The 72,089-nt window shown below is 33.1% G+C and overlaps 2 protein-coding genes across 5 annotated transcripts; both read right to left on the reverse strand.

Moving 5' to 3' along the window:
* Nucleotides 1-16,568: 16,568 nt before the first annotated feature.
* Nucleotides 16,569-19,890, reverse strand: LOC129319196 (L-ascorbate oxidase homolog). Its single transcript, XM_054964188.1, has 3 exons — nucleotides 19,347-19,890; nucleotides 18,113-19,000; nucleotides 16,569-17,118 (listed from the first exon to the last, which is right to left on the reverse strand). Exons 1-3 carry the CDS (start codon nucleotides 19,862-19,864, stop codon nucleotides 16,827-16,829), a joined length of 1,698 nt encoding a protein of 565 aa, XP_054820163.1. The 5' UTR covers nucleotides 19,865-19,890; the 3' UTR covers nucleotides 16,569-16,826.
* A 10,506-nt stretch (nucleotides 19,891-30,396) lies between these two features.
* LOC129321004 (transcription factor Pur-alpha 1) lies at nucleotides 30,397-44,120 on the reverse strand. 4 transcript variants are annotated; one of them, XM_054966726.1, is made up of 6 exons: nucleotides 43,598-44,120; nucleotides 43,462-43,509; nucleotides 31,682-31,822; nucleotides 31,341-31,592; nucleotides 30,792-30,947; nucleotides 30,397-30,589 (listed from the first exon to the last, which is right to left on the reverse strand). In XM_054966726.1, exons 1-5 carry the CDS (start codon nucleotides 43,883-43,885, stop codon nucleotides 30,795-30,797), a joined length of 882 nt encoding a protein of 293 aa, XP_054822701.1. In that variant the 5' UTR covers nucleotides 43,886-44,120; the 3' UTR covers nucleotides 30,397-30,589; nucleotides 30,792-30,794. The 4 variants fall into 4 exon arrangements, with proteins under 4 accessions (XP_054822701.1, XP_054822699.1, XP_054822698.1 ...); XM_054966724.1 differs by having other exon boundaries at nucleotides 30,397-30,586; nucleotides 43,598-44,119; XM_054966723.1 differs by having other exon boundaries at nucleotides 30,397-30,947; nucleotides 43,598-44,118.
* Nucleotides 44,121-72,089: the final 27,969 nt, after the last annotated feature.

Here is a 72,089-nt window from a genome sequence, read left to right on the forward strand (position 1 = left end):
TGTGGATGTTCAAGTATAGCTTGGGATGATAATTGAGACTTTACAAGCTTTATATTCATATTTAGAAGGGAGAATTTATTAAAATATCTAAGTCTTCAGCTGCACAAAATCATACAAAAATTCTTATATAAATGCAAACCTAAAACTAGGTCAAACACTCACACTTAAGAAAGTCAATAAAAAGTGTTGACTTTTATATAATTACTCTTAAACTAAAATAAATTTGTAAAATATAATATAACCTTTTTTTTTGCACTCAAAAATACATTTTGACTAATTTTCTTGTATGTTTTCACAAATTTTTACTTTTTGGACCAAAATACCCCTAATGCATAAAACTAAGACACTTAGATAAAATTTTTCAATTTTAATGTAATGTGTGTTCACTTCAAGCTAATAAAAGATTATAAATGGTCTTAATTAACATGGAAAAGTGTGTGATAAATGTGTTCTATCAATTCACTCTAACTAACCTGTGGCATGTCAAATACTCCCCTACTAATCAATCACAAAGTAATAGGGAGTAGCCCAACCATGCCTGTCAACTATGGCATGTTGAATACTCCCCTACCAATCAGTCATAGGTGTCACACATACTAGGATCATAGTCTACGCAACTCCACAAGGTGAACTCCTACTTCTAATCACATATGAATGCTCTTGCACTCCTGACTCCCATTAGTAGATCATAATCAACACTCTAGACCGAGACTGCTTAGACTTACATAAAGCAAGGCCACAAGCATCTACTTTAGACTAGGGTATCACTTGCTTATGTACAAGCATTTATTGTTTTTACATTATAACACATGCATCACATTAAGGCTACTTTACCAATTTAAAAATCATGATATAAACGGTTTAGATAAGTAACTTGGAAATAATTTTACAAGCTAATAGATAAAAAAGTTTATCTAATTACCTTACACTTTTTTACTAAGGGTTACAATTCATACTCAAACACTCTAATTTGTAAATTTTCATGAGTAACTTCCAATACCCAATCTACACAACAAGTGCCCTTAATCAGTTCCAACCTCAATTTAAAACACTAAATTTAGCTAAGACACATTACTTAGTACTTATACTCATCTCAACAATACTTTTTGGACTCACTATAGTCCATTCTCCCCATTCACACACCTTTAGGTCATCAAAAAAGCCAAAACACCTCCCCATACACTAATCATGCAATTCTACCCTTTATAATTCTATGGCTTAACCATTAAACCTTAGTCCAATTGCAAAACCTTAGTTGTACCCCAAAAGCCCTTTCTACATCTTTCACTCAAAATTCAACCCCTTAAAGATCCTCAATTCAATTTCTTTATTTCAAAACCCTAAATAAATTAAGGTAGAATAGGAGCATAGGATAGTACGAAACTTAGCCTGTAAGTGACAGGTTGGAACTAAAGCTTAGTACTTCAAAACTTGATGCCTTAGCACAACAACCTTTCTCTTCCTCCTCCTTGTTCTCTTTTTTCCTTTTTCCTCTCTGCCTCACAAATCAACCCACATATCATTTATCCAAATTTTGTGCCATGCATCATGGCATATGCAACACATGCTGTGGCATATGGCATAGTGAGTAGAATCTAACTACTACTCGCATGCTTTACTCTAGACCACTATTCCGCCACCTGATCTTAATCATTCAACAATCCATTCAACCATAATACTAGTCTATAATCCACAACCGCAATTAATTTACTAATTACTAATTCTCCCCAATTAGCCATTAGTTTCTTGGATTAAAAGTTTAGGATGTTACATTAACCCTACTGATAGAGCTAAGAGACTGTGAGAACCTACCTTAACTTCCTCTTCTATTTTCTGTCTCTACTTCTCTTCCCCTTCTCGAAGCAATTCCCAGCTTAGTGCACATCTCACTGTAAGACGTGATCTCAAACAGAGCTAGCTACTGTCAATATTCTAGCCTCATCTTCTCTAGTAGTCTCTTTGCCTTCAACTTGGAGTAATCATTCCCCACGAATATGTAAAGTACTTAGAAAATTGGTTAAACTTACAGATAAAAGCTTCTTCATCTAACTTTCCTTGCTTGAACTCATGAAACTCTACTTCCTTCTCAACTCCAAAGGCTACTAGAAACTAAAAGTTAAAGAATCTAATTTTGAACTCATCCTATGTCCAGTAGACTCCATCAATCAGCCTCACCAACTTCCACCAGTGTTTGGCTAACTTCACAAACAACACGAAGCTAAAGTTACTTTTTGTTCCTGTGAGAAAGGCAGTATTTTGAAGATAGTCTTGATTTGCTCAATCAACTCCTCTACTTTGCCTTCTTTTATACTCACATCAAAGGTAGGTGGATTGAGCCGCAAGAAGCTCTTCCAAGCTCAATCTATAGAGTTTTGAGAGTTGTTACCACCCAAAGCCCTAAATTGCTTGGGTGTGCTTTCTTATAGACTTCATCTTCTTCTAACATCTCCTCATCATTCTTAACAATTCTACTATTACCTCTCACTCTTTCATTCCTTAGTGTACCCTATCCCCTCACGGTGCTACAAATCTCCCTTATAAGTCTTTCATCTTTGACAATAGAGACTCATCACCCTGTGGCTCATTCCTAAGTTAACTCATTGATCTATGGTACCGTATCTATGTTTGATGGATTACCACTAATAATTGTTCTGACAAATCACTATCTTGCCACCTTCTCCCCTCTTAAAGATGGAAGTAACTACAAAGAGGGTAAGTATACAAACTAAACATCTATACAAAGGCAAGGTAACTATAATGAATATATATATATATATATATATATGCTAACTTCTACACATGAATGAAACAAACACCGTACAATCAAACATATAAATCATGACATAACGGTCTCAAAACATGTGAAACTGATACTAAATTTTCATGTTTGCCTTAACATTACAGGAACATGGAATATGACACTATTATGATAACCAAGATTAACATAATTCCTTCTACTAGGTTATCATAATAAGGGTTTAAGAAAAAAATTATAAGTTAGGTTCCCGAGAAACCTTTTTTGAAATGATGTTTAAACTTAAACAATAGTTTAAAACATATAAAAAGGAAAAACGGAAGCATGGAAAAAGATTATAGTCTATTCAAATATCACAAGACGGCAAAATGGACACTTCCCAAATTACATTATCTACCACAACACATATGTCATGTGTCATAGAGGATGGCATAGAGAGGAAGCCCCTTTATTGTGTAGTATGTCGTGGCACATTGTTATTGTCATGACAACACCTCCAACTAACTTTTAAAGTTTGTCATTTCACCATCCAACGTCTAATTTAAGTGATTTAAGTGTCTACACGTAACTTTCTAAGCCACCTAGCTATTGGCAATAATTTCACAACCAAAACACTTTATCATTTAAAAGTTAGACACTAGAGTTCAAAATTTCCCTTTTTTCCTTTCAAAATAAACTAAATTCTCATACAAGTGTACCCAAAACAAATTCTCATACAACTGTACCCAAAACAATGCATAATCCTAAGTTGACATAATTTATAAATAGTTTATTACACCATATACCAAAAATTATTTTAAAAGTTGGGTTCCCGAGAAACCTTTTTTAAAATGATGTTTGAACTTAAACAATAGTTAAAACATACAAAATGGAAGCATGGAAGCATGGAAAAAGATTACAATACATTCAAACATCACAAGAGGGAAAATGGACACTTCCCAAACTGCACTACCTGCCACGGTGCATGTGTCATATGCCATAGAAAATGGCACATAAAGGAAGCCCCCTCACTGTGCAGTGCACTATGGCATATTGTTGCTGTCATGATAACACATCCAACCAACTTCTAAAGTTTGTCATTTCACCATCCAGAGTTTGTCAAACACTTTACCATTCAAAAGTTGGACACCTGAGTGCAAAATTACCCTTTTTCCTTTCAAAATAAACCAAATTATCATACAAATGTATCGAAAACAATGTATAATCCTAAGTTGACGTAATGCATAAATATTAATTACACCATATATCGAAAGGGGAAGAGCTATACAAATCCAAGCTCCTTAGTTCCTATAACACTTGCCCCGAGTGTTATCCAAAAATCACACAATTCAAATAAATTAAGTGTAGTTAAGAAGTTGATCCTAAAACCAACTTAGGAAACAAATCATTTAAATCACTAAACAGATACACCATCATAAAATAAATATTTAAAATCTTTAGAAAAATTTATAGGTTCTACTTATAGCATACGGAAGCAAGCTAGGTGAAAATGGGGTAAAAAGATACTGTCATGACAGCATTAAATTGCTATCATAACAGCCCTCTCGGGCCAAATTCTGAGAGGCGCCGTTCTGTCGTCCGGTCTCCAATTGAAGTAATTTTATAGCTTACACATCATTCATAATGATTACTAGTACTACACAAAATTTCAAAAAGATCTAACAGTCAGATTAAAAATTAGATATGTTACAAGTTTGTCATTTTTGCTGTCATGACAGCACATTCATACCAACTTTTGGAGTGCACCATTTCATCATCTGACCTTCGATCAAAGCGATTCTAAAGCCCACACATCACATTCAAAGGTACTACAAATGTACCAAATTTTAAAAGGATTCAATGGTTGGATTAAAATTCGTACATGTTGCAAATTTAGCAACTTTGTTGTCATGACAGCATTAAATAGCTGTCATGACAACACCTCCGGACTAACTTTCGGAGTGCACTGTTTCTCCATACGATGTCCAATCGAGGTGATTCTAAAGCTCACATGAATATTATAAATTTTTTTACTAGTGACCCAAATCTCAGAAAAATCCAATGGTCAAATTGAAATTTGGACACCCGAATGCAAAAGTGTAGCTTTTTGGTAAAAATCATTTTTAAAATTGTCCAAATCTCATCCCAATGGTCACAAACCTGCTGGAACACTTTGGACACATCAAATAGGACTAAAAGTACCTAATAGAACATTCAAATGATGGAAAACCTCCATACATTAAAATTTGACGACTCGGGTGTCATTTTCCAAAATGGACCATAAACCTCCAAAATGCACAAATCATACAAAAATGTTCAAAAATCAATCTAAATAGCATGTATATATAAATGCATATGCTAAACATTTTCACATAGCTCAAAGCTCCTCGTGGAGTCTACGCACCCACTCTCTCTATCCAAGGTGTATGTTTACCCATAGCACACCATTTGCAATGCAACCATTTTGCATTTGCTTGTAGAATCACATATATATCAAAATAAATATCTGTTTGTAATAGAAACTTGACTTACTAAATAAATCCATCAAAGCCACACACCATAACCAAGTTTCCTAAATACAAGTCTATAAGCGACAAAAATTCATACACAAGCACACAATCTACACGCACATATATGTATAGTCATATCCTACTGGCACCCTAATCTAAATATATTACAATATACTTGTTCAAAAGAAAGGGGTTGCAAATCTTTACAATCCATAAGAAAACCCCTAGCTCAACTCTTTTTTCTATCTACTACTAGATCCTTTGCTTAGACCTGTAAATATTATAAAGAAAAGGGTGAGACAACCACAGTCTCAGTAACAGAGAAATCAATATTCCTTATTACAAGGAAAGCCATAGTCAAGTAAATAAATAATAGATTCAAAATAACATATAATTAACTAATTAAAATGCTTGAATGTATGAGATAGGCTGATATGACCTTTCCTGATCAACAAAATGCCCCTTGGCACTCTTTAGCTTGTAGGTAAACCTTACACCCACTGTACCTCTACAAACACAAAATATAAACTAAGGCATGATTTGATCCACCAAACTGCCTATGCCCCTTCAACATGAATTCTGAGCAGTCAAAGCTAACTACCTCCTAAAGCCAACCTGACTTACTCTCCATGTGAAGGCTACTTTGGCTTAGGCACTCAACCTCATACTTCGTATGTTGAATTCCCTCTCCCACTGAGAGGTGTCGAACATTCAATCCAGTAATCACTTTAGTGTACTGAGCCCACAAAATGAAAGGCAACATTGAGTACTGACAGTGAGCCATAGTATATTATAAGACCACATCCCCCCATTGGTGAACTCCCACCGAGATCATGCCTTCTGCCCTTTTTCTACCCTTCCCGAGTATTGACCACTTCAACACTCAAGGTAGTATAACACTCATAATTTATCCCTTAAGCGATTCCTTTGCCTATCTAAGGTACCAAACCTAGTTGCACTTCCCTAAGTGCAACTCCTCATTTTTTTTATGATCACAATGTATGCTAATAATCTTATTTCCATAAGTAACATCATTATTAAATAGATAATAAACATAGATGCATTATTATTATTCTAAAACACATTTTATTTACATTCAATTGTTTAAAACAGGTAATGCATGCTAGATAATATTATCTACTAAAAAATAGTTAAATAAAGCAATAAGAAATATAAATTCTCCTATTACCTCAACCCTTTGGTACTAAAAGGGTTTCCCTTAAACAAAATAAGACTTGGCTTATTCCTTAACTTCTCAATAAGTTCCACCAACAATTCCCTACAACATATAAGTGATCCACATCACTTTTTATGGCAAATAGCATAAAAGAAAACTATAAATCATACCATACAACTTGAGTTAATGAGTCATAATCCATTCCAATGGTCTATATATTAAACTAACTAGTCACATAGCATCACTTAACCACCAAAACCATTTATTAACCACCATTAGGCCAATTTCCAATTCATATAATTTTTAATAAATTAAAAACCTTTATTTAGTGTCACTAACTTTCACCATTAGCCCTTATAATGAAAACCAAACCTTAATTTAAATCTTGTTGGGCTCAAATAGAAAAATTATAACTAAATGAATAGGTTTAAACCATTAAGGAGAAAAACACAACCTCTTGGGGTTTGACTTTTGCCCTAGGACTTCATTTTTCATCCAAATGCCCACTCAAAACATTAGGGCATCATATAAAAACTCAAAACAACTCCCAAGGACTCAAGGAAACTAAAGCTTACAAGAATAAAGCCTTTTGGACTAAATTTCAAAAATTTCCTTTCTAAAAATTAAAGAAAACCAAGAGGGAAGGAAGATGATTAAAGTAGGGAGTTTGCCTATTATGTAGCCGGGCTCACAACAGTCACAAAGCCTCCAAAATCCAAGTCTAACTCCCTCTCTTCCTCATCTCTTCTTCCCCTCTTTCATCTCGTTCTCTTGTTCATTTCTTTCCTTTTTTTTCTTGTTTCATTTTCATTTCTGCGTACTCTTTTTCTCTTAAAACTGATCTTAAAACATGTTAGGGAAAATTACAAGAAATGGCCTAATATTTTTTATTATAGCATAAAAGCCCGGGTTAACTTTGGTAATTTTTTCATAGTTAAAAATAAAATAAAACTAAACTTTTGTTGAGTAAAATTCAAACTTTAGACTCTATCAAATTATTCTTAATTTTAATTTAATTATAGATATTTTATTTTTTTAAAATAAATTCAAGTCTTACAATTTTCAGGATGTTACAATTCGCGATAGTGTCTTCTTTCCCTTTATCCCTATTAGAGCCTTCACTTGTAAAATGTAACAATAAGGGTGAGTCAATGACTCAGTAACCAAATAATCTAATCTAACTTCTCAAGTGCATGAACAATGTATAAGTACGTGAAGTGTCAATAAAATAAATGGTTCAATTATCATTGATGCATAATTGCATGTACATATATACACATATACAATCATAAACAATGCATGATCGACACACCGCTTTATATCCTCCTTATTTTCTCTGATTGAATTTGTGGGCTAACTATTCAACAGAATTAAGTCCATGTGACTAAATCAACCCAAGCTTACCAATTATGGGAGGTAACCCTGACCAAGAATGCCTTCACCCATTCTCGGATCACAAATTCCCCCTCTTAAACATTAGGGATCTTGTATGCCCAATCTATCTTAAATAGTGCTCAAACTTTCAAATAAGATAAGATTGAACACCAAGGCCTCCTCAGTGCTAGTATACCATATGAATTTCACACAATATAACCCCTACATCTCTAGGGTGAACTTCCACACTCTCATAATAATCAAACTCCTATAATTCAATACAACATAGCCACATAAACATGTTGATTATTCCAAAACATCCAATATCATAACAAATCATACAATTTTACAAGTACACATGCTCATGATTTTGGCATAAATCCCTTTGAAAACCCATATATGTAAATATATATATATATATATATTCATTCCACTTCACATAATATTTTTAAATCTCAATTAAGTACATACTATTAATGTAAAATCTGCTTACTTAAATACCATTAATTATCAACTCCGAGGTAATCAAAGGTCTAAACCTAATAAGGATTACCAATTTTTCACAATTTACAAATGGAAGAAACAATTTTGAACTACTGCAATGGGATCCCAAGAAATTTAAATTTTAAATCTCTCCCATATACTTTCATTATACTCAAATCAGAGTTCTAAAACAATGTGGAAGCTTGTAAATGATACAAGATTCAAAACAGTGCATTACACTTCAAAATAGTGAATTATGTATAAAATGGCACATGCGCCATAACTCACTGCAAATGTGCTATGGCTTATGAGCCTCTATGCCATACACCGTGGCATGAGGTGCCATACACTGCAGCACATTACATGATTTTGATAGCACAATTTCTATTGTCAAATAACAATACTAGGATGAATTTTGATGCGACCTAAATCTCCATCCGACATCTAATTGAGGTGATTCCAGTATCTACAAAAAGCTTTCTTTTAGCTCAAGCTAAATGGCATAAGGCCTATGCTCAAATTCATTTTCTATAAAGAGTTAAACTCATTTCCTCTCCATTTGTACTAAAGCTAACGACAGGGGTGTCTAACTCACACACAAGTACCAAAAGCCTATACTAACTATTTAACCATACTCAATGGACCATTATAGACTCGTGTAGCACACCACAATCCTACAAATGCACATAAAACCTAAATCCACCACTTAACCCTAAATTTTATAAAACATAAAGGGGAGGAAATTCTTGCATAAATCATCCATATTCATCAATAACATCTTAAAATTTACTTTATACTACTTGTACAAGTATTTTGGCCCTATATAAGGTTTTTAACCAACACTCATTAACCCAGGGGCATAAAATACACAAGATTTCCATAGTGTAAATGCAAGTAGCTCAAAATAAAGATATATGTCGTAGTTGGCAAATTAACACATTAAATCCACATAATTAAACATGGAAGCATACAAATAGGATTTACTCCATAACCTAATCTTCAGCACATTTACCCTAATCTGGATTCGATAAGGTAGGCCCTGAAAATATTAAAAATTGAGAGGTAAGTACAACCACTTAGTAACCAAAGTTTACCTAACCTATTCAGTTGCATATTAAGTAAACACATGAAAATTGCAATAAACAATCATCATGTACATAGGATACAAATATAGCCTTAGTCACAATAATAACAACCATATGGTTGGGCATTAAACGCATTCATCAAATATATCAAATATGCACAACCTGGGGTCAAAAACTAACAATCATGTGCCCTTAACATTTGTCAGAACATAATAATAAAAACCATATGGTTAGAGCTAAATGCATGATTAATGCCAGTCTTATATCCTCTTATTACCTCAGACATGAAACTAGTGGCTATCAAGTGACTATTAAGTGACTACATCCACAACATGGACTAACTTAGCCTTTCGCTTGTAAGGAGCTACCAAGCCAAGGCTAACTTACTCAATTGTGTACCCCAATTTCCTCTAATACTAATAACCATAGGGTGTCATACCCCTAATTTAGTCTCCTCATGAAGCGGTGGACACTAGTTAGGTTCAAGTCCCTCATAAACAAGTGGGACAGTCCTATATCAACTATGGGATAAGGGCTACCTCTCGATTCCAATAGTAGGTGCCAAGGCAAGCTTCTGAATCCAACGATCAACTACCAATACCACGTGGGTTTACCAATCTACTTTTATCCTTATGCGATCTCCTGCCAATGATCATACTATGCACATTTTATACATGTTATGCAATTGTAACAAATTCACAATCCTATGGCATAATCACATCAATTATTCACTCCCTACTAACTCCACATCATATATATCACATATAGTACATTTTCACAATATCACGTCATCAATTATCATCATTAAACACATATATACAACATGCATAAAGTTTTCATTTGCCAAACCAATTTAACACATAGTATACTACATTGCCAAAATTGCATCAATAACTTTCTAAACATTAAACAAGTTTCAAATCATCAATCTCAACAATTATCTAATTAATATACAACTATCCAAATTAAATTTTCCCTAGTTACCTCAAACCTTTGAGAGGTCAAAGGTTTATCTCTCACAATACCAACTTCCAAAGCTTCTCTCCAAACAAAAATAGTGTCAATTGAAATTACTCTACAATCATGTCATAAGGATATTATTATTATCTCATCTTTAGTAATTTTCAATGCTATAACTCTATATTCTTCATTTTTACCAAAACCAAAAATTCACTCTCAATCATACCCAATGGGTTTACTAAGTTTTAATGACCTATATTATCATTAATGAGTCATTAAAACACCATTAATGATCCATAACACTCCCAACAACCTCAATAAATGTAAATTTTGAATATTAATGGCTTTCAACTACTAACCACTCACAAAACCATTAATGTAGGATTTAGATAATCCAAATGACTCCTATTATATCCATTTTAGTCAATAGGTTCAAACTCATAACTCATATGGATTGAAAATCACTCTTCCAGCTCAAATCCTAACTTAACTCTTCACAAAAATGGGAGAGAAGTAAAGAGAAAGGCATGAAACACTTACCTTGGGTGTTTTGAAGCTTATAAATATCTTCAATGGTCTTTAATGTCATGCCCTAGCAGAGCATTAAACATGCCTTTTGTTTTCTCCCACTCTTCTCTTCTTATTCTTCACATAGACTCAAACTGATTAATGCAAATTTTTTGTTGTGCACTATAGCACATGCAGCCTCCTGCCATAGTGCTATTAGGATAAGCTGGCACCTAAGAGGGGGGTGAATTTGGTAATACCAAAATATTTTGAAAACTTGAAAGGAGTAAAGAGCTAAAGAGTGAAGGAAGAAGATGACACACTCAAGATTTATACTAGTTCAGCTACAAACTTAGCCTACATCCAGTCCTTAAGATCACATTTGAGATTTTTAACTAAAATCACAAGCTTCAATGGGTGCTTACCACCACAGAACAACTCTCAAGACTAATCTTATTTTGATTCACTTAACACACTTTGTTATAATCCAACAAGTTGTTAAAACACTTGAAAAATTCCTTTTCAAGATTCTAAGATGATAACAAAAGCTTTTTGCAAAGAACTCTCTTAAAGAGTAGATGAGAATACAAATAAAAGCTTATAAACCTTTGAGAGCTTTTCACAATTCTTTTCAAGAATAATGAATGAATGCAATATGTAAAATCATAATTTGAAAGCTCTTTAAATGCTCAAATGATAATTTATTTGCTCAAAGATCATTAGTTTCTATTATGGTTCAAAATGAATCATTTATATAGTTTTTGGAAGTTAACAAACTGTTGGAACAATGATTCTATCCATTGGTACATTTTCTTATGAATGACTAGTATAATCACGTCTGATTTTGCACTAAGGAAGTTTTTCAAAAATGAATGTGACAGATCACATGTGAACACTATGTCCTCTCACGTATGGTTTTGCACTTTTAAGTAACCATTCAATTCTGTGTGCTTAATCATGCATAGTACCTCAATATTCTTTCATGTGGTTTAGCACTCATGAATATACATTCAATTCTGGATGTTAAAACTCGTGTAGTACCATATTACTCTCTCATGTGGTTTTACACTTATGAATATACTAACATATCAAGGTTTTAAAACTTGCAAGTGCACTACTTGTTCTCACGCATGGTTTTGCACATAAAGAACTATCATTAGTTCTATGTGACAAATCATGTGTGGAACCCCTACTCTCTCACACGTGAAATGGTTGGCAAAATGCCAAAGCCATTCAATGTGATCAAAACTTGTGTGGAACTAAAAATATATGATGCGTGATATTACAAGCACTAATGCATAAATTTGTCTGACACATATTCACACATAGAATAAAGCATAACTCAAGTAAGATTTTGCATAATCAAGAGATATGGATTTATGAATCAATGATGATACATGTGAACAATTTTAGCTTGACTTGAGAGGTTTTAAAACTAAAAAAAAAAGTGTGATTGTTCAACCAGTGCTAAATCATGCACAGCTACCATCAGTCTCACGCATGGTTTTACACTTTGTCATAAAACAATGAAGCACAAGTGCTTAAACTTACATGGACAATGAAGCCTTCCACATGTGGTTTTGCATACAAAGACAAAGTAAAAGGCAGCATACAACACAAGTGCTTAATCACGCATGAAGCACTTCTTCGCACTTGCGTGATTTAGCTATCAGTGTGCCAAATATGCAAAAACTCATGAGTGACTTATAGAATCACACACGATGCTACCTCTTCACTATACAAACTTTTTCCATAAAATACCATACATAAGAAGGCCATTGTTTGCAAGTTTCAATATAGATGAGTCTTAATGTATATAAAAGAGACATATGATGCATTCATTTAGTGATTAAGAATTGTGATTAAGCTCTCTAAGTTTTCACATTAAATCTAAGAGAATTTAAATTACTTATCCTGAACTTCTTCATCTTCTCTTGATTCTTCATGCTCTTGAGGTTTTGTCTTCATCTATAATTCTTTATATCTACACACATAACAAATACCTCTTCTCTTGGTTTTGTAATCATTAAAATAAATGATCTAATAGGTGCGTGGTATAAAGAGGCCCTGTTCATGTTAATTGCCTCTGTGGGCTCGACGGACATTTCTTGTGTCACAACACATGGCACAGGGAGCTTTCCTTAACTTTCTCTCTACTTTTGATACCTGGGTAGCCTGACACCACTTCAAACCCACATTTAGAGCTAAACTCAAAAGCTAATACACTTATTATACCCCTCTGACTGCACACCTCATCAATTCACTAATTACCCTCATTGAACCTAATCAATTGGGTTTAAAATTCTAGGATGTTACAAAATAATATACTAGTTCAAAAAAAATAATATAGGTGTTTTCTCACTTCTTACAACCATCCAAATACACAAATAAGAAGATAAGATCATTCAATTACGTCAACTCTTTTGTCACAAAAAGGGTTAATGTGGCAAATAGCTACTCCACAACAACCCACTAAATTAATGGAGCTCAATCAAAATTTAATCTACAAAATTAAATACTAATAATCAATTATAACTCTAATTGAACCCCTTTTTTGGTATAATGTTGGGTACTGACTATGCCCAAATTTCTTTTTTAGCAAAATTGACACTTACAACAAACTACATAAATTTCATTTAACACCTAAACACTTACTTAACATCAATTCTTCACCCACATTGCTTCCAATCTCCTAATTTTTACTTAGGGCTTGTCCAAACCCTGACCAAAAATCCCAAATCACTATAAAATCCTCAAACCTAGGTTTAGAAATATGATTTGACTCCCCAGACCCTAACTAAGCTAATAGGTTAAGTCAAAAGCCAAGAGAAACCAAAATTAACCATAAAAAAACCCAAACTCATATAAATTTTGCATAGAGAGGAAGGAGAGTGGATATCTCCAATTGCCTCCAAAATGCCTATAAAGTGAAGCCTAGTTGAGAAGAACCCTTCCTCCATCATCCCTTCACATTCTATACTTTTCCCTTTCTATTTTAGTTCATGCACACAATCTAATTAAATCATTTTTTCATGCATTCACTAAGGCGCATGGTGCATCCACCACAATGAATGGCACAATGATATTAGATTGAATTTTAGGCCTCACTTGATGCTTAATCTACACAAACTCCCATCTAGCCCTCTACTAAGGCTAGCTAATGATCTAATAACCTCATTAGTGGTCCAAAAATATTATTAACTTATTAATTACTCAATTTTACTAATTTACCCCTTATAAACGCTAAAAATTCAAAGTTTGAATTTTAAGATTTTACATTAGGTGTTAGTGGTAGCTTTTGGCACATGTACTAAGTTTATAGACACTCTTGTTATGTGAAAAGGTGTGAAATTTTGAAAAAATATATTTGGGTGTCTAACTTTCTTATGTGAAATTATTTAGGAGTAAAACCCATGCCACTAGCTAGGTTATGAAAAGAGCTTTTTATAGATACCTAGATCACCTCAATTAGACATCGAGTGGAAAAATAAGGCATGTTGGAAGTTCACCCTGAGATGTTATCATTTGATAGCATCAATGCTATCATAGTGTGCAATGTGCCATGGTGCATGGCATGAATAGAGATGTGTAGCGACATATAGGACAAGCCATGGCACACCCCCTATTCTTTATACTATTTTGCTATTTTTAACTATTATTAAAATGCTTTGTTAAAATTTTTATATATCATGCTTCCATAAACTTATTTCATTCTAATTTATAACTCATAAATGTGTATTTAAGTGTTTCAAGGACATGAAAACTTAGGTTCCCATTTACACAAATATTACAAACTTAGCAATCTAATTGGATTAGTCTAGTTATTACCATGATTTTAGGATGTTAATGGTGGATTAGTAATGATGACCTTACAATTTAAACCATTTTACATGCCTATATGCATTCATACTACATCCATTGTACATAATTGTCTAAGTCTAGAGGTGACATGCATTAAGGGTATTTTGGTCATAAAATGCACTTTTTCATGACTTACATGTTATGCATTAGAATTATGTATTTCGATAGCCTAAGATGATTGTTCAAATTAGTTTTTATTGATTCACCTTAGGCTAACAGTTAATAGGAAAAGACATACTTTAAGGTTGTCTCTCTAAGTGGCTTTTACTTAGCTTTAGGTTTTGGTTCAAGTGTGTGCATCTATAACCTTGTGTCTTGTGATGCTTTTTTATTCACATGTGTGTATCCCATAGTCATTTTATCACCTAGGTCTAATTAAATATTTCTTACCTCACTCCAAACAAATAAACATCATACTATGATGAATTGATTATTTGATTAAATTGTGACATGGGTGAATTAATGTGAGATATGCAGACATAGTTCAAAGCAAATCAAAGAATTTTTCAGGGGAAAAAGTGGCATGAAGAAGAGTACTCATGGAGGTGCAAACTAAGATTGGAATGGTGCATCACATAGGATCAAAAGAGAGCATTGAAATTCTCACCATTTCCCTCTAAAATAGAGAGTTTGTTTTGGCCAAGTTTGTATTTGTTGGAAGACCAAAACCACTTGCATAGTTTCCTACACTTTCCTTCATTTTCACTTTATTTTGTGTGACACTCTCTCATTTCAAATTTTAATCAATTTTCTCATCTCCAAACATTTTATCTCACTTTTTCACTTGTTCATCAATTTTCTCTTCCATTCAATCTATCTTATTTCTCTCATTTTTTCACCAAATCACACAAGACTACTCTCATTCTCTTCCTCTCCTAGATCTTTTCCAAAGCCTTAGAATCATACAAGGATTGAATGTTCAAATCACTCATTGAAGATGGAAGCTTGGTTTAGCCTAGTTGGGAGAAGCATGACAAAATTGAAGATGATGATGAGAAGCTTGGCTCAAATCTCACGAGGCTAGATTCTCCAAGCATGACAACTGATGACATTAGTTGATTACTTAAGAAATTGAACTAGCTAAGTTGAGTAGTCTAAGATAGTTTTCTAGATCTAATTCAGCCAAGAGGAGAAGCTAACAAATAATTGCCATAGTTAATGTAAGATAGTAATTCTTTCATCAATCAAAGCTCTAAGGTTCCATCTCACTCATAAGGGTAAACAACTTAACTTTAGTAGCTTTGTTTTCATTAGTGTTTTTGGTATAGTTTAGCTTAATCAAACTCTCACTACATTGATTAACTTTGTAACACTTAGATAACCTCATAATCAATTGGGCCACTCCAAGGGAAATAACCTCGATTGTACCTTAGGCTATACTTAGGTAAATCTAGTATTTTATTTTGGAAGAGAAGAGACACTCTTGTCACCCAACACATAACATACAACCTCACCCTACCCAGGACATACAACATACAACCCCAAACTTAACCACACACACATACAATAATATTATACTTTCAAAGAAGAAACAACTCGTCAAACTACAATTTGAGAGTTAATATTATATTGTATTTGAGGCTACACTTGATCGTTTAAGGCCAAATCATTCACACAAAAAATAAAAAAAGATACCACAATACATTTCTATCAGTCAAAAACAACAAAAAATGACACTATTCAACTCAAGAACCAGATTCCCTACACATTTGGGGTCATCTATATGAACTGGGCCATCTAGATACATCTCGTTGATTCAAGGTTTTTATAAAAAATAAAAAACTAAAAAATAATAAGGATTGATGTGATTTGATCAATCATTAATATCATATTTGTACCGCGCGTCTATCTTTTTAAAGATGCACAAAGATACGATATAGTCTATTCAAATTCAGTCAATTGTACTAGATTCTTTCTGTTCCAAGATGAACATCATGTAGTGAAAGAATTAAATTCATACATGGAACTAATTATTACATATTAGAGAAAGCATCAATATATATAAACTACTATAAGTTGCACTGAACAGTGTGGCATCCAACCTCAAGCTATTGTTGCACAGGGCTTAGGATATGAAACTTCCTGAAGATGTCTAGATATGATGGTAATGGTGATGGTGATGGTGATGACAAGACTTAGGGTTTTGGTCTGGGCAAGTTTTTGACAATACCACAAAGAAGTTGCCATTCTGGAAGGCTATACTCGTCTCTGAACTCAACAGAATCTGAGAGAATGCTAATGTAAAGTTGAAGACCTAAGTAGCGATATTCTGCCATTTCTGACCTTAAGTTCCACATTCCAACATTGTCAAATGTTAAGAGTATGGCTGTCCAATGGTTAGGGAACACTGGCACTGTGTGTCTGCTGACTGCATCAAGAAGGTTGTAGCTCTTCCTTTTCTCTAGAGTCCACACGCCTGGCTCTGTTCTATATATTATTGACAATGAATAATATATATTACTCGTGATTAGTTAGATAATCAAAATATTGACAAGTCTTCAACCTCTAACATCACGAAAAAAAATGATTGGATTTAATAGTGTATTTTTTGAGAGTAGGAACTTGAAAGAAGTGTAATTATCAAGGATGAATCTAGAAGCGCATCTATTGGGAGGAAGCAAAACTAATAATGATTGTGGAGAGGTTAAAAATTAGTTTTAATAATTTTTAAAAATAAACATAAAATAATTTCAAAGAATTTTTGTAACATGGGGGAGCACCTCTGCTTGCTCCCTAAATATTTCCCTAGTAATATATATATATATATATATATATATGTACGCGATGTCGAGTTCAAATTATATAGTCACATTCTTTTGTATCACTTACTCTCCTTGACTGTAATATTGTAACATTGTCATAAATCTATTTTGTATGTTGAAGTTTGAATGGATTTCTATTTGTTTCTTTTTTTTTTTTTGAAAGAAACTATGCATTATTATTTTGAGTAAATTAAATTTGAGCTTTCAATCAGCACAGTAATCTAGATATATTAAGAATAAATTTTATTTATAAATATAGAATCATAAACCGTCATAGGTTAGAAGATCAAGAATTGTTCAAAAATAAGTTATTTTGTGTTATCAAAATTAAAAAGAAAAAGTTATTGTCTAATAAAACAATGAAACAATCCAAATTAGCTATTGGTGGACTAGCTAGTGTTGAGGGGAAAAGAAATTATTATACACATAAACACACATATATTTATCATCTAAAAAAGTTTAGATTAATTATATTTAATAGTATTTATATAAATATTCACATACATATTACTTACCGATAAAATTTTCATATTAATATGATAAATAATTCTAATTGAGAATGCATCATATATTCTTAGCAAATTTGTAGAAATATGGAATTAAATGTACCTTCAAAAGTTATGAATCCATAACAACAACAATAATGATAAAGTACGTACCCAACTGCGAAGAAGGAGTAACCATCCAAGTTAAAAGATTGCATACTATCTTCATGGTTCTCAAAAATGATCTCAACGAAGCTACGATACGTAATGTTGATGACATTTGGTTCCTCAATGATCTTCGCTCTCTTGGCTGGCGGATTATCAGTCATTATGTTATACTTAAACACCTTGTTTGCAACTCCAAAGTACTCAGCCAACTTGAGAGGAGTCTCAGGATCAACATGTGAGACTCCATTGATGGCATAACGAAGCTTGTTTTGCGCCTTCCCCACCGTGTTCGCCAACTTGATTGTTCGGCTTATCGGAATCTGACCGTACTTGTATGAGCCCTGAATGTTAGGCCTTGCAGCATTGGAACTCAGGTTCCATCTAAACGACTTGAACTGATCCACCGACCATTGCATGTCAACAGGTGCTTCTGGAAGCTTCACCGGTGGAGGACCGTGACCGCCAACATATCGAATGATCGCCTTACCGGTGAGAACAATCGTATCCTTACCGACAAGATGAGGATTTGCGTGGATGTTTCTAGTGGAGGCCAACATGACGTAATCTCTATGCTCCTTATTATCAGCAGTCACAAGAACACCATAGCATTGTCCAACATGAACGTCAATTGAATCATAAAAGGTCTGCATCGTATGAGACCCTTCCAATTCCGCAAGCTTCATGCGATGATCTTGAATCCTAAAGTTGAGTGTCTCTCTCAAACCAGTATTACAGATTCTATATTTGTACGTCTTCCCAGGTTTCATCACGAACATTGGCTTGTCCTTTCCATCACCTTTTGCTGTTTTCCCATTGATCAACACACCATTAGGTCTGTCAAGTCCATGACCATCATCCAACATCTTCTGCAAATCCTTATGGCTCTGTGTATACCTATTAGAGAAAAAGAAGTCAAAGAAGTCTCCCAATCTGAAAATTAGAAATCTGATTAAGAGTATGTAACGTTTAAGGTGTATTTAACCAAATGGTTCAAGCTATTTTTGATAAAGAAGACTACCCTCGAGTACACTTAACATGAGAAATTTAACATGGTATCTTGAGTTATTCTATTAGGACAAAAAATTGAGAAAAGAAAAGTAATAGATGGAATATTAGAGATAAAGAAATCAAAACTAGAAGAATATAGATTAAAACTGCATAAAACTTAAGATGTCTCTAACCAAATAGTTATTTGTGGTGAAATAGACTACCTTGCTTAATACAAAGAGTTTAAGCATACCAATCAAAGATCAAAACGGTGAACTCGGCTTCAGGACGATCATATGGGATTGGAATCAACGGCCTGCTGTGAATGGTGATACCACCAAATCCACCAGCTGCTCTCTGTAACCCTAGAGTGGGATAATAGTAATAGCTTCCAATCTGGTCTTTCATTTGAAAATGGTAAGTGTAGTTTGTACCAGGAGGGATAGGACATTGAGCGCCCGGAGTTCCTTCGGCCCATGAGTTTCTTCGCTGTTGAACGCCATTCCAGGCTAAGAGAAGAGGTTCATCGAGTTGGTTAAAGACATTGAGTACGATATTGTTATTAGTGGTTGAGTTTAGGACAGGCCCTGGGAAAAGACCATTGATGAGGATGACTTGTTGAGGATGTCCTAAAGGAGAGGCCGTGCCATAAGTGACTTTCCATGTGAAGAAGAGGTAAGGATCTTCACCATGAACGAGCAATACAAAAGAAGCAAAGAGGCTAGTTATTAGAAGAAAAACCAGCTGAATCGTCATTGTTCTACTAGCCATATTAATAATGATTTTTTTTTTATGGATATTTATATCTTCTTCAAGCTAGTTTAATTGAATCATCTCATCTCTTTTCTATTGATGATTTCTCTTGTTGCCTATTCCATTTTTCAATTGTAGCATTGAAGAAGATCCTTCTTCTTCTGCATCAACTTCTTTCAACCATACAATCTTTTCTAAAGAAGTCGTGGCTCAGCTACTCCTTCGTTTTCTTACTTTTTCTCCTATTTTTCACACTTTGTTATTTTTTATTGTTTTTTATTTTTGCATGATGAAATGAGGGAGGTTCAATCCAAATTTAATTTGGCCATCCAGAATTTGTGTTTGCTCCAATATTTCTTTAAAAAAATTGAAATATGTCAATGTTTTACTAGTTTTGACCATTATGATTAGGGAATAATTATTCTTATGGCTTAGTTATTTATCCTTTCTATTTTTAGTAGTATTATAGGTCATAGCCTATAAGATTCCATGGTCTTAAATATAAGCTATATTTGTTTCTCTCAAGAAAGGGTTCAATTTGAAAACATAATTGCTCTACCACTTGCAAACCCCCACTCGCAATAATCAATCAACTCATCACTGTCCAACCTTTCTTCCAATCCCGTTTACATCTTCAACCAAGCTTCTTGAATCTGAAATGGGAAGTGGATAATGGAGAGCTGCATCTCTCTTCTTCCACCACTTCACCTCTTCTAAACCCTAGCCGTCATTCAAATGCTATCACCATTATCTCAAACAACGGTAGAAACACCCGGCCAAAGGTATTCTATTCCACTTTTGGACTATGAATTCCCCCTTCCACACATACAACAAGAGTGTCATTGACTTTTTACTATACCCTCACGAGCACTAGGTATAACACTTGCCACGAGTGTTATCCAAAAATCACATAATTCAAATAAACTAAGTGTGGTTAAGGAGTTGATTCTAAAACTAACTTAGGAAACAAATCATTTAAATCAATAAACAAATACACCATCACAAAATAAAAGCCTTTAGAAATATTTATAAGTCCTACCTATAGTGCATGGAAGCAAGCTAGACGAAAATGAGATAACAAGATGCTGTCATGAGGACAGCCCTCCCGGGCCAACTTTTGGGAGGTACCATTCCGCCATTCGACCTCCGATGGAAGTGATTTTAAAGTTCACACGTCATTTTTAATGATTACTAATAGTGTACCAAATTAAAAAATGATCTAACGGTCGGATTAAAATTTAGACACTCTAAAAGATTGGATAAAGTTGCTGTCATGACAGCACTTTTGGACCAACTTTCGGAGTGCACAATTTCATCATCTAACCTCCGATCAGCGATTCAAAAGCCCATATGTCACTTTTAAATATTACTATTAGCATACCAAATTTTGAAAAGATCCAATGAACGGATTGAAATTCACACATGTTACAAATTGAGCCACTTTGCTGTCATGACAGCATTAAATAGCTGTCATGACAGCACATCTGAATTAACTTTCGGAGTGCACTATTTTTCTGTACAATGTCCGATCAAAGTGATTCCAAAGTTCACACAAAGATTATAAAAATTTTTACTTGTGACCCAAATTTTAGGAAAATCCAACGGTCGAATTAAAATTTGAACACCCAGATGCAAAAGTGTAGCTTTTTGGTAAAAATTATTTTTCAAATTATCCAAATTTCATCCTAATGGTCACAAACCTATAGGAACACTTTGGACACGTCAAATAGGACTAAGAGTACTTGATAAAACATTTAAATTATGGAAAAACCCCTTATATCAAAATTTGACTACCCGGGTGTCATTTTTCAAAATGGATTCTATACCCCCAAAATGCATAAATTATACAAGAGTGGTAAAAAATCAATCCAAATATCATGTATTTATATAAATGCATATGCTAAATATTTTTACTTGGCTCAAAACTCCCTATGGGGCCCATGCACCAACTCTCTCTATCCAAGATACATGTTTGCCTTTAGCATACAATTTGCAATGCAACTACTTTGCAATTGCGAGTAGAATCACACATATTCATATATATACACCAAAATAAATATTTCCTTGTAGTAAAAACTTGGTCTATCAAATGAATCCATCAAAACTATATATCATAACTAAGTTTCCTAAACACAAGTCTACAAGCGGTAAAAATTCATACACAAGCACACAATCCACACATATGCACATATATATATAGTCACATCCTACTGGCACCCTAACCTAAATATATTACAATATACTTGCTCAAAAGAAAGGGGTTATAGATCTTTACAATCCACAAGCAAACTCCTAGCTTGGCTCTTTTTTCCATCTACTATTGGATCCTTTGTTTAGACCTATAAATATTATAAAGAAAAGGGTGAGACAACCATAGTCTCAATAATAGAGAAATTGATATTCTTTATTGCAAGGAAAGCCATAGTTAAGTAAATAAATGATGGATTCAAAATAACATATAATTAACCAATTAAAATGCTTGAATGCAAGAGATAGGTCGATATAGCTTTTCCTAACCAACAGAATGCCCCCTGGTACTCTTTAGCTTATAGATAAACCTTGTACCTACTGTACCTCCACAGGCACAACATATAAACTAAGGCAGGATCTGATTCACCAAACTGCCTGTGCCCCTTCAATGTGAATCCTGAGCAGTCAAAACTAACTCCCTCCTAGAGCCAACCCAACTTACTCTCCATGTGAGGGCTACCTTGGCCTAGGCACTCAACCTTACACTTCATATGCCGGATTCCCTCTCCCATTGAGAGGTGTCGAATACTCAATCCACTAACCACTTTAATATACTGAGCCCACAATACAAAAGGAAACACTGAGTACTGACAGTGATCCATAGTATATCACAAGACCACATCTCCCCATTGGTGAACTCCCCACCAAGATCATGCCTCCTACCCTTTTTCTATCTTTCCTAAGTATTGACCACTTTAACACTCAATGTAGTATAACACTCATAATTCATCCCTTAAGCAATTCCTTAACCTATCTACGGTACCAAACTTAGTTGCACTTCCTTAAGTGCAACTCCTCATTTTTTTTTATGATCATAATGCATGCTAATAATCTTATTTCCATAAGTCACATCATTATTAAATAGATAGTAAACATAGATGCATTATTATTAAAACAATACCCCATAAACCCTTCTAAAACACATTTTATTTGCATTCAATTGTTTAAAACATGTAATGCATGCTAGATAATATTATCTACTCAAAAATAGCTAAACAAAACAATAAGAAATATAAATTTCCCTGTTATCTCAACCTTTTGGTACTAAAAGGGTTCTCCTTATATAAAATAAGACTTGGCTTGTTCCTTAACTTTTCAATAAGTTCCACCAACAATTTTCTACAACATATAAGTGATCCACATCACTTTTTATGGCAAATAACATAAAAGAAGACTATAACTCATACCGCACAATTTGATTCAATGATCCATAATCCATTCCAATGGTCCATGTATTAAACCAACTAGTCACATAGCATCACTTAACCACCAAAACCATTTATTAGCCACCACTAGGCCAATTTTTAAACTATATAATTTTTAATCAATTAAAAACCTTCACTTAGCATCGCTAACTTTCATAATTAGCCCTTATAATGAAAATCAAAGCTTAATTTAAATCTTATTGGATTCAAATAGCACAATTACAACCAAATAAATAGGTTAAAACTATTAAAGAGTGAAATCCAATCTCTTAGGATTTGAATTTATGCCCAAAACCTCTCTTTTCATCCAATTACCTATTTAAAATATTAGAGAACCATATAGAAACTCAAAAGAACCTCCATAGGACTGAAGGAAACCAAAGCTTACAAGAACTAAGCTTTTGGAATCAAAATAAAGAATTTTTCTCTTCTAAAAACTCAAGAAAATCAAGAGGGAAGGAAGAGAATTAAAGTAGGGAGTTTATCTATCGTGTAGCCGAGCCTGCAAGGCCCACAAAGCCTCCCAAATCCCCTCTCTTCCCCCTTTCTTCTCCTCCTCATCTCTCTTGGTTTCTTGGTTTCTTCTTTCTCTAATTTGTTTTGTTTTCCTGTTTTAACTTTCAGCTTAACTAATCTTAAAATATTTTGGAAAAAATTATAAGAAAGGGCCCAACATTTTTATTATAGCACAAAAGCCTGGGTCAACTTTGATAATTTTTTCATAGTTAAAAATAAAATAAAACTAAAATTTTGCTGAGTAAAAGTTCAAACTCTGGACCTCTATTAAATTATTCTTAATTTTAATTTAATTATAGATATTTTATTTTTTAAAAATAAATTTGAGTCTTAAAATTTTCTGAATATTACATTAAGGAGTTGCCAGACTACCTAAATGTCCCATAGTAACAGTGTCAAATATGATATTGCACCAAATGTCCCATAGTGCTAACTCAATCATATGAATTTTTGTTTTCACACATCTCAACACATTCAGGGTGAACTCCCACCCTCACATGATCATGCCACTTTTACATACATATAGTCACATTCACACATATTTGTACAATAACATACTTTAAGAAAACATTTTAAAAAATCATTTCAATTTATAATCAAATTCTTTTGATGCTAAAACTCATTAAAACATGCCATGCTGAACATAACAATGATTTCAATCATAAATTACACTAGCATTTAGTTATAAATAGTTAAACTTATTTGAAGACATAATAAATTATCCAGTTACCTCAACCTTTTTGTAATAGAAATGTCACCCATGGCGCTAATCAAATCCTTAACCTCTTTTCTTGCTAAACAAAGCACAAATTACATTAATCTACACAAATTAGCACTATAAGTCAATTATAGAACTAACTAAATGTACTAACTATCATAGTTAAGCATCCAAATACTTTCATTTACCTGTCTTAAATGCTTATTATCTTATTGAATCCTCTTATCACTTCTATCCATCGTAACACACTTCTTACCCAATCTTCATCCTTTTTGACCTATTAAATCGGGCTAAATTAAGCTTATAACTTCAAAACTTAGTCATTAACTTCCAAACAAGTCACAAAACATTAATTTAACTCCTAAGAGTTTTTTCATTATAAAAGGGTAAAAAAAGAAATCCCTTAAAGCCCCGATTCAATTTCTCTATAACCCAAACTAAAAGAAATTAATGTAGAATAGGAGCTTAGTGGGGTACAAAACTTACTTGACAAGCGACAAGTCAAAAATATCTCCCAAAGATTCAGACTTTCTTGCCCTAGCAAATGATAAGAGCCACGTCACATTTTTTCTCTCTTTCTCTCTCTCTTTCCTCCTAATTTTGAATTGAGACACGTCCCTATTAATCAGATTTCTATGCATAAAGCATATGCTAGGGCATATGGCATAATGAAGAAAATCTCATCATGCTCACATGCTTTGCTCCAAACTGCCATTCTTCCGCCTGATCCTATCCATTTAACAAACTAAGAAGTCAAAACCTCAATTTGCCATCCAAAATTCAAATTATCTAGTTAATCCACTAAATTACTAATTTACCCTTTACTTAGTAATTAGTTTCTCGGATTAAATTTTCAGAATATTAAATTGCCAAAAATTGTAAAACTACTTCCAACCTTCAATATCAAGCTCTAGTCTCTGTTGCAGGGTCCAGTTCAATTGGTGTTAAATATGATAGTTAGTTGGTGTTAAATATGATAGCTCCTCTAGCATATATGTTTCCACTTCACAAGTGATTGGAATTAAAATGGATAGTTACTTTGAAGAGGTTTTGTCAGAGGAGGTTATCTTCTATCAGAGTTGGCCATAATATAAGGACATGAGTGATAGCTCCCATGTAAATCCAAGAAGTAAGGTCAAGCCTTTGTGCAAAACAAAGCTGAGTCATTTGATATGGGCAACATGGTTAGCAAAAGAAGAGCTTTGCTTTCTAGTAGTATACCCACTACATTTCAGACTTCTCATCATGAGCCATGTCCATGTCACTACATTAAGTTTCCCTTCTCTTGATATTTTCTCATTTTATTATTTCTTATATAATATAAACTATTATCTCTCTCTCTCTCTTAATAAAAAACAAATTTCATAAAATTCACAAATTCTTAACTTTAAAAAATCAATTCCCAAGAACTTGCACTAATGCAGCTATAATTCATTTCATTAGGAACCAACTCCTATTGGTTGAATACTTATTCTATAACTCACTCCTTATACTCCAAAATATTAGCATTTTATATTAGCTAATTTTGATTCAAAATATGAGAAACTTATTATTTGAAAAAAAAATCTCATTTTGCTCTTTATAATTATTGACCTAGATTCTTGTGTTTGTGAATTTACGATCTTTTTCTCACTCATTGTGAATTGGAATTTAGGGTAAAAAAAAACAATGTACATTTTTATGAGAATAAAGATTTAATTGGCTTGGGAATTATTATTAAAATCTATTTATATTTTTGGATCAGATGGAGTAATTATTACTCCCTCCTGTCTCTATCATATGTCTCATTCTATAAAGTTTTCATGAACCTAGATATAGGCCACATTGCAAGGTGTGTTTGGAACATTAAATAGAAACTTAAATTTTGAAGCTCTGGTTGATGTGCCTATCAAAGTAAATATTTTGATGGAAACTTGCTAGACCCCATTGAATGAGATAATATTATACTGTGGAGAAATTCTTGCATGAATTCAATGTACCATGCCATCAATGCTCTATCCAATAAAAACATGACATTCAGATGGTATTAAATATATATAGATTCTACCAATAATGATAATAGAGAGAGAAAATATAATAAATTAATATTATACAAATAAAATTATTAAAAATAATGACATGTAAGAATTTATCTGATGTTGTGTTCACTGCTGGAGAGTAGTCAAGGCATACATGGTTGTTGGCCCTCAACAGCCACCAAGAAGCCAGGATCGTTTTTACTTAGAATTGCCAGGATTTTGGAGCTAGCCAAGTATTTCATCATCGAAAGCACCCATGGAAAAAATAAATTGCATTTTGTTTTTGTTGGTTAAAATCTAGAATGAAAATAGAAAAAATAAAGGCCAAAAGGAAGTTTAAATTTGATATGGAGTTTCATGTTAAACCTAATCAGAGGCTTTCTAATGGACTATCTCTTTAATGGATTAAGGATATGTACCTCAAGTTTCGCTTTGCTTCTAAGAATATGATTGTAAGTTGGAGAATCTCTCAAGTAAAGTGAGGTTTATAAATATGATGGGTTCTCCCACCCATTAAACTAATCTTTTAGAATGAACTTTTTCTTTAAAATTATATTTATGACTTTGGTACTTTTATTGAGAAGCAAGGTAATGGAGAAGACTACCAACAAAAGGTTCTCTAACTAGCAAGGGTTGAGTGAAGTGTTGTAGAGTGAAATCATTGAGGACGTCAGCTTTGGAGCATGTTGTTAAGATTGTGAGGCTCCTTGATATGAGACTTATTACAATAATTCATGTTAAGATTGTGAAGGGAATTGATCGAGCATGTTGATTTGCGATTCTAATCTATGGACTCTCAAGGGATTGAAATGAAATTAAAGAGCTTACTTAAATAACCTTATTATCCCTAGTGAGTGACATGTGAAAAATGAATAACTACGTAGTTAGAATTTGCAACTCTCATTAGTGCCATAACACCACTATGAATATAAACAAGTGAAGCTAGGTTCATGAACAACTTGTGTAGGAAAAATGAATAACTAATATGAACAATAGATATAGGTGTAATGAGAGTTGCAAATTCATAGTAGTTTTATGCTATTAATGAAAGTTGTCAATTTCACCTACATCAGTTATTTATTTTTATACATCAGTTATTTATTTTATCCATATGAGTTCTTTATGCACCTAGTTTCACCAGGAATAATAAGATCATTTGAGTCATAACTTTAATTTATTTCATTTCCCTACATATGCAATGAAATTTCCAAGTTTTAGGGAAAAGTTGGCTGAAATTAAGTTGAATCAAGGGGGGTTGACTGAAATTTTTCCTTAAGACTTTCTTAAATTCTCAATGTTTAATTCTTAAAGCAATAGGTTATGATCAATGCCCCTTTTTGTGAGAAATGTGAGAAATTCTTGTATGAATCCAGTGCATCACGTCATCCATGCCTCACTCAATAAAATTATGACAATTCAATTAAATAAAATCGTATGTCTCATTATTTTTAATGACTTTATTTTTTTAATAGAATGCCTATTTAATTTCTTTCCTTTTAATTTAATTTCTTTCCTTTTATCTCTTTATTATTGTTAATAGCATAATCAATTTATATTTAACGTTATTTTAATGCCAAGTTTTCATTGAATAGAGTATGAATGATGGTACACCAAGTTTATGCAAAAATTTCCTGTTGTATTATGATTTCCATGATGTGAGATGAGAACTGCTAAGAGATTTATTTACAAGATGTTTTGGTTGGACGACCCTCGATTTCTTCAAATCGTTAAAGATAATTAGAGTGGATAACTGGATATAGTATAAATGCCTTGGATCCTATTGCAGATTTTAATTTAAAAAAAAAAAAGAACACCAATGAAAGACTCCAAAAAAAAAAATTAATATCTAACAAAGACTTCAACAGATTGAATACTTCTTAAAGAAATAACTTTGCTTGTTAATTTTTTATGTTTACTTATTAGAAGTCCTTATTAGATACTCCCTCCATCCCAAATTAAAAGACACTTTTAAACAAAATCTCACATACTAATAAAACTCATTAAATATACTTTATAACCTTACTTTTTCAAAACAAAAATATAAATTTTTAAAAATGCCCTTCATTTAATATTCTATTAATGAAAGAATATTAAAGAGAAAGAATATTTGAGAAGGATAATATTAAAAAAGTATCATTAATGAAACTTTATTTTTATTAAAATGTCTTATATTTTGGAACGCTGACTCATCCTAAAAGTGTCTTATAATTTGAGATAGAGGAAGTATTAAATTCTTTTAAACATCGTTTAATGATATTCTCCCATATTTCAAAGCTTTGTATGGTGCAAACCTAGTGTCGCAATGAAAAATTTTTACAAGATAAATTCATTATTGATTATCTACCTAAGCATTTTAATAATTGTTATGAATATTAGTGGAGGCACTCAAAGGCTTTACGAGCAAAGAATTATCCAACTAGAAAGATTGTGGGGAGCATAGAACATACACTTTCTATCACATCCTGGATTTTTAACTTTGGATTACTCAGGATATATAATCAAGGGTAAATTAAGAAATTGGGACATTTATTAGTAGAAAATTTGATGGAGGATGATCATTGAACTTATTGGATTCTTTGGTAGGTTTGTAATTGGACCAATAAGTAAATTCAGCCACATAGGCCCAAGAACTAAATACAAAAAAGAACTAAAATCAAAATTTTCTAAAGATAGAAAAACATGCACCGGACATAAAAAATTATAGTTATTTATACCTGGGAAATTAAAAAAAAATATAACTTTAAATTTATGCACTTTGCTCGTGTTTTATTATAGGTTCTTATATTTTTTTTTCATTATTCTAAATCCCTAACTTTTGTTTTTTCGTGTTTTAGATCCCTAAATAAATAAAGTATAAAAATCTAGAATATTGAAAAGAAAATTGTAAAGATCTAGAACACCAAAAAAAAAAAATACAGTAATATATAGCAAAACCCGAACAAAGTATAAGAACCCAAAGCTATGTTTTTTCTTTAAAAAAAAAAAGATAGTTATACTTCAGTTGTTATAATTATTTATTCAATTATTTGTGATTATTTATACACTATTATTTGGTATAAAATTATTGAGTCAATATTTGATAATAAGTTCGATTAATTTTTACCCCTCTTTAATTGGAGGGAAATGGGAGGAGGGCATGTAAAGAATGGTTTAACGAATTCATTTAAAAAAAAATAGCGAAATAAGGTTAATTGTTTTTCTTCTAGAGATAAGATGGGAGGAATTAATTAAAAATTTTTAACCCACTTAAAAAGTCAAACTCCCTTCCCTTAGTAAAATTGAGACATCTTTTAATTGCACTCTTGAAAAGAGAAGAAAAAATTGTAGCCACGGGTATCTTTTATATTATTGAATAAAAGACCAAATTAACTTTTTAAACTATATTTCCAACAATATTAAAATCTTAAACTCATTAAATATGCAATATTTTTTTTAACTTTTAAAAACAATGCAATAAAAATTTTATCATTAACAAAAATTAACTTTTAAGTGACAAAAGATTATAGATAATAACTTTAAAAATTTTTAAAAATGAACCAATAAAATTTTCTTCACTATTATCTATAACTTTTTAAAATCATTATATATTATTGTATGACCAAAGATAGCTTTTTGTTAACTGAAAGAGAACATTACACGTTTAATAATCTTATGATTCTAGACGTTCCAAGACATACAGGTTAAAAGCCAATTTACTTTTTTTTTTTTATAGCTAGTTAATAGAAATAGTATTTTTATTACTTCTTTTTTCATTTTTTTTCCAATTTTATTTCATTTTATACGCCAAAAGTCCTGAAAGTTGGGGTGGGGGGGGGGGCAGACGTATGAAACAGCTACAGCAACTCATTTTAAAAGTCATTGTACATAAGATCATTTTACAATTGAAATCCAAATAAACATTCGTGGGGTAGACAAAAACAACCAAACACGCCTTATTACAGAACATAACATGGGTGCAAAAATATCTCTAGCTAAGTACAAGTTTTGGTCCACTTTCTTCCCTTATTCCCAATGAGATGCATTTCCAATTTCTCTGCTAATCAACCAGAGGTTGGATTATTCCGAAATCATCAATGGAAGAAGAATAACATGAAAAGAAGAAACAGGAAGGAAAACATTAAACATAAAAAAGGATAAAAGAAAAAGCACAAATAAGCCCAAAGAGAACACCCATTTGTATAACTAATGAAACTTTGCTGGAACTGGATTATTCATCATGACCAAAAACCCCTAGTTACCATTCATCTTTGAGGGGGATCGATTGTACGGACAGTAGCGCCTTTCATTCCATCGATTCGATCTTTAGTGATTTCCACAAAGTGACCAACAATCTCATGAAACTGTTTGAGTCCGGACAGAGGCAGAATGATGGATGAACGATCAGAACCTGCAACCTGCAATTTGATAAAGTGAATACATACCAGTTTGAAACAAAAATGCTATATGACACTTCTTCCAGACTACAATATAAGTCATTGTTAACTAATTTATGTTTCTTTAAAAAGTTGGTTAAAATCTTGATTTTCTTAAAATTTTCATATTTTTTCCAATTTTGCCTTTGAATGTAATAAATATAACATTTGACTTATCCAAAACACTCATTAATTACCCAATAAAGTAAGGGCAAAATTTTGGAAAAAAAAATAGATATATATATATATATATATATAACACTTACCTAATACCCTATATTTTAGACCAAACAAAATCTTCTAGAAAATGACTTATATTATGCTCTGGAGGAAGTACATGATAAAGAAACGGAAGGGAAAGATGATGTTATCCACCTCAGATATTCTTAAGAAATGACCCCTGTTATTGCTCCCAAGATCAAAGAAGAATTTCTTTTGATCGGCCCTGATAACTTTTGAGACCCCTAAATTCCCCATTTCATCCTGAACAGGCAAATCAACAGACCTTTCCACATTCGGCTCAGAAGATGTTGCAGGTTGACTACTATGACCAGATATGAATCCTGCACCAACATCATCTGAAAGCCCAACAAGACGTTCTGAAGATTCAGAACTTTGCTGCCACAGCTCCCAGATAGTCAGAGATAAAACAGATTAGGAGATCTTAGCAAATCTCAGAGCCCACAGCAGTAGGTTAAAATATAAAAGAAGCCAACCTGGTTAGGAAGAATGAAAAGCCTAGAAGCTTCATTGATCTCTACCAAAATATTCCTGAATGCGGCCCACCCTTCATCTCTGGAACTTCCTGCAGGAACAATGATAGTACTACGATTTCTACTGACAGAAGCTTCAGACACCTGTGCAAAATACTGTCTAGAATCATAATCTTGTAACCAAGTAGCAAACAGGTAATTCTCTCCACAAAATAGGATGTTAAAATTAATGAAAAGACTCGGGCATGGATGACTAACCAATCTCAATGGATACAACTTTTTAAATTGAAGTAATGGTAATTCCAGGAAAAAAATTGTGTTAAAAATAATCTATGCGCAAAAAGTTTTGAAGATGATGAACAGTGTTTTATCAGTAATTTCGTCTAAAAGAAGCCTTTTCTGTTATATTGTGCTTCACAAAATCGACATTCTGTCTTCACGACAATTGACTTATTGCCTAAACACCAAGTGCTGTCATTCTATTAAACTTCAAATGCTGAAGCATGTGCAAGACACACAGGTTAAAAATTCCAGATACCCAATTGATTCGTCCCATCTCACCTAGTTCCCCTGAAATCACCAGTATTCTGACCACCCACCTCTACACTTACCATCCTCCATCACGTATAACGCCTGTTTATTCACAAATCCCACACCGTCCTCTACTTGTTCCAGCTGGGGCATTTAGGGCCAAGCATTATGTGCCATCCCTAAATACATGAATTCTCTTATGCCCACCAAGCTAATCACTTCCCATTTCTGTCATCCCCCACTGCAGTGCATATAATGCTAGTTTCATACCCAGTTCAACATCTCCTTTATTCCAATGGAAAATTGTAGGTTCAGAATGGTCAAGTTTTGCATTTGCAACTAATCTTGTGACCTAGAAATGGCTCTCTCTTCTTTTAGTTCATGCATGGATCCCAAACAGGAATCCTAGATCTGTAGCTCCATAATAAAAGCATTCAATAGCATCTATTTAAGCACTTTGTAAGGGATGATTTACGCAACCAAAATGTGAAGCCACTCAGTAGTATTTGTGCACCAAAATGAATCCAAGTTCTCCACAGTCAACAATTTTTGTACAGGCTATCAACATGCCTATCAGATGAGTTACCTCCTGAAATCTTTAGAACAGATGCACAAGGTGTTTGGTACACAGATTGCGAATGTGAGCCCAAGAGTACATATCTGGTCTTAAACAAAAAGGTACCTGATATGTAAATATAATAAGAGGAAGTTAGTTGGGTAGTTAGTAGAGGGTAATAGATAGATTAGGAATGTTAGTGAGCCCACGACTATTTAAGGGGATAAGGAGTCAATGTAAAAGGGTGTTTGTATGGATGTATGGAATAAGACTTGAGTTTCTTTTCTCTCGTTCCCTCTCCTCAGTTTCTCTATTCTATCTTTCCTTTTTTCCCTCTCTTTCTCTCTCATGTCAGAATTACAGAGATCTATCAGTACCCTTGTTGATATTGAGAGGTTTCAAGGTCTAGAAGGAAAATTTATTTATGTCCCTCACAGTAGACTGGATATTAACTTCCCCCTTAGTCGACAGGTAAATTTATGGACTATCAAATAGAAGAGCAGATGGAGGCAGCCTACAGAAATCTGAGATACTTGAAGATAGCTGATATAAAGGAATATATTTCTAAGGAAAAAAACAGAGAAATGGAGGTCTTCATTGATGTTGATTGGCAAGTTCTGTTGCTAATAGAAGATCCACTTCAGGATACGATACCCTTGTTTCAGGAAATCTGATGAAATGGAGAAGCAAGAAACAAGCAGTTATAGCAAGAAGCAATGCATAAGCTGAAATTAAGGGCAATTGTAAACAAGATGTGAGGCATTGTGGCTGAAAATATTCATGGATGAATGAGGAATTCTTACAACCAGAATTATGAAGATATTGTGTGATAATATGGCATCAATCGGCATTGCTAAAAATAGTGCACAATGACAAAAACATGTTGATATTAATTGTCATTTCATTAAAGGGAAACTTGAAACTAGGGCTTTTCAGTAGACTTGTATTGCAACCCAAAATCAAGGAGCTGATTTCTCAACCAAGGCCTCATCACAAGTTAAATTCAAAGATCTAATCAACAAGCTAGACATGCTAGATATCTCCTTCCCGATTTGTAGAGGATTATTGGTAATCTTGGAGTATCTTGGCCTTATATGGCGGTTATGATTACCTGATTTTCTGCTATTTCTATTTCTGTTTTACTTCTCTGATTTGTTGCATATTTAAGATATTTTATTTCCTCATTTCCAGTTGCTAATTTCATGGGATACTAGTGACAAACTTCTTGTCTTTTTCTTCAATAAGATTAAGATCAGAGTATTAACATTTGGTTCATGCACAATATTCTTAGAGAAGTCATAGAATTATCTTTCAAAAATACCTGTAATTGGTTCTTAAGTAAAACCTAAGTATTAACATATTGATTATTAAGAGAATTAATAACAAAGGTGATGGCAGTGAAAGCAGAAGCGCAACCAGAGTGAGAGTGCAATTAAAGTTTGGACTTTCAGAGTTATGAGTGGGTCAATTAGTGTTCTGAGATAGTTTATAAAATATCATGACAACAAATTGATACAATGTTCCAACCCAAGCATTCTTTCTTTCTTTGTTCTTTTTCCTGTTTTGCCCCATCCATAAGTCAAACATGGAAATGAATCATTCAAGACCTCACATTCTTGGGAATCTATGAAGCACAGACACTAAGACAAGAAAAAAGAAACAAGCATGGACACCAGATGCCAATTTCAAAAAATTACGGCATAGGACACAACACAACATGTATGTATGCATGTGTGTGCAATGGCATCACTAATTTCTCACAAGGATTTCAATTAAAAAGAACAATGGCCTTGAACAAAATGCAGAGATAAATAAAGAACTATGGCACAAATGAAATTTGCAAAAAATGGGTTCCATGTCTTCATTGCCATAGCATAGACAATTCTATGAAAATGGGTCATGCAACGTCCTTCCAATAAAGGGTTTTGCATGGGTTCTATGTCTTCGTTGCCATAGCATAGACAATTCTATGAAAATGGGTCATGCAACGTCCTTTCAACAAAGAATTTTGCAGAAAGTGAGTGTCTTCACTGAGAATGAGCAAGTTTCTGTTCAAGGCTCAAATCATAAGTTATTCGAACACCATGACTTTCCTAAGAATTCAAAGCTTAAATGAAGAGCAAAGAACTACATGCTTGTCATTTGCTATGAAATATTATTTTACCCAAAAAGAGTTACAACTTTGGCACATATCTGAGCAACATAAGAAGTTCTGAGGGCTAAAAGAGCTAGCTTGTATCCAGGGAATCAGAATTACTGAGTAGCTCCGAGTCCCTTTGGAAAAAGAGAGCAATAACTCTAGCATGTTAGACTTTAAAAGATGAGAGCAGTTTCCGTAAGTCATATGAAGCCCAAAGGGAGGGAAGGAAACCTGGATGAGAGCAATAAGCTCATTTTCTGTGAGTCACAGCAGTGTTTCTGTATGACATCCCAACACACCACCAAAAATGAAGCACCCGTGCTTTATAGCCAACAATGCCAAACGTCTCTAGAGGGATCACAAGGAAGCTAAGTAGCTAACTATGAAATCACCAAAATCCTTTGAGCACATGTGATAGTGTCATGACTCACTTTGATCAACCACAATTGGGATGAATTGAGCAAATAAAATGAGGATTGAGGATAGTTTTACCAACATATCACTTACACATGTTCTCACCATATGAGATTCATCAACGCAGGCATATCAATGTTGATACACTGTTCATAAAGGAGAAACTTGACCATAGCCTAACCACCACCCATACACTGAACATTAATTGGTGGACTTTTAGACAAAAGATCTACTCGCCAAGGTTTTGAGAAATCACATGCATGTAGGGAATGGAGGACATCCACCCAGACATTTGAGAGGAATAGTAAAAAAAGTCAACTCTCTATTAGGAAAGGTCTGAATTGCGAGAAGATCTCCTTCCCTTCATAGATTAGGAATCATTTTTTGTTTTTAGTATCCCTATATATCAGCCTTTATTCTGTGCACCCTAAAAAGTAGCCCGTATCTTTAATTTCTTTAATTGTAAGCAATTAGTTCCCCGGATCCAGGGAAGCTGTTCCCAACTGATATGCAAAAAAAAGTAGGGAAGGGGGAGAAAGAAGGAAAAAACAGAGAGAAAGAGAAACGAAAGGTAGGAGGAAAGAAAAGAAGAGAGACGAGAGGAAGAGGAAATAGGAGAATAAGACTAACGTCTGAACAATATCTCAACATAATATTTTTAGGTTTACACGTCCTATATTATATAGATGCTATCCAGACTATGTTTATTCCTCTTACATCCCTAACTAACTCTTAACTATCCTAACTGCTAACTAACTAATCTTTAATATTCGTTTTATGACTTACACATCAATACTCCCCAATTCAAGAAAACCCTTGACCTCAAGGGTCCGTTATAATGAAGCCTGAATACTGTTGTGACAGCTAAAAATCCATCTCTATTGTTTATCCGAAAGACCCTTTCATCTGCCCAATATTATTTTCGATCTCTTCCTTGAAGAATGGCTTGTGGCAATAGAAACAAAGGTTCTCAGCTTGAAGCTCAACTTCTTCCAGGCTCAATTTTTTTGTGATCTTCACATTCGCTGGTGAAGAAGAAGCCCCTGCAGATGAAGAAACAGAGGAAACAGGACCTCTTTTTCCGGAGACTTGTTTCTGAAACAGGCTGAGCACTGACAGGTCTGATACCACTGATATATAAAAGTAGGGGAGGAGAAAGAAGGAAAAAACAGAGAGAAAGAGAAGAGAAAGATAGGAGGAAAGAGAAGAAGAGAGACAAGAGGAAGACGAAGAGAAAATAGGAGAATAAGACTAACTTCTGAACACTATCTCAAAACAAATATTTTCACGTGTACACATCCTATATATAGATACTATCCTGAATATGTTTATTTCTCTCATATCCCTAACTCTAACTATCCTAACTACTAACCACTAATCTTTAATATTTCTATTATGAATTACACATCATCAATACAAAGGTGAATTACCAACAAAGCTGTTCTCTATACGCAAAGGTTAACTACCTACAAAGCTAAACATAGGTCTACTCCATCCTTGCCCTTCTCAAATATATGAGGTAACCATTTTTTCCACAATAACCATAGACACCACAACCCTGCCAGCACCAAACTCTACAAAAGAACCGCAAAATCCTCATTTCTCCCAAAAACTTTGAAACATAATAGCCAAAAATGATATAGGTCTACCGGAAAAACTGCTCACAGCAGAGAACAAATATTCCACTCCAAATTCGCCAAGCCACTTCACAGTTAAAGGAACATGACTGTTTGTCCTAAACTTTATCAACACATCATACAAACATCTCTAATGAAGAAAAATTATTGACCCTGACTTTGAAGGAACTCATCAACAGGTTTGACCAACTAAGATGCTATGGTATGTTGAATTTGTCATTTCAAATATATTTGAGAGTCCAACTCAAGTATAAGTTTTCTCCAATCTAGGGAGGTTAATGACGAATTAGGAAGAAAATTGGGAGTGATATTATTGTGATTTGGGTAGTTATTTATGAATCAGACAATAAACTATCAATGAAAGCTTAAATTAGTGGATATTATTGATTACTATTTCCATTAATCTAAAGCAAGTGCTTTATTTTCCTTCATAAACCTTTGCTGTAGACTATTTGAGATATCTTAACAATTAACTAACTGGTGGGTACCTAAGTGGTATGAGAAACCCTATCCCAAAAGCTAGCTGTTGAAACAGGAGAACCAACTCACTTATATACCCCATTGAGCATCTCATACTATTTAATGTGGGACTTGGCATCCCATACTACCAAGTCTCCATCAATTAGCCCCCCATGGAAAGCCGACATCCCGACGGCTACACTCCATAACACTTAACTTTGTCTCCTTCAGATCAGAACCCTCTATGGGTAGCCCTCTTAGGAACTGCCAACAACAAAACTTTGATACCAATTGATGGGTATCTAAATGAGATGGGAAATCCTACCCCAAAAGCTAGCTGTTAAAGTGGGAGAACCAACCCGCTTATATACCCCATTGAGCTTCCCATACTACTTAATGTGGGACTTGATATCCCATACTACCAAGTCTCCATCACTAACATATAAGTAGTTCTTTCTCTCAGTTTCTTCCTCTTTCTCCCATTTACGTCTCTTCCTTCCTCCCTATATACCTATTTTTCTCCCTTCTCTCTCTAGATCCCCTTTTCTTCTCTTTCAAGGTTTCCCAATTTGTCTCCTTTCTCCCCCCTTCTTCCACACATCACAAAACCAAAGATGTTCAGTCTTCTATAGTCATCATGGTATTCCTCATATAAGCAATTGTTTACACTTTGATAGGTACCTAAGTGGGATGAAAAACCCTACCCCAAAAGCTAGCTATTGAGTTGAGAAAACCAACCTACTTAAATATCCCATTGAGTATCTCAATACTATTCAATGTAGAACTTGATAGCCCATACTATCAAATCTCTATCAATTGGCCTCTCATGAAAAGTAGACATCCCAGCGGCTGCACTGCATGGCACTTAACTCAACCTCTTACTAGTCAAAACCCTCAATAGGTAGCCCTCTCCAAAACCACCAACTATGCTCTGATGCAAATTTATGGGTACCTAAGTAAGATAGATAACCCCACCCTAAAAGCTAACTACTAAGATGGAAGAACCAACCTACTGAAATACCCCATTAAGTATACCATACTACTCAATATGAAACTTCGCATTCCATACCACCAAGTCTCCATCACACTCTAGCCATAACATAGACATTCAATCTTATGTAGTCACCATGGTATTCCTCACACCAATAGTTATTTATAATCCAGCTATATATTTGAGTCTCTAATTAAAAGAATTGCCACAACTAGCTCAGGCATTGATGGTAGCCTTTGAAGGCCAAAACACATCAAAGAGATGTGGTTCTAGAAAAACTAGTCTAAACAGATGCCATTCCATGAATTGATTTCAAGACATCACTAGAACTAGAACCTCTAATTTGAGTTTGTATCATATGACTCAATATTTCTTTCCTGTAGAGCCATTTTCTCATAAATGTCTTCCTTATCCATCAATGATAATGGGAGAGAAGGTCTTGGCATTCCAAAATGGAAGGATGCCAATGTAGAAAGAATATACTTAAAAGGAAATGAAACTTGGGAGTTATGAACATTGCCATTGACAATACAGTGCACATGGGTTAGCAAAGCATATGGTTGCCTCATTGGTTAAATGCTATCAATCACAATAATAGTTCTCTATTCTTAACAATAGAGCCTAGACTGGAGATGGTTCATCATGTTATCACTGTGAAACATAAGGTAGATAGCATAATTGACATATTAAAATCTTGATTAGCTGCAAAAAGATTTACTCAAACTAATTGAAGGGACTACCATGAAATCTTTGACCTGTAGCCAAAATGAACTCCTTATCTGCAGGGAATAAAAGAAAGGAATAGAATACTTTGGAGTGACTTAAAAGGGGTTGCTTGAATTACATACTCCCTCCGGTCTAAAATATAAGCAACTTTGAACATTAATTCGCATATCAATAAAATCATTATTCTTATGAAAATATATATTATTTCCCCTTTTACCCTTAGTCCCAACTACTAATGATGAGAAAGAAGGTCATAAATTCAAACAAGAATCCAAGTTAAATAATAAAATGAGTACAATGGGAAAAAAATCCTACAACTACTAAGTTGCTTATATGTTGAACCAAGGTTAGCTGGAAGAAAAGGCTTATATTTTGGACCGGAGGGAGTATAATATCAATATGGTGGATGCCATTTTGCTCATGATACAATGAATGTGAAACTTCTTCGTGTACCCAAATAAAGTAAAGAAATAGAATGATGCATTGTTGCTAAGAGCTAGAAAAGTGATTGGAGTGACATGCAATAGAGGAAATTTCAGCAGGAATATTTTATCAGTATAATTCTACAAAGTACTATTAGTATATTTCTCCTACCGGTAGCATGCTGACCTGTGACTTTTATATACTTACATATGATATATTTCCATAAAGGTAGGATCTAAAAATCCTCTATCATTTCTAATGACTCATTCTTGTTAGCCCCTTTGATTTAGATGTCCTTGGTATTTATCTTCTTTAGATAATCTTCTTGGTTGAGTTTCTTATTTATCTTATTGTTCTAGTTTATCTCTAGGAGTGAGTTTCATTGTCATACTCAATTATTTTTTATGTCATAAATAACAGGAACACGCATGAATGAAGTGTCTTCTCCCTTCAATATCTAAATTCTACCCCATATGATTACTTTACAGCATGTACTTGTGTATGAAATTTGATGCCTTCTAAAAGATTGCTTGAGCAAGGGTGAGACAAAACAGATGCTTCAAACAGCTTCAAGTTATGAACAAAATGATAAGGCTAACCAAACAATGCAGTATAAAATGGTTGCAAATCCATATTCCCTTTTGTTAGGTCAAACCATTCATCCCTTAAAACAAACGAAATAGAATAAATAAATAAGTAATCATTGTACATATCACCCCAAGATGTGATATGTAGATAATTAACGAGGGAGAGGGAACAAGGATGTAACAAAAGGCCGCACAGAAGACATTGCTATTGATACAGAATATGTGCCCTATGAAAAAAATGTAAGTAGTTAATTGATAGATAAGACATTAGTATGTAATAACAAGCTATTTTAACTTCCTACTTACCCTTACATAAGTAAAGTTAATATGGGAAGGTATGAATGAGAATGATAGAATTATGGAGAAAGCAAAGGCTATCATTTTCATTCTCCATGTATCCAATTAGTATCAAAATATCAATCTAGGCTTGTGCATTAAAGGAGACAAGGTATCAAGATCAATTCAAACAGCTGGAGCAAGATTTGGCAGAGACTCATTCAGACATGAACAAGCTGCGGTATTCTCCACAAGAATAGAAGGAATATTGGAAGAGGTGTCAGCAAAGATGCCACAGAACAGTGTAAATGGTTCATACTTGAATAACATTGCCAGACAAGCTCCCATGGATGGTAACGATGAAGGAAATTTTACTGTCTCTTCACAAAGTGGCTTGTATGTCTTCCCAGCAAGGCTTATCTAAATCAAGAGTCCAAGATTAACGGAAAAATTTATAGGGGTGGGTGCATAGGCAATTCTTCAAGATGGATGCTAAACTTGCGGAGCAAACAATCAAGTTGATTAATATATAATTGGAAGGAAAGGTTTTACAATGGAACCAAGACTTTGTTAAAACAAGAGGAGCAATAGAGTCAGGTAAATGTTGCAAAGTTTTCAGAAGGATGGGTAATTGTTTTGGTCACATGTTGCACGTAGATCCCATGGAAGAATTGAAGAAAATGAAGCATGATGGAACAGTGACAATCAAAAAATTCAAAGGATTGGTTTCACAAGTGGACTAATAAGAAGCAACATCTAAGCTATGGAGGGCTTGAAACTGAAAAGATTGAAATTTCAAAATGACCTGTTAATTTCAAAATTTAAAAAAAAAAAAACTGAAGATTGAAACACCAGAGAGGATGTTAGTCAAGAAGCAACCATCACTAATACATGCATGAACTCTTTTACCTACTATGAGAAAGTAGATTCTTCTCCAACTATTTTCAAACTTTTTGACAACCTTGAACCAGATACCCTTTTCTAATTAATCCAAAACAAAAGCTTCCCAAATACATGATAAATATTCATCCTATATACTAACAAGAGTTGAGTCTAGCTGAAGAAGCTATTCTCTCATGATGTGACAAACCAAAGTATTAATCTCCGTTGGAAGAGGTCCCACATTTGGTGCCCCACCATGCCTCAAATAGGATTATCTTCCATAAGAGGATATCTATGAGCAATCAAAAAACCATATTCATCCCATATGGATAAAGATACCATTTGTCAAACCTTACCAAATACTAGATTATTAGTCTACAAAACAACCATCACAATGGGGAAATGGATGAAAGAAGTCAAGACAGAAATCGTGGTAAACAGTCATTGTTAGCTGAATAAGAAGTTAGTAATAACTAGCTAGTATTGTGGAGATAGTAAAGGCTATTATTGTCATTCTGAGAGTATCATTTTCACAAATGCTGTAGGCAAGTGTAAATTGCTTTTTAAGGGATATCTACCTTCAAAATCTTTTTAGTGTATGAAATTTTGGGGTAGCTGAATGATGCAAGTAAAGGAGCAGAGTAATACATATGAATTAAAGGACGATGGTGTCTTCAAAAGACGGTCAAAGTTGAATTGTGGATTTGATGGTTTAGCATTAAATAAATTCACAAGAAGCAAACCCTACTAGAGCTGCCAATTAAACAAGTAGCTACAGTTTGACAGACAAATCTCAATAATTAGTAAGACCCTGCACATTAACTTCATTGTATCACATTCTCCATTCCTAGAATCACCAACAATCTCAAATTCCCTTAACACAGGATTCCTTCCAATACATTTTAAATTACAGGAATAAATCAATGTTCAAGAGAACCAGCTCAGAAACATTAAAAATGAAAAAGAAAAGACATTAACAGTCTAGCTGACTCAATACTCTAGCATAAGAAACCATTACTTTCTTAGAAAATGGCAAAAAGATTCTAAAGTCACTCTGCTGCTGTTGCAGGATTCCCAAAGATATTTACAATGTCTATCCAATCACCCCTCGCACATACAGCAGACAGAAAAATGTAATCACAGGTTCCATGTGATCTTAATGAGGTCCAAAAGTAGTTGTTTCAAATTTCCAAGTGATGACCCTTCTCAACAATGCAATTTTTTTAATTAAAAAGGACTCCACAAAACATCCATAACTAGACTGCTTTCAAGGATGGACCCAGTAATGAACAATTAGTGGCAGTTACCCCCACCAAACCAGTTACCTAATTTAATCCTTGACAGATCAATCACAGATATGCATAATTTAACAGAAGCCCCCCCCCCCACCACAAAAAACAAAAACAAAAACCAGAATAATTCCTCTGGAATATATAGCATTTGTTTGTTTCCCAAAACTTTTAATTTTGTACCCAACATGATCTAATATATCCCTTAAAATTTCACTACCATATTTTTTTTTCCTGGTTCTAACCTGCTTTCATCATTTAGAGTAGACTAAAGTCTTGTTTGGTTGCTAGAAAGGATGGGAATGGAATGAGTTGAAAAAATCAAACCAAACATGAGTTAAATCACCCATCTCCATCATGATAAGCATGATAAAACTCAATATTATATATCACAAATGTGAGAATCATCACACCCTCCAAAAATCTCACAAATCATGATTCCAATCTTATGAATTAAATTACACTTCTCCCTTATAAACATGGTTCACCTATTTCCCTCCACATTTTGATTATCTTATTTTTACCTTTATTTTTTCAATCTATTTCATTCCCTTCCTTTCTAGCAACCAAACAGGATCCAAGTATTTTCTTATAAGCGGTAAAAACATATGCATATCAAACCACTCTCCTGGAATTAAGAAATCCCAATACACCCACCATTGTCTGCTGCTCAAAAAGAACCCAGAAAACAAGACTCTGATAAGTGTATTAATAACCTGTTGCAATTAGGTTAAAGGAGGTGAGATCAAATACCATAAGGACTTTACAACATTCATTCCAGCTGAGGTAATTAGCTTTCAGGTTCGGCCATTGAGAATGTGCATTGAAAAAGAGATGTTAGAGATTAATACAACCAGACAATCAAGGAATACCTTTAAGAAACGGCCCCTCCTATTCTCCCCAATGTCGAAGTAGAACACCTGAATAAACAAAATGGGTTCGCCAATTCAAAATGAAGTCACAAAAAAATTGATGTATTTAAAGAAAGGGGAAGAAGCAAAGGATTACCTTGGTATCAAGCTGCAATTCCTTGCTGAAGAGGTCTTGCTCGTCGGAGTTGACATAATAATTAAAGAGATCAAGAAACCAGGAAATACCAGAGAAGGGGACGATGATGGTGGACCTGGTAGCAGAAGTCTTCTCAGAGATTTTAAGGTAGCGACCACGAGGGTTCTCCTTGAGATCGAAGTAGAAGAGCTTGTGCTCAACCTGAAGTGTTTTGCAAAGCAGCTCCACGTCATTCCCGCCTCCGCCGCCGCCTCCGCCACTTCCTCCTCCTCCAGAATTCCCCTCCATGTCCTCCTCCACCACCGCCGCCGCCACCCACCACCACCAGCAGGAGCCAAACAAAACTCTGAAGCACTAAATATCGCGCAATAAGTCAATTAATAGACACTTGGCGTTAGATCTGACTAAACACAGAAACGGCGATTGAAACAGCTGCGGATGTGCTCTGAATCCATTCTTGTCTTTGCGAAAATTAGAGTTGAGATTTTTTTTTTTTTCCCCAACTGTTGTTGCTGTTTTTTTTTTTTTTTTCTCTTTTTGGTTGGGTTCCCAACACTAGTTAAATTAAAGCATTTCATGTCGCATGCGGTTTAATAACTGTCAGTGAAACTCGCAACTTTTTCCTTCGTTCCTATTAAAAAAAAACCTTTCATTGGCCATTAAAAAAAAAAAGGTAAATTTCGAATTTCTCACGAAGATTAGACCAAATAATGATAACATTCCCTTCATTTGAAGTATAAAACATTTTTATTTACTATCTTCATTTAAAAATATAAAATATTTTTAATTAAATCTCACCATTAATAAAATAGTTACCTACTTTCAAACTAACCCTATCTTTTCATATTTACTCTTATTAAACACTCTTCAATAAACATAAAATCATTATCAATAGAGGCACTTAAAAAAAAGGTAATAATTACATCTCAAAAAATTTAAAATACCATATATTTTTTAACATTCAACTCCTTAAAAAATGTTTTAGATTTTTTATCAGAATGAGTAATGTATACCTATTAAAAAACATATTGATAATTGACATCTTAAACTCTCTCAATTTTACTTTTTTAATACTAATTATTAATTAATTGTTTCTAATAGAAAACAAGGGATTTTCATTACATACAGATCTCCTCTTACTCAAGACAATTTTAATAATAATTTATTTTTATAAGAATTTCAAATAAAATATATATATATATATATAAATTAAATATTCTATCTAGGTTAAATATATCTTTCATACACACACACATATTAGGGTTAAAGGATAAATTTGTTCTCGAAGCTTTGTATTAGGTACAACTAATATTTTTAACTTTTGATTGGCGCAATTTTACCTCAAAAGTTTTAAAAATGATATAGTTTTGCCCTATAGCAACATTTAAAAACATTGGCCATTGTTAACAATTTTTGACTAAGTTAAAGAGCAATTTTGCCATATAAATTTGTCTAAAAGAACAATTTGTATCCTAATCATGACATTCACATGTTTCAAATATTCTATTATATTTGCACTAGATAAAGGTAGCAAAGGATGCTTTTTCTTAGTTTGCCATTGAATTGAATTCATTGCAACCTAAATTTGTGTTTATGGTCGAGAAAATGATAATATCCCATAAAGCACCGCATGTGACTATGAAGGAGATGAACCAACCCAACATCAAAGTTGTGTGATAGATGTAATGTCTCCTCATAACCACATGATATTAGAAAAGATTAATTCATTCACCACATCCATATATTAAACTCATAAAGTAATAATAGAATTTTAAAATGAAAGCCAATTTCTTGCATTCATAACCTTCTACATGAATCAAAACCAAACAAGTAATTTCAAAAGAGGACTTATATACAGAGCCACGAGCTGTCTCTCTATGACATGTACCACGGCATACATGACAGAATTATACTGTCATATGATAGCTCACGGATATGAACTTCCAGCGTGCACCATTTTCACATACGATGTCCGATCAGAATGATTCAAGTGTCTACATGAAGCTTATTTGATAAGCTATCTAATGAGAAAAGTTTGGAAACAATCTAGTGGTTCGATCTCAATTTGAATACTCAGATGCAAAAAGTTATTTTTCTTAAAATTTTCACACACCAATGTGTTCAAATCTCACACTTTATCTCATTAAACCACTTTAGACTTAGAACCAAGTTTAAAAGGATCATTTACACTTGATTGACTAATGTTATCATCATAAAAACACATAAACACATGAATGGCTATTAAATAGCCCATTTTACACAAAAAGGGCCTCTATTTCACACTGCGCAAATATATACCCTATTAGCCAATATCTTGCACATTCACCACATAATCACTACATGCATATTCCTAATCAAATCTTAGCCCACACATCACATTTCATCACTTTTCACATAATTGGGTTAAGATTCACAAAATCACAACATATCACAACTAAACATGCATATGCATCCTATGGCAACTTAAATCACTTATAACTTTATAGTCAAAACAAATTCATTACACTCTTTTGTATCAACATGGCTGTAGTACCACTATGCCATTCTAGAGTCTTTCTCTTTACCCTGCTTACTTTCTGAACCTGTAACAATTATAACCACGAGGAAAAATAAATATTTCAGTAACTGAATAACTTGCTGCTACTAATTATTACACATAACTGTAAATAAGTAAAGCTAAATTGTAAATAGACAAAGCTATATAGACATAAGTTTTTTTTTCCATAAAAATCATTTTCATATCAAATTATCACCACTAGTATGATCATTTGCCATCTGTACCTCTATATTACCCCAAGTAAAACCATAGGCTCCACTTGGCTAATTATACATTCAATGGTAGAATCACCCAACCATAGGTATTATGTCCCACCTACGGACTATGATTTCCCCTATCGCACACGATCAGGGCGTCGTTACTCCAACACCACATCGAATTGATGCTAAAGAGCTCAAATCTCCAACATCATATTCCACATCAGCATCAAGAAAATAATCCCCAACACTGCACCTCACTAGGTACTATGGAGATGAAATCTTCTAACACCGTACCCCGTCGAGCATTAAGAAGAATAAATGCCATATGAACTTATTACTACTTCTCCTCATGGGTGAACTCCCGCCCTGTATTTTGATCATGCTCACATACAAACCACTTGTTTGTATTCAAACCCATATATATAGTTATATAGTCATGTATTCTTAGAAACTCATTTCTTTGAAATCATTTTCATGCACAATTATTTATTTCACAATTATGCATAATCTAAAACAATGTTATGTAATAATCACAATACTCACAAATAGTTACACTAAATAATCAAATAGAGTTATTCGATTACCTCAACCTTTCTGTCATAAGAAAGGTTACCCATGAATTTCCTCAATAATTAAACGTCCCCACATGCTTTCTTTATCTCAAGGCACACTTGTAATATGATAATCTACATACAATTAGCACTATTAGTCAATTAATCCAATTGACCATAAGTACTAATTATCACTATTAAGCTTAACTAACCAGTTATTTCCTTTCATTTGATCAACAAAAAGTCTAAACCTCCTTATTCAACCTTCTCAACACTTTTACAACTTCCAGTATGCTTCACACCAATTTTCACCACCAATTTAGGGCTTAATCATGGTCACAACTTAAAAGCTTTATCACTAACTTCTAAACTAATCACAAAACCTTAGTCTAATTCCCAAGAATCTTTTTATTATAAAACAGTAAGAATGAATCCCTTAAAACTTCTCAATTCAATTTTTATATAGCTTAAACTCAGAAAAATTAGGGTATAATTGGAGCTAAAGATGGTACAAAACTTACCTAGCAAGTTATTGGTAAAAAATATCTCCTGAGGCTCTAAGAATCGATGCCTTAGTAGAGATACCTCCTCTTCTCCTCTCCTTTCATGTTCTCTCTCTCTTTCCCTTTGATTTCCATGAATTTACCACACATATTAATCACTTTTTTATGCCATATGTCACAACGAGCATAGCATGTGGCATAATGAGGGAAGTCCTCAACATGCTTGCATGCTTCACACCACAACGCTATCCTTCTACTCGAATATGCTCATTCAACATCCCAAGGAGTCAAAGCATCATTTTACCATCTAAAATTCTAATCACACACTAATTTACTAATTTATTCCTAATTAGCAATTATTTTTAAAATTAGGAATTCAGGATATTACAACAAACATGCTAACTTAGTATGTGTTTTCCATCGAGACAATGTTTTAAGTCTAAGAGAATCACTAAAAGTCTACATAAGTGTTGCATGCAAGTTAAATAGTTTCTTCTTATCTGAGTCATGTCTCAATACCTAGCACCCTTTATCTTGAAATAATCATGGATAGCATGAAAGAACTTTGTTTCATATATATCCATAGTGGAAGGTTGTCTGGAATTAAGACCATGGGCCAAATATTGTAATTGGTGCCACTAGAAAAAAAAATATCATTTTAAACCACTCTTTATAAACTAGTTATCATCCGAATGATTTAGAAAGCGGAGGCGGTGGCTATATGATTGAGCTATTGCACACCTTTCAAAATAGTTCTTGTTTTAACCCTAATTTAGTAAAAGGTCAACCTTAAGTTATTTTCTTAGTGAGCGGCTTAATTTAATCTTGAGGTTACCTAGTGAAAAAATTAACCAAGTGTTTACATGTAATTTCTATAAAAATTCGATAACAAGATGTAAAACTCCTTAATCACAATTAACTCTATAAATCTAAGGTAATCATGGACGCTCCCTTTAGATTACCAAGTTTGTAATTTGTAGAAATGGGATCCTAAGTTTTACATAATTCAACATACTTAAATAACATTTAAAAAATCTCAAATCAAAGTAAAATATGATTTTAGAAGTATAAGAGACCTCTTAGGAGTGAAAAGACTCAATCGGTTGAAAAACATTGAGTAATGAGCTGTAGCATATGTGTAACATCTTGAATTTCTTAATCCTGAGGTTAACTGATAATTAAAGATAAAGTGGTAATTAGTATGGGATTAAAGATTTGGATGATTACTTGATGAATTAATTCCTTGGGATGTTGTATGAACAGATATGGGTGAGAGAATTGCGTTGTAGGTCGAAGCAAGTACGTGTGGTGAGAATTAATCTCATTGTGCCACGTACCGCGACGTATGAACAAAAAAATGACTTCTTAAGTCATGAAATTTCAGAAATTTCAAAGGAGAGAAATTGAGAACACATGAGAGAAGGAGAAAAGAAGAGCTAAAAAGCTAAGGCAAGTCATTTCAAGTCATTGAAAGGTGCTTCTAATTGATAACTTAGCGAGTAAGCTACCTATAACTCTTACCTTCCATTCTACACAAATTTCTCTGAAAATGAGTTATAGAAAAACTGAATCGGTGAAATTTTAGGGGTTTGATTCTTGCCTAATAGTAATAAAAAAGTTCTCGGGAGTTAAATTAGGCTTTGCGACTGATTTAAAGCTGAATGATGGAGCTTTGAACCCATAGGCTCAATTTAGCCCTATGTTAGAGAGAGAAAGGGGTAAGAATATGATTTGAGTGAAATGAGATTGACTATAAAGTAGTAATCGAGTAGTAATAGACCTAGAATGTATAAATGGAAAAGAGTTTACGGATGAATATAACCCTAGGTAGTAAATATGAGTTTTTAGTCAAATTGGACTAAATGATTAAAATGTGCTGAATGTGTTAAAATTGGCATATTGAACACTTGAGTTGAGAAAGGAAGCAACTTGAGATAAGCTATAGTGATAGTTAAAATCCACAGGTAACCTTTCTAGTGATAGAAGGATTGAGGTAGCCGAATAATTTTCTTTATTTGATTATTTATTGTAACTGTGTGTGAGTATACTATATAGTGCATGAAATAGTTTTCAACTAAGCATGATTTATGAAATTTTGTGAATGTTGTAGGAAATGACTTTTGACTAGATAAAAATATTCAAAAATGTGATTTCATATAATTGATATGTGTGTATGTGTGTGTGTGTTAAGTATGAGAAACTATATAAAGTGGTGATTTGAAACTTATATGGTTCGGCAAGCATGATCATAGGGGTGGGAGTTCACCCGAGTGGAAATGTGGTGATAAGACCATATGGCATATTTTCCTTAGTGCCCAATAGGGTGCAGTATTGGAGAATTATTTCTTCTTAGTGCCTTTTAAGGTGCGGTGTTGGAAAAGATCTTCTTAATGTCTATTGAGGTGTGGTGTTAGAGATTCGAGACTCCTTAGCATCTGTGTGATATGATGTTGCAGTCAACAACACCCTATTGTGTGTTGTAGGGAAAACCATAGTCTGAAAGTGAGATAGAACACCTTTCATCAAGTGATTCTACCACTAAAGTGAGTTTAAGGCCATTAAGACTATATATTAGTCTAAGGCAAGCCTATAGTTTTGTGTCGGGATGATTTGGAGGTTTGGTCGGTAGTGATCATGCTATGGAATGTTATGTGATGCAATATGTTGCTATATGTGGTATAAGTGGAGAAAAGTGGTAAAACAAGTATAAAAGTGATAAAATGTTTGATATGATTGTTGTTTGAAATGAAATAGGTGATATGTTATATAAAATGGTATATTATGCTTTACTTTCATATAGTTATATGTAATAGTCAATAGGAGTGAGTTATTCTATTATTGAAATTTTTATCTCACCCCTGTGGTTACTTTTTTACAGGACAGATTAGTGATTAAGGTAAGGGAAAAGAGTATGGACCGACCTAAAGTTACTAAAGCCATGTAAAATCTCTGAGTTTGTGTAATAAACCAAGAACTTGTGTATATATGTGTATATGAGTTGCCATAAGGTGCATGCATATTTGAAGTAGTAATTTTGTGAAATCTTAGCCCAACTATATGTATAGGCAGTGAAATGAATTGAAGGCTAAAGATTTAGGTGTATATGTGATGATTTGTTGTACATGTTAGTGAACCTTAAACCCATATAAGAAATTATGATGAAATGAGTAATTTGGGGTAAAGATTGAGTTGTGATTGCATTATGAATATGATTTTATGTAAATGTATTGAGAAAAGGGCAAAGTGGGCCAAGTATTAGCAAATTGTGAAAGTTTATGAAATGTAAAAATTAACCATTGAGGGGTCAAATTTTGATATATGCATATGTTTACAATATAATATGGTCAATCAAGTGTATTAGGTCCTTTTGGACTTGATTCAAAGTCTTTTATGGTCTAATGAGAGGAAGGCATTGATTTGAGTGCTTGGGTGTACAAAATTTTTAGAAAAAGTGATTTCTTACACTTGAGTGTTTAAATTTTGATTGAATTGTTAGATCGTGTCCAAACTTATCTCATTAGCTAGCTTATGAGATAAGCTCAATATGGGTGCTTGAATTACTCCGATCGGACGTTGTATGTGAAAATGGCATATGTCGAAAGTTTGTCATTTTGCTGTCAAAATGATAGCAAAAATTTCGAATAGGCACGCCACGGCGCATGGCACATAAAGTTGGGTGTGTGGCTTTGTTTCACATGTTGCTGTGTCCTTACTGCACACCGGCTCATGGCCCATTTTCCAACTTGATATTGTGATTTTAAATGCATGTAATTGAGATAGGAATGCTTATGGGTTGTGTCCATTGTGCAATTATACAAATGCATTATGATTTTGATGATTTTGCTAAATAAGTTTTTGGCTAAAGCTTTTCAAATAATTTCTGTGATTATTGATTTGTGTGTATTGATGTAGTAATTTTGTTAATCTTCTCCTATATCAAGTAAATATGGAGGAGGGTTATAATGTGCACATGCATTGTGGCTACTCTTATCTATGCCACATGCCATAGTGTGTTGCAATATCATACAACAATTTTGCAGTCATTTGACAACAACTCAGGGCAACTTCCATGTGCCTCATTTCTCCATTCGACATTCAAATAAGGTGATTTAAGAGCCTACAGAAAGCTCTTTTTACAAACTATATATAATGGCACGTGTTTTACTTTCAAATTTTATCACACAAGGAAGACGAACACTTAAACATATTTTCACAAGTTTACATACTTTTCAGAACTCAAAGGTGTCCAAAACCCCACACATATGCCAAAAGCTATTCCTAATACTTAGAACATACTCAATGGACTTAGGACAACATGTGTAACACACTACATACATGTAATCTCAATAATATCAAATTTTCACTCCTCAACCCCTTTAATACCAAAAACAGCAAGGGGAGGTTTCTTTTAGCATTGCATAATCATTAAATTTCAAATTCAACAATAGAACAATATTCCTTATACTTGCACTAGTATTTTAGCTCTATTAACACTTAATCAACTTACATATAACATTCTAGGGCCTAAAATACATTTCTAGGATTTAAGACAACAATAAAGTACAAGTGTAAAACAAAATGCATCTTAATTGGCAATATATTATCCATTACACAAAATAAATGGAGTTAGGAGGCATTACAATAAAAAAACTAAAATTTCTAAGCCTCTAGAGCTCTTTCCCTTTTCATACTAGAGTGAGAGCCTGTAAAATATTGAAAGAAAGGGGAGAGTACAACCACTCAATAACCAAGGTACATCTACCCCATGCAATTACACATCAATTGATTTAAAACATATAAATGGAAGTTGAACACTTATTATCATCAAATCACACATAACACACACACACATATAGTACCATGTGACACACACACACACATAATTATACCCTTTAAATTATACTCAAATTTTTCACATGTTAATATCACGAGATATGTTGCCACAATACAAACAACTATGTGACAATGGCACAATCCACTATCATAACTTGCCACAAACTTAAAAAGCATGTGATATGTCAGATAAACATATACATGATCAACTCCTCCTTATACCCCCCTTATTTCCTCTGACTGAAACTGTGGGCTATAATACCAATCAGGGTTTTGTCTGTGTAACTGGACTACCTAAACTCACTAATTATGAGATGTGATAAAGCTAAAGATCACAACATTCTCTCTCGGACTATGGTTTCCCCTACTCTCAAATGTCTAATGTGTCATATACCTTAAGCTAATCTCCTCGACAAACAGGTGGAGATAGTTAGGTTCTAGTCCCTCGACAAACTGTGGGACAAAGCTAGCCTTCGTGCACTGAAAGGAGGCCATAAATACCAAATGAATTTTATCTACTTCTCTCTCTTGGAAAACTCCCACTAATCGATCATGCAATGTAATATGCTCACTCATTTCATAATTTCATTTACTCAATATCAACATATTAGATTCGTGCTATTATGCTACATAAGTGAGCATCAATACTATTTTCACAAACATTCTCAACTTCAATTCTCAATTTCATAACATGTTTCAAAACTTCATTTAGCCACACATGTAATATTCAAATGCTAATACAACCACACTATTTCATCAACTCGATAATTATCATGCTTCAACACATAATGATGAACTATGCACAATTTCAAATTCAACTACACATTTTAGGTCAAGTCAAGGTAATACACTATCATATGATTTATGGCATGCTTTCACATTCACAATTTTAATTATACGTGCAAATAAACTCACCTTCACATTATAACTCAATTAACAAACAATTACCCAAAATAGGTTTCCCTTGATTACCTCAAACCTTTAAGAGGTCAATGACTTACCTCTCAATATATGCTTCCAAACTTGCTGTTCAAGCTAAATATGGTCTTCAGACGATTAATTTATAATTAATTAAGTCCAAACTTGATTAACATTGCCAAATATACACTTCTAACTCTCATTTTCCATTGCTAAAATATCGAATTGCCTTATTTCTCATGTTAGGCTTACTTATTGGGTATATTATCTCTCTTTAGCCCCTATTAGCTTTATTAAATATTTCTAGGGCCATTAATGTCTCCTAATAAGCTCATCCACATTTAATACCCATATTTCATATATTAATGGATCTCAACCACCATTATTGTCTAAACCTATAATTTCTAGGTTTAGATACTCAAAGAAACTACCATTAACTCCAGATGAGTTAATGGTTTCTGACCTATAATCTATATAGACTAAAAATAGTCTCCCATTACCAAACCTTAACTAAAAGCTTTATAAAAACGGGTTAGGAAGAAAGAAGAACAAGCTAGGAGACTTACCCGTGGGGTCTAATAGGTTCAAAATGATCTAATCTCCCTCTAGAAGCAAACCCTAGTAAAGTTTAAACTCTCTCTTTCTCTTTCTTTTGTTTTCTCTATTCCTCTCTATTTTTCACATCTGTTCAAGTCTTATGCGCCACGATGCACGCTAGCTACGTCGTAGCATTTGTTATAGAGGACCTCACCCATGCCTTCCTGTGACCATATACCACAGCAGATAGAACAAAAAGGTTCTTCCTCTCTCCTTCAGTCTACTGCACTATGGTAGACCATATACGTGCCATGATGTATGGTACAGAACTACACACCTCCATTTCCTCTTTCTTTTGCCTATGCTCGGTTTCAAACCTACATTCTAAGGTCATTTCCAAGCCCAAAAGGTCCCTTAATCCTTTTTAGTCATTGATAAACTAAGGATTAAAATTCGGGATGTTACAATTTCTAATAAACTACCAATTAAGTACCAAAAATCTAGACTAATGTGAATGAAGTGAAAATTCCCCTATGAATGATTGGAACTCTAGAGATTGGTTAATGAATGAATTCTTATCTTCTTATTGATTAAGGCTTTAGTGCTTACAAAAACCCCCTTGACTGAATCATAGTATACCCAAGATAACTATCCTAAGCAACCTAACCTAGCTAGTTTAATTCCTTGAGTCTTAAACTAAAGTCCTTATGTGATTTCCTTAGTTAGTTTTAAGTATTGATCAAGTTTGCAAATTAATTACCCCTAATGAGTCTCGGCCAACATGTGAATGGGTGAACCACAAAACTATGTTAGGCTCCCTCAAATGCTAAGCAATAACCTCACAAGAATATGTAAAATCAATGCAGGACAATCACCAATAGAAAAACACAATAATATGTATCATTCAGGTGGTGGTTGAATTCCAAACCAAGAGTCAAAAGAGAGTAATCAATTATATAAGTCTCTTCTCCTTACATAAGTACTTAATTCAAACTACAATTATATGGTCATGATAATAAAACCCTAAACTCAGAAATCTAATCATCAAGTTCAAAGAGAAGAGTTAGGAATTAAGAAAAGCTTAGCTAAATAGTGGGTGATTCATCCTTCATCTCCCTCCCTCTAGGATTCTTTCAAGATGCCTAGCCTCCCATTTTCATCTTTATGAACTCCTTAGTTTGATTGACTTGGCTAAACCTATGAGCTATCAAAATGGAGATTTGATTTGAAGCCTCGAATCCTTAAGAAAATGGAGAGAATGGAACGAGCTTGAGAAGAAGAGAAGAATGGTGTATGATTTGAGAGAGTTTGTGAAAGAATTTAGTGGATCTATGGAGTAGCCAAGAAGAGAGAGAAAGAACAAGAGAGAAAATGAGAGAAAGTGAAGGAAAATATATGAGTGAGAGGGAAAATGATTTAGATCTAAAATGAGCAATGGTGTGATAAAAAAATCTAACTTAAAATATCAAGAAAATAAAATAAAAACGTGCTCTTCTTATTTGCATGGCAAGTGACTAAATTGGTTAAGCATTGTGGAGGGAAGGGTGATAATTTCTATTCTTTTACATTTAGTCACATGCTTCACACCCCTTCATAGCTTGTGTTTCACCTTAGATCCTTGTAATTCACCCCAATTTGCAGCCCATTTGGTCACACTGAAGCTATCTTGGACTTATATCTTCATGTCACATGTGTCTTCCACCTATGTCACATTTTATATAAAATCAATCCACTATAATGTGACATTAAAAAATGAAATTAAAGTGCAAAATATTAATCCAAATTAGGTGGGAAAATGGCCAAGGGTAAATGCAAATGAAGGCCTCATAATAAGCAAGTGTGTAGGTGCACAAACAAGAATACAAAGCTTATGCTAAAATAAAGCCCCTTAGAGAGATAGCTTTAAATGTTGTATTTTCTTAATAACTCTTAACCTAAGATGAATTCATAAAAAATAATTATCCTACTAATCATATTCCATCAAAAGACATAATTCTAATGCATTACATGCAAATTTTAAAACAGTGCATTTTTTGATCAAAATATTCCCAGTGCATGAAATATCAACACTTATGCACATTTTCACTATAACTACAATATGAATGCATTTTGACATATATGAACATGTAAAATGGACTTGATTAGCTAAGAAAACTATGTAAATAATATGTCTTATCACTATAACATCCCAAAACTAAATCTAATGGTTAGATTAATTAATTAAAAGGTTTATTTATTAGTTGTGATAATTAAAAGTCAATTATAGAGTTTGGATGATCATTTGGACCTATTCAATTCTATATGAGGCTTAGAAAGGCGTTAGAGAGGTTATTGGACCGTTTTAGGCCAAACTGATAGGCTTAAGTGATACTGCACTAATGGACTTAGTGCAGTGCACCACGACAAACAAGACGAGAGTTTAAATCCCAAATTTGCAATTCATGTATGAAAAAAATGAGAGTTTGACATAAAACCTAAAAGGAGGCATTGGAGCTTTGCTTGGATTCAATTGGGAGGCCTCTTAGAGCTTGTTTTAAATTGCAAATTGTAATACCCTGAATTTTTAACTTGGAAACCAATTGCTAATTAAGAGTAAATTAGTGAATTAATTCTATAATAATGGTTTTGGATAGTGAATTCACATTTTGGGTTATTGGACAATTGTATGATTAAGATCGAGTGGAAGAATTGCAATCCAAAGTAAAACATGTAAGCTAAAGTAAGAATTCCCTTACCGTGCCATGCGCTGTAGCATACACATGATGCGCTACGGCACATAGAGCAAAAATTTAAATTTAAAGATAAGGGTCAGCTTGTGAAAGTGAGAGGGAAAAATGGGAAAAGAACACAACTAAGAGGGGAAGAGGAGAGCTCACTACTAGGGCATACAATCTTGGCTACCTAGGTTTTTGTTCCAACCTGTCACTTACTAGGTAAGTTTTATATCTCCTTACTCTCTTATTCTACATTTTCTCTTAGTTGGAGATACAAAAAAATTGAATTAAAAAGTTTTAAGGGGTTGGATTCTAAATCAATAGTCATAAAAGAGCTATTGGGAGTTAAAATAAGGAATTGTGAACTAACTTTTGAAAGCTAACTCTTTTAAATTAACTTTAAAATTAGGTTAACAAAATATATATATATATATAATAATAAATAATAATATAAATATACTAATCACACACCCCAAAAGAATTGCTTGTCACGGCAAGCAGAGGAGACACGACAGAAGGAAGAATGCATACACATAGAGCTAAAGGAAGACGAGGCCAGTGAAGAACAAGAAGGAAAGAAGCAGAGCAGTATCGTACGGCGAGATCAAAGGAGACACAACAGAGACATGCAGCAGCACACATACAAAAACACAGAAACAGCAAGATGAGAGACCAAACGCAAAAACACAAAAAGTAAATGTAGAACAAAAAGAAATAGAGCCAGACACACGTAAACACAGCCATGCAAACACAACACTCACATGCAAAGGAGAGAGAGTCAGATGCAGAGAGAAAAGGAAGCACACATATACAGCCAGAGGAGGCAGAAACAAAGCAGAGAGCAGACGACGAAAGTGAATCATGCGCGCAAGTGAAGAAAAGGAGCACACACATGTAGAAAATCTGTAAAAAAGAAGGAAAAAGGAAGAAGTAGAGCAGGAGAGTAATGATTCACCCCTTTCATTCTCTATATAAGACTGAATGTAAAAATGACAAACAAGAATAGAAGAATGTAAAAATAGAAGGTTGATCGACAAGAGAAAAGAGAGAGAGATCGAAGGAGTTTAAAAAAACAGAGGCTGAAAAAAAGAAGAAATAGAGACCAAGAAGAGAGGAGAAGGAAAGGTCATGAGAGTAAGTGTCTTCTGAAAAAACTGAGAGAGGAGGAGTTGTTCTTGCTAGAGAAATAAAAGCACCGAGAAGAGAAGAGAAAGAAAGCACCGAGAAAGTTGAGTTTTTTTGATAAAAAATAGAGACTAGGAGAGGAAAGAAAGAGACCGAGATCAGGGAGGAAATTGCTGAAAACAAAACCATAGATTCTGGGTCAAGAAACGGTAAGACAGATTCAGGATATTGAAAGGGAGAAGACGCACTACACAGGAAAAGGAGATTGAGCCGAGAAGGAGAGAGTTTTCTAAGGAAAAGATTGAGAGACAACGCTGAGAATGAAAAAAAAAAATTGAGGCTGAAAAGAAAAAAAAAGACAGAGAGGAGGGAAGAGACCGAGATCAAAGAGGGGGGAGTTTGCTAGACAGAAGTGGTGAGACAGATCTAGGACGTGCTACACACAGGTTCTTGCTTCTGAATTTGAATTGCACATGTTTAGTTTCGATTTTTTTTAAAATAAATAAATAAATAAATTTCATGTTTAGATATCTGTCCCATATTTTTCAGTTTTCAAATGAAAATCAATGTGATTGTCATTTTTTTAATGAAAAAAGAGTGTAAAAAAAAGTATGAGATTGCAAATAATAATTTTTGCTTGCTATTATAACTAAGCTTAATTTGATTTTAGGCATAATCTCATTTCAAATAATGAAAGAATTAGTGCAATTATTAGATAGGGTCTTTAAATATGTTTTTAGCATGAAAGGGCATATTAATATGTATAGGCATGATTTTTTCATCTCCGTTAGTCCTAAGGCCCTTCACTTGTCAATAATATTGTTGCACTCATATCGTATGGCACTTTTCATCATGATTACATGTACGATTTTAATTATTATGACGAGCCTATTTTATAAAAGGTTGAGGGGAGAGAATGCAATTCTTACCTAAATAAAAAAATGAAATGAATAAGAGGAGATTTCTTTCTAATTATTTATTTGTCGTGTGAGGTTTTTAGAATTTCTGTAGGCATTTAAAATAATCTCATACCGTGTAAATCAATAAGATTTCACAGGTATAGAGATCTAATTTATATAAAGTACTTAAGGGTTTCAATAACCCACCATAAAAATTAACTATCTTTTTATAATCTAAATAATTTATTTAAGTTCCATGTAAGATTACAAGAATCTTCGTAGGGACTTAAATTAATCACATTATCGTGTAGGATAACAAGTCCTCGCAGATATAGTGATTTTTAATCTTTATAATAAATAAATGATTTTTGTAAATAATCATATAATACACAATTTAGAAAATTAATTAACTAAATTAATGCATTTAAATGGTAACCATATTCACCAATTATATCTTTTAGTCATGTGAGATTTTTGAATCTTCGTAGACTTCTAAAATAATCATATTATCATATGAGTCAATAAGATTCTGCAGATATAACGATTAAGTTTTTTAAAAATATATATATATATATATAAATTATATATTAAATTAATTAAATTAAAATATGTATTTAAATAAATTTAATTCCTTTATCGTGTAAAATTTTAGAATCTCCGCAGATATTTAGGATAATCATATTACCGTATAAGTCAATAAAGCTTTACAGGTATGATGATTAAGAACCTTTAAAACATGTATATACACACTTTAAATATATTTTTAACGCTTAAAATATACATAAGAATATAAAATAAATTAAATTGCCAAATTGTTTTATCGTGTGAGATTTCAGAATCTCCACAGATATTTAGAACAACTGCATTACCGTATGAATCAATAAGGCTCTACAAGTATAACAATTAAATTCTCAATTATAAAATATAAAAGAAAAAAAATTTTAAACTCTTTTCTTTCTTTATTTCAAAAATTCAAAAATTAAGAAAATAATTAAAATTAAATTATTTTTTGTAATTTAAAACACACATATCAAAATTTTAGAAATTGTTTATTTACAAAATGATGAATTATTTATAATTAATTTCTCTTCAAAAAAATATTTTTATACCAACAACTTTTAAGCTCGAACTACGTGGACTTTAATCCCCATCACAGGGTACGTAGGCCTCAGAGTTAGATTCTGAGTCAATTCTATCCTCTCTCGTAAATAAATAAATATTTTTCACTTAATTCTTGTTATTTTTAAAACACATGAATATAAAAGGGATCATTAAAATAATTATAAAATCATATTAAAAGAGCACAACAAACTTTAGATAACCGTTAAAAGAGCACAACAAATTTCAGGTAACCATTCTGACGAACGGGTATTGTGGGGTGCCTAACATCTTCCCCACCCTCAACTGACTCCCGAACTTATTCTTTAATTTTGCAGACCACCCTTATCTTCTATTAATCAGTTTCTTGAGATTTTTCTCAAAATCTTGGTGGCGTCTTCTCATTTGATCCGGTTCCGCCGCAAAGGTCGGGACCTCCGCTCGCACGCCATCCACGTCATATTTTTTCCGGGTGCGACATGTGTATAGTAAAAGAAATTGTTTTAAAGGCTAATTGTGAAAAGTACTAATATAATGCAGCATAGAAATTTTATATCAACTATTATAGTAAAATAAAATAGTAAGTCACTAGAAATGTAAAATAAAATTATTTTCACTGTAAATCTACAATTGTTTAGATGTGAGCTTTCTTTGTGAATGCGCTTAATTAGGTTGATGTGTGTAGGGCCATTGGATTCGATTATTTTAGGAAAAAATTGAAGAAAAATCTGGCTGCCCATCTTCTTTAAAGTGAGAAAAAGAAATCTCTGGGAACAAGAGACAAGAGAAAATAACAATTCTTTAGTTGGTGTGTAGCATTATAGGCAATAACCTATCTCTCCTTAATCTGTTTCATTGATTATGTTTAGTTTTGAGCTATGAGTGATTATTATTCGCAAGCCACCCTAGCTCCAACACCAACATCAACAGTGGTGGTTAGGAAATGTCGATGCAGATGAGCTATCTGAGATATTACACTACTGAGTTAATTATTTTTTAGTGGTTTCAAAATTTTGATTGAAAGATTCTATTTCATATTTGCTAATGGGATAGCGATCCGAGCCAAAGGGCAACAACAAGTTTGAATGAGGGAGTTCTTGTAAGTGATACTGGCTGGCGGTGGTGATATTTGCATCAATAGGAAAAGGATGAGACAAATTGTCCAACGGTATTGGTCCATTTGGAGTTGACAATGTTGAATGCCATTTGGGTGGCGAATATATGAATGATTGTAATGACAAGCTTACCCATTCTTGCCATGTTAGGTGAGTTGTTGGTTTGATGTGCTTTTTGGTTTACCTTGTGGCCATGTTCAATTGTACATCTTTGATTAAAAGGACAATAATGGAGAGGTCTAAAAAGAATCAATTAATTTAAATTAGATCCTAAGTGTCAAATTTTAAGAATTTTCAACTTCGTTATAATGAATTTGCAATTTGTATTTCAAATTTTAACGAGAAAAATAATTTTTTTATTCTTTAATCACGTTAAAATTTGGAAAGCAAGTTGTAAATTTATCACAATATAATTACAAAATTGAGAGATTGAGTTGTAAATTTTTAGAGTTTGGTACTTGAAATCCAACTTGAATTAATTCATCTTTTTGAAACCTTTTTGTCATTCTTCCTTGATTAAATGTCATCTCTAAATATTTTGTATGGGCTGTGTTCTAGAAGAAAGAAAAACTCAACTGTCGGAGGATTTTTGTGACAGCGCTAATTTTATTTCGGTTATGGACTAAATCTTGATGATTCTTTGGTCTTGGTATGCTTTTGCATAAATCACTTGAATTAATGTGGAAGTTTTTCTATTTAATTCATTTACCCATGGTTGAACAAATAACCAGATTTGGTGATACATTATGATTAAAAGAAAGCGAGTATGTTTATTTAGTAAATTTAATGCTATGACTATATATTTTTAGAACTGATAGTGGGCTTATTGCACATTTTGTGGAGAAAATGTTGTTCACATGCTCTTTGTTTTATTTTGCTTTGCCACAACTTGTACATATTGAGTTAAAAGTTAAGATCATATATCATTCTAAAATTAAATGATGTAAAGCCCAGTTTTTTTTTTTTTTCAAGTCCGTGGCTTTGATCAAGGGAGAATTACATCTAGTTCTCATACAAAAAAATTAATTACTATAAAATTCATTAATAACTATACTAAGACTTTAGTTCAGTTATCAATGAACTTTTTAATAATTAATCTTTTTATTGCATAGAATTTTAATATAATTCTCCTTTTAATCAAAGCTACTTATATATGTGCCTCTCTATATCTTGGCATGTGTGTGCAAGTATACATTTGTTTTGGTTTTATTTCCGTCCAAGTGTTGTTCGATAATGGCTGTTATGGGACTTATAATTGATTCCTTTTCCTTTTTATCAAAATAAATAATAAACCAAGAATTTAGCTTTTCTTTGACAAATACAAACTCCTATCCTATTTTAGCTTTTCTTGGTACTGGTCATATCTTCTTCTTTTTTTTTTTTCAATAATCAAAAGATGAATAATTTTTTTCCCAAATAAAAGATACTTTCATAAAAACAAAAAAGATACTTTCATATTTATAGTATTAACTATGAATTTATATAATGTATTTGAAATAAAAAGAATAACATAATAAATGAATGCACACTGGACATCTCTCCTTATCTATATCAATACTTTTCTCCCTCTTTTCTATTATTATTTTTCTTTATTTATTTATCTATTTTTTCCAATGAAATGTACTTGATCTCACTTCCTACATTTTTCTGATTTTTCTTGTGTTTAAGTAGCTTAGAAACTGTGTGTAAGTATATTTTTTCATACTATGCAGAAAATATATTATCTTCGTATATACAAAGAAAGTTAAAAGAAAAAATAGTTAATGATACTGCCTTAATCCATTCAATTAGGTTGTTAGTTCAATGCTCCTGTTCTACGCTGCTTCAAATGAAATACCTGCTTTCTTTTCACCTACCACCTCTATTTGATGGAAATTATATAATTGTTGGTTATTGATAAATGGAAATTTATAATGAATGAATATATCTATATTTGTCTTAATTATTTTTTGTATAATATTGTTTATGCATTAATGAACTAAATTAATACCATAGCTTATCTACTCAAAAAATATGCACATTATGACTAGAAAAAGTAGCTTCCACTATTATAAAATAACCCTATGGAATATATGATTTTTGGATATACAAGAGAGCGCTTCTGTTGAGCACTCCTAAATTTTGACTTATAGGAGTGTTCTTGTACATTAGTATACGAGAGTGCTCCCGTACGCGAGTATATGAGAGCGCTCCCATATGGTAAGTACTTCAAGACCGCTCCTGTATGTTGCTTACAATAGCGCTCTTATATGTGAGTATATGGGAGTTCTCTTTATAGGAGCACTCTATATAGTAAGTGCTTCAAGAGCGCTCTTTTAAAGAGCGCTCTCGTATATTTTTTTTTTTACAATTTGATTATTTTAATATGTCTACCTTTGTTTAAAATCACTAATTCTAATGTCAAAAATTAATCTAGAAACATTATTATTGAAATGTTGTATACAATGAAAAAACTTAAAAATAAAACAACTACTTCAATTTTCTAACTTGTCTAATATTTAGCTAGCCTAACAAATGAAAATTATTGGTATTTTTATAACATTGAAAGCCAAGTTACCTTTCACAAACAACCAATTATATGTTATGACCACTCTTCAATTACATCTTCTATTTGCTTTATGGTAAAATGCAATGTTCTTGCTCTCGCAAAATACTACATGAGAAATGAAAGTAGCATATAAGTAATTAACATTAAATTAATTGAATTTTAAAACACTTGGCTTACATTCTTAAGAATGATCAACTCTTATTGTGTGATTATTTTTTTCATAAACTTCATTATATAGTATCCACACTCCTATCCTTGTACTTGTACAGGTACCTATAAAACAATAAAAAATATCATTATCCAAATATATAGAAACAAATTTTAACTTAATTACTAACACTTTAGGGATGAAATTACATATGTAATTCAAATTTGCTAGCAAAAATCTGGCAGAGTCTCCCTTATAAATTAGATGTTTCAAAATTTTTCAAAAATTCTACATCAATCCAAAACTCTACCCTTATCTAGGAGGCCATTAAAGGCTTTCTTCAACAATTGATAATGATATGTTTATGGCAAAAATTGATGATGACCAATGAAGGCATTCTTCCTACAATGTTCCAATCGCACTAAACAAGTATGCTCCTCACAAACTGGGTGATCGATCTATCGCTCAAGCCTCAAAATAAAACTAAATTAACTCTAATGTAACATAAGGCCAACCTAGATCATCTCCCAAAGAATGGATTTAGTTTAACAAAAAGGTTATCTAATGGCATAAATCACACAAAGTTGTGAAAATTTGAGTATCTAGTTACCTAACTTATTATCCAGTGAATTAAACTAGCAAACTAAACCTAATTGTGAATGGGATGAACTTCCTTTTTAAAGTAGGAATCTTAGGATGTGGCTAATGGAAGAATTCTAGCCTTTAATTAATTATGGCAGCTCACTCAACTTCTCTTCCTTGGTTGAAAAATGTATTTACTTGAGACAACTATCTCAAGCAACCTAGCTTCACTAATTCAATTCCCTAAGTGTTATTACAAGCCCCTTAGGTAACCTTACTAGCTTAGCTCAAGAATTAATCAAGTGTTTAATTAAAATTCATTCCCAATTGCCACTACCCAAGGCTGTACCTAAACTCAAAACTATAAAAACTTAAGCAACTCATCAAGTATTTACCACTCAATTACATGCTAGGCTAATATAAAACATTCACCAAATGAAATCACATATTACAATGCAAAATCGCTAAGTGGAAGAAATTTTCAGCAACAAAAAGAAGTGAAATTCAAGTTAAAAATCTTGTTTCAATACTAAAAATTACAACCAACCATGAAACTAAAGCCAAATTGAACTATAATCAATCGTAGTCATAGTATTCTAGTCAAATTGAAACAAGATGAAGAAATAATTGAGCTTAGCCAAATGAAGATTTCAAAACTCCCCTTCCATCAACTCCTCCCTAGTATTCCATGGAGAATTTAGCTAGAAAATATCAAAACCATCTTACTCCTCCAAGAACTAGACATAGCCAAGTAGAGCTCTATGGAAATGGTGGAATCTTCAAATCTCCTTGCAAGTGGTAGGGACAAGTTCATCCAAGTGAGAGAAATGAAATGGTGGTGGTTTTATGGATGTTTTATGGCTGAATGTGGAGTTATTGGTGCTGGAAAAATAAAAAAGGTAGAGAGAGGGTGGAAAAAATGAAGAATAAGATGAACTAGAGAGAAAGAATGGAAGAGATGAGTGAAATGTGTGTGGTGAATCTTCAAAATGAGTGAATGGGACATGAATATCATGTTCCTTTCAGCTAATCACTAATTAAAATAAAAGAAAACAAAATAAAAAGGAATTTTGGGTCCTTGTTACACTTGCAAGGTGGCGCCATCCTATTGGCTTGTAGATGACTCAATGTGTGTACAGTTAATCCCATGTGTCATCCATAATTTTAGCTGATCTAAACCATCAAATAGGAGCCCTTACACGTCTAAACCATCAGCCTTTGACCCCATGGAGTGTTGACTTCATTTGCCCAATTGATGCGCAAGACACATGCCACCTATGTCACATAAATTATATAATTCAATTAAATAGCATGTAACATAATAACATATAATTAAAGTTAATAATTAAATTTATAATTAGAAGAGATAATTTATTAAAATAATTAATTTTTAGTCTACACAAAATTATATAAAAATTTTCACACAAAGGCAAACTGAAAACTAGGTCAAACTAAGACACTTAAGAAAGTATTGACTTTTTATTTAAATACTCCCAAATTAAAATGAATTTTAAAAATATAATTTGACCACTCATCAACTAGACATAAAATTTAATTTTTTTAATTTTTCTTGTATATTTTCTCTAAAGTTTATTTTTAGACCAAAGTACCCCTAGTGCACAAAATCTAGAAACTTAGGCAAAATTTTAAATCTAACGCAATATGTGCACTTTGAAATGATAAATAATTAATGAAAAGGGTCTTAATTGACAAATAAAAGTGTGTAACAAATGTGTTCTATCACTAGGCACGCATTTCACCCTTTGATACTGTATCTTAACAAATTGCCATAAGCAAGAAAGTCATTTATAGTGCCAAATAACATTTCTCGCAAGAAAAAATGTTCTTCCCTATACCCATTATAAACTTCCACACCTATCTCCCATAGTATCTTTAGATCTTTAATTAATAGAGCTAAGGAAAGATTTGTATCATTTTCTGGATTTTTAGGCCTAGAAATTAATAATGATAGCATCATAAACTTGTGCTTCATGCACAATCTTGGAGGAAGGTTATAGATCATCAAAATAATTGACCATGTACTATTAGTACTACTTAGTATGCCATGAAGGTTTATTTTGTCAGTAGCTATTACAAGGTGTGGGTTTCTATCTTCAACCCCGAACTTAGGTACGTAAGCTCAAACTTTTTTCATTGAGGAGAATCTATAGGGTGTCATAGCGTGCTATCCTTAATTATCTCATCAGCATGCCATATTAAGTATTTGGCATCTTCAGCAATGCTGTATAGGTATTTGAATCTTTATATGATTGGAAAATACCACAACCCTTCACCAAGCTACATCCATTTCTCTTATATAGCAAGGCATTACACTTTGGGCACTTATCTAAAGTTAAATACTCTTTTTGAAAGAGAATACAATTATTTAGACATGCATTTATCTTCTCATAGCTCATCCCAATAGAACATAGCACTTTTTAGCCTCATAAGTATTAGGTGAAATCTCATTGTACCCAAGAAACATCTCATACAAGAGTTCAAGCAAATTTATGAAATTCTTGTCGCTCCATCTATTAGCAGCTTTTAAGTTGTATAATTTTAGAAAAAATTTTTACAATAAGGGTACAATGGTTTATCATCATCACTTTTCAACCTCTCAAATATCTCAAGACAATTCTTGAGATCCTCTTCAATTATATCAATCATCTCATCAAGATGGTCAATATCATATGTCCCACTATCATGATTAAATACTGAGTAACTCACTCGATCCTTCTAATCACTAATGTCATTCCTTGTCTCCCTATGCATGGTGCAATAAGTATAAGTTGGACCAATCCCATTACATATCAAATGATATTTCAATTCTATTGGCCTAACTCTCCTTCCATAGCAAAATTTTAAATAAAGACATATAACTCTACAGGGGTCTACGTTGATGAGATTTGAAGTGAAACATCTGTTATATGTTATATGATATGTTTAAATGCATATTATACTATACTTTCTTATAGTTTTTTGTGATAGTCGATAGTAGACAGTTATTCTGGTACAAAGATTTTTATCTCACCCTTGTGGTTAAATTTTTATAGGTCCCAATATTGAGCAAGGCAAGAGAAAGAGTTTAGACCAGCATAGTGATATTGTGGCTGTGAAATTTTTGAGTTTGTGTGTAATGAACAAAGATTTAGCATGAATAATGTGCATATAAGTTGCCATAGGGTTGCATGCATGTTTTGAATGCTTAAAGTTTTGAATGTTGTGAATTTTAGTAAATCTTAGCCTATATAAGTATATATGTGATGAAATAGGAAATAGAGGCTAAGGTTTAGTTTTAAATACGTTGTGGATATGTAAAGCAGTGAATTGTAGTGAATTCATGGCGAAAATGGCCAAATGGGTCAATTTATGTTAAGTGGTGAAATGTGGAAATGGGCTGTTAAACAGTCAAATCGTGATATGTGTGTATATATTTATATAACTTGGTTAATCAGGTGTGTTAAGTCCTTTTGGACTTGGTTCAAGGCCTAGAATGGTCTATTGAGACAATGTGATTGATTTGAGCGGTTGGGTGCGCTAAATTTTTATAAAAAATGACATTTTACACTTAGATTTTTAAATTTTGATCAAACCGTTAGATCATGTCCAAACTTGTCTCATTAGTTAGCTTATATGTTAAACTTCATGTGGGCACTTGAATCATTCCGATCGAACTTGTATGTGAAAACAGCGCACACCAAAAGTTCATCATTTGTGTTGTCGAATAATAGCTATAGAATAAGGCATATGCGCCGTGGTACATTGTACATCAAGCTGCAAGGCATAATACAGAGAAGGTTGGGACATGTGGCTCTATGCCACATGTTGCGGCACGTAGCCCTTAATCTAACCATAATTCTTTATTTTAAAGGCATACAATGATTGATATGAATGTGTATAACTTGTTTCCACTACATATAGCTCTGATATATTTAGATTTTAATAATTTTGCAAAACAAGTCTTGGGCCCAAACTTTTCAAGAAAAATATTTTGATATACAGTTTAACACGTGTGAGTGGTGATTCTGTTAATCATTTCCTATATCTAGTGGATATAGGAGAGGGTTGCATATGGTTCACAAAATCTAATGTTACTAGAAATTGAGTCTAATATGTTAACTTAGAGCTAGAAATTATAGAGCATCTTATGAATTATAAATTACTAACACCAATATATATGGGTTGTACCAAGTAATAAAGTGAGAGGGAGAACATTGGTCCCAATTGAGATTTGTTGCACTATGGCCAAAAATTCTGCGAATATGAGGTTTCATGTCAAACAGATAGAATTACCAAATATTTGTTTAAAAATAATATTTTCAAACATGAAGCCATCAATTATAAATATGAGTTACAAGGATTTGACAAGACTTTTTTTTAAGTAAAAGAAGTAGTCTACGCCCACAACAAAAATATTTCCCTCAAAGTATCGAATGCAATAAGTAGACCTCTCCCACTTAAATTGTTACATATATATAAGGGTTAGGATCTGAATTGGTGTCCTCAAAGCTGAACCAAACTAGGAATAAAATAGGCTAGCGATTCATAATTTACATAGTCAAACTAGTTAAACCATAGGTTAAACCGATAATACAATAATTAGATAAAAATAATATTATATATAACCATATAAATATGAAAACTAAATATGAAATTGTTAATAAAATGTGCATAAAAGAATTAACACCTGCCATGTAAATGATTAAAAAAAATACTCTAATTGAGGATTTATAATTTTTTGCTCAAATTCAGCTCACTCAATGTTATCATTTAATTTTAAAATTTGGATTCATTAAAAAAAGCATAAGATTGGTCTAACCGACTAGCTCAACTCGATTTAAAAATGATTCCTAGTTCAACCCTTTGAACAGTTTTTTAAAGAGAACTGATTTGTTATGCTCTAACTAATCAGACTGCTTAATCGAATCCAATTTTTAAAATACTAGTTTGAACTTTGAACTTCCAACTATTTGTTTAAATAACAAAAGTTACCATTCATATTGACTGTAATTGGTGTTTGATAAGACTATTGTTGCTAGAGAATTTGGAACAAATGGGCCCAGCTAATCAAATGTTGCAAGCAAACAGAAGGATGGATGCTTTCGAGTGAAAATTAATTGTGATGCGACTTTACAAGAAGAAACAAGGGATTGAAGAGTGGGGTAAGGTAAGGGGCTATAGCTACTTAGGCTTTTATGGCCTAAGCTGTAGTACTATGGTAAATTTTACAAGAGAGAAATCGTTTCAGTGTTATGAAACGGAAGAATCAATGCTAGCCTATGCTTACTAGCGTGGAATGGTTAGAAGCCAATCTTCTAGTTGCTGATAGACAATTCGATAAAAATCTTTAGAGGAATTACTTTAAAATTCCACATAACATAATTAAATATTATAAAATCTATTGACAATTGAGCAAAAAATAATAATAACTAAATGTATTGTCTTTTTTTAACTAAGTTGTAAATGGACCTTATCATAATTAAATGTATTGTGTGAGATATATGCGTAATTGTTCCAAAATCTTTTCCAAGAACTTTATCAATGTCTTTCTCCTCCATCCTCTCCCTTGTGGGGCAATCTTCTTGTTGCTTCTTTTGGCTTTTTTCCCCCTTTATTTCCTTAAGTACAAATGAAAACCTAAAATTTTAGTAATAAAGATTTAGATGTTAACCTCCAAGGCCATGAGTTCAATCCCACTACTAATGAAAACAATATTATTGATGGCTGATAAATAAATACACTTGTAAGTGTTCTTTGAGTTAAAAAAAATGTCTTGACCTTGGTAAATTCATAAGACCCAACTCGTCTAAATTTTCATATATCAAAAGATTAAAAAAAACTAAAATCACTTAATTTTTTTCCATTTTATTTTTATTAAAACCTCAAATTACCTTGATAGTTGAATCCTCAAATTTCCACATGCAAGAGTGAAACCTAATATCACTAAACCACAATACCACTAACATTTTTTTCATTTTCTAACTACAAATTATATTGCATATCTTGAGTGCAGCACCAACATTGCATCACCATCTGTCGAAAATCTATGGAGAAAATGATATCATGCTGAGTCAACAGGGTCCTCTACTATTGACTTATCAGAGAAGAAAGGGGAGGAAGTTAGAATCAGTTATGTAGAAATAAATTAATTTTGATTTAATAATTGCATTTTTAGTTTTAGTTAGCGACATAAGTGGTTTACCCATGTTAAGTAAATTTGAGTCAATTGCAATGTAATCCCAGATATGTTGGGATAAGTTCTTATTATTTATTTATTATTATGATGTAATTCTCACATTACAAATGGGCTAATCTCATCATAGCTTGACATTGAGAAATAAAATATCATTTCCTTTAGAGATTCTCCTACTCTGGCTATTAAATTTTTTAAGATGAGATTCTTACTCTAATTTATTTAATAGATTTATTTGTTTTCATTAGAATTTTGAGTACTTAATAATTTGGTATCAAAGCAGTGTTTGATCAATATGGTGACTACACACTTCGACAACAAAACCACTGACCCCTATGGCACTTCCTCTAATAACCCCCCACTTAATGAATCTACTGTAAATCCATTTTTAGTTGATCTATCAGTAGTAATTGCTTCTAAATTAGAGATACTTGATCTGTTGAAAGAGAAGGTAGAGGCACTTGAGGCTTCTTCCACCAATAAAGGCAAGCGAACCCTGGAGAGTCATTATAGGCAGTCACATTGGGAAGAAGATAGTGAATATGACTGTGATCAAAGGGGCCCACATCCACCCTATATAAAAATTAAATTTCCAAAATTCAGTGGAGGAGACCTATGAGGATGGATTTTGAAAGATGAAAATTTTTTTTGATATTATCAAACACCGAAAGATTTGAAAGTAGATATTGCTTCAATGAATCTAGAAGGAGATGCTTTAGATTTATTCTCATGGATAAATTCACAACACACCTTGTTGTGTTGGGATGAGTTGGTCAGGACATTACAAGAGTACTTATAGCCCTCTTGAATATCAAAATCCTGATGAACACCTTACAACCATCAAGCAGACTAGATCAGTACAAGAATACCATCAAGAATTTTCCAAGCGAGTAGTACAAGTTTGCAATTGGCCAAAGTACTACCTCTTAGGTATTTTTTTTTGGGTGGCCTCAAGGAAGAATTAAAGGTTGATGTTCATATTCAAAAGCCTAAAATAATGTATAAGGCTGCAAGTTTAGCCCTAGAATTTGAGAAAAAAGCCTAGATTTTGTGTGGACCTAGCCCAACTCCTATACACTCAAAATTGCTTAAATCAGTCCCAACCAATACGTGACCCACATGATTTTTGAGACTTAAGAGACTCAACACACTGGAATCTTCAGCGTATCCCACAAAACTAGCTTCCTCGGCTCGATCAACCCTAAATATTCATCTACAACTATGAAAATATCTCTCAAAGTGCAGAACATCAGAACCAATGAGATAAAGGCCTCTGTTTTAGGTGTGGGGCTAGCTTCTAACCTGGCCATCACTGCAACGCTTTTTTTTCTTTATTAGAAATTTTTGAAGAAGGCAATGAAATTCTCCCTCTACTACATGAAGAAGCTGAAACAGAAATAGAGCCAGAGGAGGCCAAAATTTCATTTAATGCAATTCTAGGACAGCATTCAACAACTACAATGAAGCTTCAAGGCACGCTTAAGGGTCATCCTACTCTTATTCTAGTTGAGAGCAGCTCCACACACAATTTTATTTTAGAGGCAATGGTATCCGAACTGCAACTACCTATACAAACTATTCCAACTTTTAGAGTTCAGATTTGTAATGGCAATTGAGTGAAATGTCATCAAGTTTGCCCAAAGGTTGAGACAACAAATTCTGATTTAACTGTTCAATAAGATTTCTACCCTTTCTCTTTAGATGGTTCTGATTTGGTACTATGTATTAAATGGTTGGCTTTATTGAACATTATACAAGCTAATTAGAACAAAATGTTCATGATTTTTTAGCTGAATGGGAAGAAATATAAGTTGCAAGCCTTCCTACTAACAGTGATGCTTCTGTTCATCTCTATAGCATGCTTCTTACTCAGAAATCACATGAAGGGGACACATCAGGACCCTTGGACGTTGATAAAAATTTTAATGATTTTGCTAATTTTTTTCTAAGTCAGGGTGCTCGCCACCACCA

Source organism: Prosopis cineraria, unplaced genomic scaffold, assembly GCF_029017545.1.
Source record: "Prosopis cineraria cultivar Desert tree isolate PC_DT_omini unplaced genomic scaffold, ASM2901754v1 PC9, whole genome shotgun sequence".
NCBI classification, from domain to species: Eukaryota; Viridiplantae; Streptophyta; class Magnoliopsida; order Fabales; family Fabaceae; genus Prosopis; species Prosopis cineraria.

Excerpts from the sequence above, each read along its gene's own strand:
- LOC129321004 (XM_054966726.1), bottom strand. The coding sequence starts at position 43,885 with ATGGAGGGGAATTCTGGAGGAGGAGGAAGTGGCGGAGGCGGCGGCGGA. Across the intron at positions 31,593-31,681 it reads TTTTCATTCTTCCTAACCAG|CTGTGGCAGCAAAGTTCTGA; the intron begins GTTGGCTTCTTT and ends ACTATCTGGGAG. Across the intron at positions 30,948-31,340 it reads ATTTCTTAAGAATATCTGAG|GTTGCAGGTTCTGATCGTTC; the intron begins GTGGATAACATC and ends ATCAAATTGCAG.
- LOC129319196 (XM_054964188.1), bottom strand. The coding sequence starts at position 19,864 with ATGGCTAGTAGAACAATGACGATTCAGCTGGTTTTTCTTCTAATAACT. Across the intron at positions 19,001-19,346 it reads ACCGTTTTGATCTTTGATTG|GTATACACAGAGCCATAAGG; the intron begins GTATGCTTAAAC and ends TTTCTCTAATAG. Across the intron at positions 17,119-18,112 it reads TACTCCTTCTTCGCAGTTGG|AACAGAGCCAGGCGTGTGGA; the intron begins GTACGTACTTTA and ends AATAATATATAG.